This window comes from Ipomoea nil, unplaced genomic scaffold (genome assembly GCF_001879475.1).
Source record: "Ipomoea nil cultivar Tokyo-kokei standard unplaced genomic scaffold, Asagao_1.1 scaffold1421, whole genome shotgun sequence".
Taxonomy (NCBI): domain Eukaryota; kingdom Viridiplantae; phylum Streptophyta; class Magnoliopsida; order Solanales; family Convolvulaceae; genus Ipomoea; species Ipomoea nil.
Window position 1 is genome coordinate 5,209,886 of NW_017617849.1, and position 57,615 is coordinate 5,267,500.

The 57,615-nt window shown below is 31.4% G+C and overlaps 5 protein-coding genes across 5 annotated transcripts; 2 read left to right on the plus strand and 3 right to left on the minus strand.

Annotated features, from left to right (window-relative positions):
* The first annotated feature begins 5,938 nt into the window (after positions 1–5,938).
* On the plus strand, positions 5,939–8,743 carry LOC109187215 (S-type anion channel SLAH4-like). Its single transcript, XM_019337356.1, has 3 exons — positions 5,939–6,993; positions 8,100–8,502; positions 8,666–8,743. The coding sequence occupies exons 1-2, from the start codon at positions 6,076–6,078 to the stop codon at positions 8,367–8,369; spliced, it is 1,188 nt and encodes a 395-aa protein (XP_019192901.1). The 5' UTR covers positions 5,939–6,075; the 3' UTR covers positions 8,370–8,502; positions 8,666–8,743.
* A 247-nt stretch (positions 8,744–8,990) lies between these two features.
* LOC109187582 (mitogen-activated protein kinase kinase kinase 2-like) lies at positions 8,991–10,308 on the minus strand. Its single transcript, XM_019337813.1, has one exon. It carries the CDS (start codon positions 10,254–10,256, stop codon positions 9,021–9,023), a length of 1,236 nt encoding a protein of 411 aa, XP_019193358.1. The 5' UTR covers positions 10,257–10,308; the 3' UTR covers positions 8,991–9,020.
* Positions 10,309–13,780: 3,472 nt separating this feature from the next.
* On the minus strand, positions 13,781–17,221 carry LOC109187318 (cyprosin-like). Its single transcript, XM_019337502.1, has 13 exons — positions 17,028–17,221; positions 16,403–16,752; positions 16,261–16,321; positions 16,081–16,175; positions 15,909–16,021; positions 15,551–15,719; positions 15,409–15,448; positions 15,230–15,294; positions 15,040–15,153; positions 14,858–14,922; positions 14,488–14,761; positions 14,262–14,350; positions 13,781–14,072 (listed from the first exon to the last, which is right to left on the minus strand). Exons 2-13 carry the CDS (start codon positions 16,742–16,744, stop codon positions 13,988–13,990), a joined length of 1,512 nt encoding a protein of 503 aa, XP_019193047.1. The 5' UTR covers positions 16,745–16,752; positions 17,028–17,221; the 3' UTR covers positions 13,781–13,987.
* A 7,860-nt stretch (positions 17,222–25,081) lies between these two features.
* LOC109187853 (probable WRKY transcription factor 31) lies at positions 25,082–28,205 on the minus strand. The gene is made up of 5 exons (XM_019338212.1): positions 27,708–28,205; positions 27,436–27,534; positions 26,822–27,322; positions 26,574–26,687; positions 25,082–26,022 (listed from the first exon to the last, which is right to left on the minus strand). The coding sequence occupies exons 1-5, from the start codon at positions 28,086–28,088 to the stop codon at positions 25,357–25,359; spliced, it is 1,761 nt and encodes a 586-aa protein (XP_019193757.1). The 5' UTR covers positions 28,089–28,205; the 3' UTR covers positions 25,082–25,356.
* A 13,456-nt stretch (positions 28,206–41,661) lies between these two features.
* On the plus strand, positions 41,662–47,188 carry LOC109187850 (cellulose synthase-like protein H1). Its single transcript, XM_019338209.1, has 8 exons — positions 41,662–41,997; positions 42,106–42,442; positions 42,559–42,684; positions 44,233–44,355; positions 44,785–44,997; positions 45,199–45,310; positions 45,453–45,634; positions 46,266–47,188. Exons 1-8 carry the CDS (start codon positions 41,717–41,719, stop codon positions 47,154–47,156), a joined length of 2,265 nt encoding a protein of 754 aa, XP_019193754.1. The 5' UTR covers positions 41,662–41,716; the 3' UTR covers positions 47,157–47,188.
* Positions 47,189–57,615: the final 10,427 nt, after the last annotated feature.

The following is a 57,615-nucleotide window of genomic DNA, read 5'->3' on the forward strand; positions in this document are numbered from 1 at the left end:
AGCCTGCGGTCCAGCCCGCATAGGTCCCACCAAAAGAAAAAAAAAAAAAAAAAAAAAAAAAAAAGAAGACCTATGTGGGGCGGTCCTAATGTGTCGGGTCGGATCGCATTGGTACTTTTAGACGGGATCAACCTAATTTATAAGTGATTAATGAATATAAGAAATTGTATCATCATGTCAAGAAATGAACATTAAGAGATGAAATTTTCAATTTACCATTTATTCTGGAAAAAGTTTTCCAATTCGAAAATTTACAAATACTATTCAATTCAACCAAGTACTTATTAGAATGCCCTTTCATTGGTCATTTCTGAAAGATGGAAAATAAGCAAGTGGAGAAATAAACAGTGGAAAAAGTGAGAAAATGGAAAATTTTCCATGGAGACTTTGGACCACGGATCAGATTCGCAATAATTTGAGGCGACTTCAAGAACAAGAAGTAATGGTTACTCATGTCCTTGGATAGTGGATAATTTGGTCACCTCTTGAGGCCATACGTCAAATACCTATATTTTAGGCAAAATTCTGGAGAGAGCGTCTCACGGACAAGTCAAAAACTCAATTGTGATATAAGACATAATGTTATATTTTTCATAAAAATTTAATACTTTTTATGAAAAGTATAATACTTTTACACCAAAATGTAAAGTATTACATTTTAGTTATGAGTAACAAACACTTTATTCCTAACTAGTATTACATTTGTTAATATAAGTATTACATTTTCATATTGATCCGACCTGACTTCGTCTCAAGGATCCGTGAGACAATATTATACAACTATACAAGCATGACCCATATTTTTATGCATATATAATTTTTGTGAGTTTTTTAATTATACAAAACGATTAGTTGTCTCTAATTTTATAAGTGTGACTCATGATCCTATCTTCTTGATTAATACTGTCTTTAAAAAATTGAAAATTTTGAAGCCTGAACTGCACATGGCCTGGTCATGGTAAATTTGCCATCCAATATCTCACTTGTAAATATGTCTTTAATATCGAATAGCTTCCAGGAAGTCGATCTGCATGAGGATCTCTTGTACTCCCATTTTTGCCTGGTTAATTACCAAAAATGTTGTACGGAGTTCAGTGATCTGAGGGGCAAGTTCTGTGATTGATGACTAAAAGATTGTTAGGTCGTCGAGGTGGATGAAGAGTCAAGTTCAGTATTCTATTTTTTAAAAATGTGGCGATATGATATAAACAAATAAAGTTACACATTTACTACGAGTTATAACTTTTAACCTAGTGGTAAACATCTGATCCTAACAATGATCTTAAGATTGAGAGAGGGAGGTGGCTAGGGGAGCCAACATAATAGCTTTTAGAAGGTGTGCATGAGAATCTGATCTCTAGTCACACTACTAGACTTAAACTTATAGATAACTCGTAAAGTATCACTTCCTAACTCAACATCTCACAGGTTTAATTTCAGCAATAAATTAAGATTAATGATATTTAATTAGTAAATGAGTTAATTAATATTCCATTTTTTATCCTACATTTATAGATGTAAGTCTATTTTTAGTCATTTTTTATCAAAACAATATCTTTTGGTCCTAATATTATTGTGACATGACAATTTTTTTTTGTCATCGGTCAACAAAATTGTTTAAATGCCATTAAATACAAGGGTATTTCAATCTTTAAAAAAAAAAAGTGGGTTGACCCGCTATATTTTTTATGTTTATTTTTTAAAAAAATTCATAATTGAAGACCGAAATGTCTTTGTATTTAATGGAAAATTATACCGTGCACCAGGGCGCACAATGCATTGTGCGCCCTGGTCCAAAACGATGTCGTTTTTATAAGTTGGTGGAGAGTTGATGTGATGGACACCATTCCGTCCATCTAATCCCGTTACAGTTTTTTTTGTATGTGTATTATGTTAAGAGTTTATGCGTATTATGTTAAGAATTTATGTGTATTATGTATTATGTTAGATTATGTGTATTATGTTAGGAGTTTATGTGTATTCTACTATACAATTATGTACATATATACGAAACATGGTTTGGGTCAGGGTGCACAATGCATTGTGCACCCTGGTGCACGATATAATGATTAGTATTTAATGACATTTTAACTGTTTTGTTGGTAGAAGACAAAAAATGATCATATCACAATAATACTAGAACCAAGGAATGATATGAAAATAAAGGACTAAATTAAAAGTGAATTAAATCTATGACCAAAATGGAATTAACTCTTTATAGTAAATACAAGAGTTAAAGTATACCAACATAGTTGGCGTGGTGGTTCAGCACCTATCCCTTACGCATGAGATTGAGGTTTGATCCCCACCCATGTGAATGGAGCAAACCATTTGGTTAGTCTCTTACCACCTAATGGGCTGACAGTAAGGACGGAGGACCTATCGGCTGAAAGGATACCTTTGGTCAACCAAGAAAAATACGGAGTAAGAGTTAAAATAAGATTTGCTTGAAAAAAGAAGGCCAATTAATCTCGCCGGAATTGAATTCGATCATTGTTAAAGAAAAAGAAAGCGGCGCCAGAATTGACTAAAAACGACTGTTTAAGCACTAAGCTTTGAAATTATTATATATATGTGGAAGATAACAACTTTGATTAAATCCAAATTAAACAGCACCATATTCCAATTAGATATTTCCCCACTTGTTTTCTAATATGTTATACAAGTTGTGGATATGTCATTATAACACGTTTACATTGGTTCTTTAATAAACTAAAAATACAACTAGTATAGATCGAAAATAATATTTATAGCACTTCATTCAACTCCTTAATTGTTAGCGTCTTCAATTTAATTTGGTCATGCATTTCATATCAGTTACCCCTAAAAATTTTGTATTTATTACTAGTTATAACGTGACCGTTTGTATAGTGATAAGTGTTTGATTTTAATAAGTAGTATTACTATTAAGTATAATAGGCTGCGTACAAAGTGGAAAATTAACGTGCATGTTGGGCAAGGAATATAAATGTGTTTGGGCTGCAACGTACTCCGTAACATTTTACACGTAGTTTCGTGACTTTCGTTCCAAGTCAAGCATATACTATATGTCTCTAGATTATACTGTCCGATGATGAATAATGTGATGCATGTTGGGTACGTGAGGGTTGAGGAATGTGTTTAGGCTGCAACCTAACATTTTACACGAAGTTTCATCTCTGATCTAATCAACCATTTTTTTTTTAACCTTTCAGACATAACCCATATACTTCACCTTTTTTTTTTTGAAAACTACTGGTTCTATTACATTGTAATATCTGTTCATATACTTTCTCAACTTACATAACACCTCCACTGAGGCTCGAACTCATAATCTTTCAAATGAAAGTCCAACCCGGGTACCATTAGATCACATAGTCCTGGTACCCATATAGTTCACCTATTTAAACAATAAAAATAATACGGAGTAATTTTATTTCACTAATCATCACCTGATTGTAAGCACAATATATAAATACTTTGAAAAAATTTGTAATAAGTCGTTAAACTGCATCCTGCTATTTACTTTGCTCCGTTTGCAAAGACTTCAACACATGACAGATAGAAATAGATTCTCGAAAATTGAAGTGACGTCTTTTTAGTCAAGTATTTTTTGGCGACGAAAAATTAGAATTGTTCTTTTTTTTTTTTTTTTTTTTTCCCCATAAGGACTGGTACTGATACGTGCAACATAACAACCCTTCAGTTATCATTATTTTCTGATGGCCACCGCTGTTTGTTGATCTGATATAGGATGTATCTGTCTCGCCATGTGCTACTCCTTATTCATCAATTTTGTTGAGTTTTGAACTTTCACCATTTCAAAGCATTAAAAAATATTTTAAAATGCAATCGTTAAAGTCAGAAAATATACTAAAATACAATAAAAATATCACATCCGATCCCGCACTCGAGAAATTTTACATACACCAAGTTGATTGCCAGTAATAAAATGATCCCCGTTTGACGGGGTCAAACAAACCATCTTCATCGAGCCGCCAACTCTTAAGTCTTCTACGTACTGTCTTACACCCACCGCTACGTTTCGACATGGATGGAGCATATTCGCAAGGAATCAAGAATATATTATTTAATGAATTTCTATTACTATTTCGGTAATATCAAATATAACCTGTTATTGTATTTAATTTGTATCAATACTTATTAATATCGATGTAGTCATGTAGATAGTACCCACTACAACAACCAATACTATAAATGTTTTTACCCATTAGTAATTCAAGAATTAAAGAGTGAAAATTAAGACGAAAACCCTAACTGAGTTAATTGGATAGTTGGTTGGTTTACCTCCCGTCCTTTGTCAGTCAGGGTCACAATGTGAACTTCATACATAGCGCAACTATAAATCAAAGAATGCAAAACATACTCGCATGGACAGTTCAACTGGTTACACGGGTGAAATTTGTCACAAGAGACCAACGATTGAGTCTCACCAATCTTTGTAGAGCCGGGGTGTGGGGACGCTTGGGGTAGGCAATTCCACACACCTTTTGTCACAAGAATGCGAAACATTTTTATATTGAGTATAATAATATTAAATAATGTATAACATTTTGTAGGTAATAAAGTAATAAATGTTGTCACATTTATAAGATGTGACAATTTTTTGGACATCTCGCTAGAGTAATATATACTACACATACTTTTAATTTCTACCTAGTTTTTATCCGTCTTAATTTGTTTCATATTTTTGTATATTTCAAAATATTATTGCTCCATAATTTTTAAAATACACACTATAATTAATTTATATTGCCTTTTAAATAAAATTTGAAAAGTTAAAGGAGTTTTCTTCTTCTTTTAAAAAAAAAATAATAATAATAAGCGGAAAAGGAAAAATACGTACTTTTCCCCCCACTATTCTTAAAATGTGTATCGATAATAATAAACAAAACAACTATTTAGGGGTGAAAGGAGTAACAGAGGGTGAGAGAGTTTTTATAGTGCCTTGTGCATCACACCCCTTGTCTTACACCAAATAAGAAAGAATAATATTAGTTCAGTACGTAGTTCTCATCATTTTACTATAAAAAATAGGAAGAAGACTGGGAGAGTAAACACCTCCCAACAAGAAGTTTCTTACATTAAATGACATGGTAGAAAAATTCAATCATCATATTTATCTGGATACCTCGACTTAATTGGATCATAGAAAAATACAAGATTTTTAATATGTCATGTAATCAATATATTCTTAATTTTTTTTTTCTTAGGGTTTACTGGTATTTCTTTGACAAACTAATTAAAGCTTTGGCAATCCTAGGAAACCCAACGTAAAATCCTGGATATTCATGGTTGAATTGCATGAGAGGATCGGAGAGATTTGCATGCGTTGAACCTGATGAAGATCTATCGAGTGAGATTCGTTTAAAAGGTTTTTGTAGACATTATATGAGTGGCATTGAGGTCCCATGCATTTTGCAATTTGCAAAATCCCAGCTGTAAAGAACTCAACACAACTCAGCCGCATAATCCACGACAAGCAGTCCAAATTGGCAAGCCTAAAGCTAGCCCATGCGGCAGTCAGCAGTTTCCGTTCCCACGTAAACTTCCAAGAACAATCCTGTCTTTTTCATACCGTACTCTCAGTCAATTCCTTGCATAATTATATTCCTCCTGCTGCGGTCCCGCAACACAGTTTAACTGGTTAATCACTCCAAAAAAATTAATAATTTTGCTTCATTAGTAACCGCAGATGCAGAGTTCGACCTCTATCAATGAGAAAGTATGGATCTCTATTGTAGAAAGCATATTAAAGTGTGCAAACACTGCCAAGGACCTAGGTTGTGAGTTCGCCTCAGTGGGGGTGATATTGACTCTTTGTGCGTCAATAAGTTGAGAAAGTACTTATATATGAACAGATATTGCATTGTAACACAGTCAGTAGTACTCAAAAAAGTGTGCAAACACTGTAATTTGAAAAATCTATAAATAGTTGAGACACATATGGCGAGGGGTGGGCCAGGCCAGTACATCCTCTTTCCTGCATAAGCCTATATATATGTTCCCAATCCATATGCAATGAAACAACCAAACCCAAATTAAACCCTAAAGATCACGTACATACAGTACTAAATGCTGCCTGCAATGGCAAACGTTAACCAAGAATCTCAACCCCAGGCTGAGGTTGTCGTGAATGTCACAAGTACTATTGAGTTTACTGGCTCCTCCCCACAAAATAAAACCGGAGTTCTTATCAAAGCCAAGGCCCTAATTTTGCCAATCTTGATGAATTTGCATGCTGGGTATTTTCGGATAAGCCTCTCTCTGTGCAGCCAGGCGTTACTATGGAAAACGCTAAGCGAGCCGCCGTCAGACGGCGGCGCCGGCGACATTCACTCTTTAAGAAAAATGCTGCACAGGTTGCCTTCCACCGCTTTCTTTCTCCTATGGTGTTTTGCGCTCTTCACGCTGGTCTCGCTGTCTTTGATCTACGTCGTCCGATGTTTCCTCCGGTTCGACATGGTTAAGAATGAGTTCTTGCACCACGTCGGCGTCAACTACCTGTTCGCGCCGTGGATTTCGTGGCTCCTCTTGCTGCAAGCCACGCCGTTCTTCAAACCCAAAACGACGACGGCGTATTACCTGGTTCTTTGGTGGGTGTTCGTGGTCCCCATCGTGGCTCTCGATGTCAAGATTTACGGCCAGTGGTTCACCAAAGGGAAGCGGTACCTCTCCGGGATCGCCAACCCGACGAGCCAGATGTCGGTGATCGGAAACTTGGTCTGCGCTAGGGCCGCCGCTCAGATGGGGTGGAAAGAGAGCGCCATTTGCATGTTTTCACTGGGCATGGCGCATTATTTCGTCCTCTTCGTCACCCTGTATCAGCGGTTGCCTGGAAGTGGCTCGATTCCGGCGATCCTACGGCCGGTTTTCTTTCTCTTCTTTGCTGCTCCGAGCATGGCAAGCTTGGCATGGGACTCCATCTCTGGAAACTTCGACAACTCGTCAAAGATGCTATTTTATCTCTCCCTGTTTCTCTTCATTTCCTTGGTACGTACGTATACCGCACAAGTATTTTTTTTTAATTACTTCGTATTATTATTTGAATTACAAGAAAATTACCAACTTAAACTGATCATAATTTATAACTGACTAACTAAAAAAAAAAAATTGAATCATCAATCTCAAGTAACTCAACAGATCATATATAGTCAAATGAGTTATCATTATCTATACAGCATTATGCCACTATAGCATACATATTTCTTGATTAAATAATTGTCTCGACATGGAAAATTAGCTTATTGTAGCTGTCACCGCAGCTTAAAATCCATTGATGTGACAACATAAAAGACCGATCCATAAAGTGTTGGAATTCAAATTGGCTTTTTGTAAGATCCTTTTCATGTACTTGTGCAGTCCTGAATATATGTCATTTTCTTTGTAAAAAAGACCATTATCGTCCCCTCATTCGCATAATCTGAACCGTTCATCAATTGACTACGGTCTATATATAAGTTCATATTAGGGAATTGAAGAGTTTTGATTAAATAATTGGTAAGTATCACATCGAATTAGGTTACCTAAGACTTTTTTTTTTTTTTTTTTTTTCTTACGGTCTATAAAAAGTAGAAAAATAAAATGAAAATAGTCATAAAAATAAACTTGATCTTAATTGGGACTTAGTTCTTGCTCAGTTTTAATTTGGCGTAATATTTTGGTTGGCTTAGTTTTGTATAAGTTGTTGCAACTGATTTTTTGTTTCTTCGGGTTCTGTACTGTATATATTATGCTTCTTTACCTACTGTGAATACGATCATCAATCAAGAGCTCCTACAATCTTGACCCAGAAAGATGGTTTGTAACTAAAAATGCCAAACTTCTAATGAATTCTGGAAACTACCTTCTTTAATTTCCGTAATGAACTAATTATGTTTAATTGAGTTGTAGACGCAATTACAGCTCAGTAATTAGAAACTAATGACTGTAAAGCGACTATATATAAAATATAATTTTATATATACTCTTTTGCTTTACAGCTAATAAGCAAATTAAATCTTTTTTTTTTCCAGACAGTAAAGTATTCAAGTACCGTACGTAATTGCTTTTTAAAACTAGTTTGTTTGTCGTTAGTTTGACATGATTGATGCGTGCAGGTGTGTCGGCCGGCGTTATTCAAGAAATCAATGAAGAAATTCAACGTGGCATGGTGGGCGTATTCTTTTCCTTTGACGGCGATGGCGATGGCGTCGACGGAGTACGCACAGGCAGTGAAGAGCACAGAAGCCCACATCCTAATGCTCATTCTATCTGGGCTCTCTGTACTGGTTTTGCTTCTTCTTTTGCTCTGCACTGCACTCAATACCACTTTGCTTCTTCCCGCCGCCGACGACCACGACGGCGACCATAGCAGTATTGTTTCTTAATTATTCTGGTACGGTGTATAATTAGATGAAGAAAGATGAAGAAGGTCCCTTGAGCCAATGAAACTCAGTCCAAATTATTGGGAAGAATGAAGTTGAGGCTCTGATCTTCGACTCATAATATGCATATCCCAAGTCTTAAACATATACCCTGAACTATTCTGCTTAATTTTCTTGATTTGTTAATTACTTTTTTTTTTAACCTTTAGTTATACACTATTGTAACTTCCTCTGTAAAGCACTATATATTACTTCTGTCAATCATAAATAATACAATTCAGTCTGCTCTTTACACCAATTTCGATTCAATCGTTGAATTAATGATCCATATGTATTGCATAATGCGTATACATGGTATCACTTCAACGTTTCAAATTGTCACTTCAATTACTGTATGTTTATAATTGACAGTGAGTTCACGCTATGAATCCGTGACATAACCGACACAAGATTTTTCTAGTGAATTTACTTTGTTGTGTAGTTTGTGAATTATTATACCTGAGTTGAACTTACCCAGTTAGACATCCTTAGTCACAAAAAAAAAAAAAAAAGGATTAAAAATGAAAAATTAAATGGGACAATTTTAAAAGATTAAACTAAATATAAAAGGTTGAACTGTTGAAGCAATAGGGGGATAGTAAAAATGGAAATAAGTCACAACCAGATATAGAATAAATGCGATTGATTTACTCTCTGTTTCATGTGTTTCAAAGTAGAATTGACAATGTTTTGTTGTACAACCGATGAAGCTAAGGGGACATAGCTACTGCTACTACTCTTATAATAATCTAAGAAATTCACTACCGAGTTCGTGTCTGCACCAAAAACCCCATTTTCTTGGTGACAATGAAGACCTGCCGTGTCATCCTCTCCCCTGCTTCTCACACTGATCCAAGAAGCTTCATCATCATGTTCCCAGTTCGGTCTTCTTGAATTCCAGCACAATTGTCTTACCCTCTGCTTCGGAGAATCCGATGATGAAGTAGTAAATGTTTGGGCATGTTCACAAGTGCTTTGTGATTCCTCCATTGATGAATTCCAAATGCATTGATCAAGAACACTTGTTGGGGAAATTATGATCGATTCTTGTTTTGGCAAAGCCAAAGAATTAATTTCCTGGAGAAATGGGTGTTTGAGAAGCTGTTTCGCAGTCCATCGTTCTCCGGGGTCTCGTCTTAAGCATTTTTCTAAGAAATCCTTGGCTTTGTCGGACAGAAAATCCGGAACCGGCGGCGATTCACCGGAAAATGCGATGTGATAAAGCAATGCAGCCGGACCGCCGGTGAAATTAGGCCACGGCGATGACCCACCGGTGGCCATTTCGATGACGGTACATCCTAGTGCCCATATATCCGCCGCAAAACCCTGCTCTTTCCCCTGCGCCACCTCCGGCGCCATGAACATCGGCGTTCCGCCACCGATTGACGCGGCGGCGGAACCACGTCCTGCCGGATTCAGCCGCTTGGAGCAACCGAGATCAGCAATTTTGACGCCACTATTCCCTACCAAAATGTTCCTGCCCTTAATGTCGCAATGCACTACACCAACTGAATGCAAGTAATCTAGCCCCTGTGCGATTTGCCCAGCATATTCACCCATTCTTGCTTCGCCGATCCGGCCGCCGTGCTCGGCAAGCGTGCCGGCCGGCATGTGCTCAAGCAGGAGGTTAAACATGAGCTTGTTCTCCTCCATCGTAATATCACACCCCTTGTATTCTACTATCTGCGGACACCTCAAACTGGAGAGAATTTGCTGCTCTCTTTGCAAGAACTCCGACTTGGATAACTCGGCGGACTTAACGGCAAATGTCTCGCCGGAATTCCAAGAAGTGGCGATTGACACGGTGGCCGAGGAGCCACAGCCTATGGTCTTGCCTCTAATCCACTTCATCTTTCACCACGAAAGATTCAATTTTGATTCTTTTGTGTTGGTATGAATAAGATGTTCCCTCACTCTGAATCTTTATATAGTGTGCCCTTTTCCCCCACTCACTCTGACACTGACCCACTACAAAATTTACAACGTGGCAAAATTTGGAATAAAAAATGCCCAGTGTACTTTCATAGAACTCCGATAACAAGTTTTAATTTATTTTAGAAAGAAACAAAACTTCTTAACTAATTAAAAAAAAAAAAAAAAACGTAAATAGATGAAGTAATTAACAATATTTAAAAAATATGAATTTGGAAATTTTAGTAATTTAGAGTAGTTGATAGGCAGATTGTTAATGTAACTACAAGATTGGGGATACAGTGGTGAGGATATCATATGCTTTATAAAATTTTTAAAAAATAACAAAAAACTAATTTTGAAGTATATTTGGGTTGGTGGGAAAAAGTACAAGGAATTGGATATGGTAGTTTGGATCGGAGAATCTGGAATTTGTATGGATGCGATGACTTTGAAGAATAAATAAATTAAGTTTTAAGAAGGAGATGGGGTGGGTTGAACAAACGAATCGGTTGGTTTTGATCATTTAGATCTTCCTACTTTTGATTATTATTATTCTAGTATAGGATTTGATTTCTATTCATTGTAATGCTTCATGTCAACTGGGTTATGCTTGACTAAACCCTTGTTAGGATGTTGATGAATTTATCATAATTGTTGAGATAATATCACTCCATATGTTGGTCAATTGATACGAACATAAGCATATTCATAAGCTCATCTACCGATTGATAAATTAAGAAGGTTATGTAAAGATCTTCGCGAACAATTCAATTTGTTCTCAATATTAGATTGTGGGCAAAGACATTTTTGAGAATTAGCAATTGCAATGTAAACGTTACTCTCATTGTAATGAGCTTCTGATAAACATTAGGCATTGATCCTTTCACTTAAAGGTTACCGAGTCACTGTAATTTACCTCTGAGGGACATATAGAGACTCTTGGGTGAAAAAATTTTCTCCATGTGTCAAACCTTACAAGACTCTATACTCTATAGCCACGGAGCATTCAAACACCGTGCTTTCATTGTTTAATCTGTTGAAAATTAAACCGTAATTTTCACGTAAAAATTGTTGGAATCATTTATTTACATCCATTCCTTTTACTGTACTGTTTCTATACTACTTAATTGTATTGAGTGAAGGCAATTAAAATCAATCAAAATGAAATATTGAAGCAATTAGGAATAAGAATAGAGCATAACGTACGCAACACAATAGCCGCCGACATGATTTTATTTCTGTTACGTTCAAAGGTTTCCGTCACTTCAATGCAATCCTTTTCTTGTTTTACAAGTGATTAGGGGTACCAAATTGCAATCTAACACCCAATTTTTCAGCTGTTAGGTGAAAGCTGCTGCTAGCTTATTTTAAGAGTTATTTATATATGATGACTTATTGTTGAGTGTTGAGCTAAGAAACAAATACTCGTAACAACATAGATTATGCACACACCCAACTAACTTCTACATTAATCATCCCTGCAATTGATGTACCAAATACAAAGAGAATTAATTACATATATTTGATTCCCATTTACAAAGAGAATTTTGTTTGATCTATATATTTGATTTATTTTATTTTAAAAAAAAAAATTGATAACCCAAAATTTTCGCCTTTGTCGAATTCTATTGAAAAGCTTAAAAAGAATGGTCCAATTGCTGACGGTAAAGCTTATAATTTTATCATTGAAAAATGATCACATCTTGCTAAATAATATATATCTAGTTTGTTCTACTTCTACATTATTAAAACAAAACAAAAAATACAAAAGAGTATGGTACAATGTCCAATTCAATGCAAAACTTGTCGGGCGGGCCGGGGAAGCCTTTAGTTGGAGCCCCTCATATCGCAAGCAAAGTTATCAGTTTTATACTATGACATGCACGTGCGATGCATAAATTAATAACTAAACGTGTCAAAAAAAGTTGATCCATTTTTTAAGTTTTTTGAGAACTTTAAAATAGTTAATTTATTAGTTAATTTTAACTTATTTACCACTATTATTATATGTTTGACATTGTTAAAAATTCAATATAAGTGTTTGATTAATAAGCTTTTTGTAACTTTAAAATGCTAAAATTCAAAAAGTTGTTCAAAGCAACTTTTTTCAATTATCTATTATACCAAACAACTATCAGTTAATTTACCAAACATCTTTCTACAATCAGCTAATGTTATCAACTAGTCATACCGTCTAACCCAATCCGCTATTGGCTAATAGCCAACCAAACAGGGCCAATATCTTTTTAGTAACATAGCTGATAAATAAGTTTTTGCTGATTTGACTAGTCAATAGGTTATTTAAGTGTAGTAAATTGACTTATTACATTAGCTTATTAGGACAATTAGCCAACATCTGAAAAGCTAAGACGAGTTTTTTAATTAGCTGATTGACCTTAATTATGAAATGATCATGTTATCATTGTCATTCTTAACATTTATATATCTTTTTTTGTTGTTCATTAGCCTCTTTTTCTTTTTCTTTTTTTTGTTTCCCTAACAACGATAATAATGTACATTTCTTTCTTTTTTTATTTCTCTAATAATAATAATAATAATAATAATAATAATAATAATAATAATAATTATAATAATAATAATAATAATAATAATTATTATTATTATTACTATTATTTAAGAGTTAATAAATTAGCACAATATATTTATGTCCTTATAGGTAATTTTACATACAAGCAGTTAATAAACTACACCCCTCCATGAAACTAATACTATCAACTGGTCAAATCAGCTAACCCAATTAATAAACCACACCCCTCCATGAAATTAGTACTATTAATTGATCAAACCAGCAAACCCAACTAGCTATCCGCCATTTTTCAAACACACACAATATAAACGTTAAACTGGAGTTTTCTATTTATTTTGCGTTAATTTTGGGATAGGTGAGACAGCTTTAGGTGGTTAAACCGTTAGAGGGTCATGTGTCATAAGCAACAATATCAAAATGATTTTATACTATTAGGTATTGTTAGATAATCATTGGTTCCAAGCTCTTTAAAAAAAATTGCAAATTAATTTTTAACTTTCATGACTCTCAATGAATTAGTTCAATTGTTTTTTTGTGTCTTGTCAAATGATGTTTAGTCTTTTCTTTTTCAAATACAGTTAAAATTGCACCAAAATATATTGCTTTGGTTTTTCTTTTAAATATCTATTTGCAACAAAATATTGATTATCTCCTCTAATTAAGATAACACAACTACTCTTTTCGAATTGTAATAATGATTCAATTTCAAGTTATATAAATAATAATGAAACCTCAAGTATGGTGTTTTACTTGCAACATTACATTTTAAATTCATAAGCTCTATAACACTCATAAACTTTGAATCATGATTAACTTGAAATATTGAAAAATGTTTATAAATTTGTTAACATATGTTGTAAAGTGTGTTTAATTTGAAGGAAATAGTCGGAGAAAGTAGCATATTCGAAAAAAAAAATACACTATAAAAACTTTAGCCCTTTAATTTAAATATAAATAAGACATTGTTTATATCTTACATAGTATGGAGTATCAGTTTTTATTATGCACAGTAGTCCATTTCAAGTCACTGAAAGACACAGCAGAGTTTCACCATCGGCATGGTACCATAGAAATCAAGCATCAAAGGTTTCGCAATGGCAGTAAATTTGCAGACATTGATTTACACTGCTTCAGCAAATCCAACCCTCATATTTCCATAGTCAAACACAGTGTGGTACCTACCCATGAAAACGTCTCCCAAGATCCTGCACAATACAAGTAAATTGATCTCGTAAAAGCAGAGAGAGCGAGAGAGAGATCTTAATCGGGGATCTAGAAAGCTCGACTACGAATGTTTATATTGTGATAATTCGTACTACCTGCTGGAATTGCAGCGCATCTTTGGCATAATTGAAGTTAAAAGTGAAAGAAGTTCGAAGGTAGAGAAAGCATACCACAGGGGTCCACGGGGTGGTGGCACATCTAGCGCTATAAACCCGCTAATGCATTGTGTTACAGCTCCCTTGCCAACTTGAAGGACATACTGATCAGTAGACACCACCAGGAAGTAAATTAGGTCGATTGTGCCAAAATAAACCTCATATCATGAGTCATGACCATATGAAAACATTGGATTAAACAAGGATCTAGAGTTTAGGTAATGTAGAGAATGAAGGTTACCTCATCCGGTGTTAGTTCAAACGATTTACCAGCGATGGTAAATGAAATACTAGGCATGGAAGCAAGGTTGCTGCAGTCGATAGAAGATTCTCCCATTGGAGTGGGTAGGCGATCACAGAGCTCATCAATGTAGTCCAATATTTTCTCTTCAGTCTGGTTTTGTTTGAGTTTGCTTTCCATCCATACAACTGCCATTCGACAGAGATGACACATATCACCATGCAAACCGCTAGAAGCTTCATTGTTTTTATCCACCACACTCTCAATCATCATACTGCATATTCACATTTCTTGATTTGTATTAAGCCCAGAAACTTCATTTCACTAACTCATCGTCACAAACTATCATGTAAACAAACTTGAAGCTCACCTCGCATCCCAAGTACTATCAGGTGCACACAAACCAATTTCAGAGCATATCAGTTTGGGTGCCACCTGCAGAATAGTATCATAGAATCTAAATCAAAAAGTTATAAGGAGCTTAACACGAGATTGGTATGTAGTAGCGTATCCCTTTACAAATTAAAATTGGAGATAATTGGAATATTATACCTGAGTTAACAGCATATCTAGCATAGCTTTTCCATAGTTGGAAACTACTGATTTGCACTCCTGACTTATAACCCCTGAAGCTCCAATTTCATGATTGATTTGAGCTATTACAGCCTGAAAGGAAGTGATAGTCGTGTCATGATTCTTTGCAGTTACATAGAAACATATATCAAAAGAGATACACACGTACCGTTGGTCCAGCCAACAAAGATGTTCCAGAGTCTGCAATGGCTGAACAACCATGAACACAATATCCTGATAACAAAGCAACATTAGCTTCATTTAATGTAACAACTAAAAGACCAATAAACATTTCACGCTACCCTAGCTAATATTCTTAGGCAAGGCCAAAAAAAGTTTAGAAACTACCTGTTGTTTTACTGTCAATAAGTACATCTCCCATGTCAAACTGAGAATGACAAAAGCAAATTAAAAAAGCTAAAAAAAAAAAAAAAAAAAAAGTATTGTAGTATATGTAAATTAGGTGATGAGGAATATCCGGAAAATATACCTGCCAATAGCCCTTTTGAGTCACAGGAACATATGTATGTGCACCCTTAAAATGATGAGCATCAACTCCTCCAAAAACAATTTCACCCCCTTCTTCATCTTGGACATTCCGATTCATCCAGAATGAGAACACTGGTTCTTTAACAAGGCCTTGATTCACCATATTGTACCTATGAAGAATTAAAATTTCTTAGAAATTCAAAGCTGAGTATTTAGAAGATCACACCAATCAGAAAAAAACTATATGAAAGGCACACCAGTGATAGAAAACTTATGATGAATCTGTAACTGAGAATAGGAATAATTGAACGACCAATGACTCACCAAAAAAGCATCAGAACATAGATGCATATACATACCAGACAGGAATAGCACCCCCTACGGAAATCTCTTCAAATCCAAGTCCAAGAATACCATCAAACATAGCAGCCACGAAAGTGATGCCTGGTTCCTTAGTTGCCTCAATAAAATCCTGAAGAAAAGAAAGATTAAGAGGGGACTACTCCAAAATGCTTTCTTTTAAAATCTTACCTGATCTTTGACAATCAGTCCACCCAGATTGATGGAATCTTGACTAAAGAAACCAGAAATAGATCCAGTCCCATACTTAATGGCAGCAGATGTCCCTACATCAATAATCAATTCAACAAATTAAAAGTCCTCAAGAAAGGGAAACTGATAGGAATACATGTAAAATTCAGATTCTCTTACCATTCTTTTTGTAAGAATTTGAATTCGTTGATTTATACTTTGAATGGAAATAGCAAGCAATCTACATCCATCAAAAACAAACATGAGAGTGGATTGATAGCATAGTAATGCAAAATACAAGAATGTTTATAGAGTATCTCACTGATAAATAGCACTTGGCAGAGGGCACCCAAAGATTAGAACTACCAGTGTCAAAAACCACAGTGAACTTTTGAGGTGGTGACCCAATACCAATATCACCAAAATACTGAGCATTCATGTAGTTCTTCAGAGCAATGATATCTGCACTTGGATCCCCTCGATAGTTTCTTGCATAACGTCCTTCCTTAGAGCCAATGCTTTCAGCGAGGTGGTTGATTCGATCTAATTTCCTCTTCTTAAGTCCAATTCTGATTAATCCATCATTAGATACTGAAAATACTGTAGGTGACAAGAGAAGAAACAAGAGAAGTGCCATCAAACTTGTTCTTAGCTGGGTACCCATGTTAAATGCTGAAACACAAAAGATTGAAAGAACACAATGTCAGTTGATTGCAATTACATAACATTTCCTTGCAGATTAAGAGCTTGCAAATAACATAACATTTTCTCAACACTCGATCAAATCTCCTTCTTAGGGAAGATATCACAAACAGTTTGAGGTTGAAACAAGTCCAGCCCTCGGGACAAAATCAATAAAATAGTAGCATCATAAATTCATAATTCACAATCAGCTCCTAAAAGTATTAAATGTAGAGAAAGCGATTGAAGAGGAAGAATTAGATTACCCGAATAAGCAGGCCAAGGAAACAACAATGAGAGAATTGAATACCAACAAGATCAATTCAAGTCAAATTTTTTATAGTATGCAGCACTAGTAGGCGAGTAACCCGAAGAGTTCAATTCATCTATACTTATATGAAGCAAACGCGCATGCAATATGAATATCCGTCTCAAACTCTTCTATTTATACAACCAAAACGAGCAATGATGCACGTAAAGTTTAGTTCGTTGGAAATGAGATTATTTAACTTATAGCATTTGGTAAGCAGGTGGATCAACTTTGTACGCCAAATAACATTCTTATTGCCCAAGAGTTTTTTTCATCACAATCTGAATTTCAATTCTTAATATGAAGGGCAAAAAATGGATAGTTACCATCAGAATTTCAATTATACAACTCCTTTGACCATTATCTCAATCTTATCCCTAAACCAATAGGCTAGCCCAATAAATCTTGAAAATTATAGGGACTAGGACAAAATAAAAAATAAAAAAAAATCAACCCAATAAAAATCGAGCTAATTGGGTTGGTCCTATAAGATTATCGGATTGGTCAGACTAACCCAACGGACTGTCGGGATAAACCATTAGATTGTGTCTATATATATGTGTGTGTCTAGTATTATCGAATTGAGTCGGATTGTCAGGCTAAATCATTGGATTATGTCCACACACACACACACATATATGTACATTAGTCATAATTTTATCAACATTATTCCGTTCCAACTTGTCGACGTGGTAAGTAGATTTTTTTCAAAACTCATCCCGCTCCATAGAATGTGAATACCCGCTCTTATTTTTCATTTTTTATTTAGTGATTTAGCCTATTAAATTAGCCCAACAATCCGCAATTTAGGGTTAGGACCAACCCAACCAAAAAAAAAAAAAGACCATTTAGCTCAATCCGGTAACCCTAACAACCCGGCAGGACTAATCCAAAGCTCAGTGGGCTAGTCCAATTGACATCCATGTCTACAACCACTAACATAAAAATTCATTTTTTAGAATGCAGATAATTTATTTTTACTGTATTAAAATTATTATTTTTTAAGTTCATTTTTAGTGTAATAATATTTTATTTTTAAAATAGTATTTAAAAATAAACTTTTAATACATTAAAATCAAATATTCAATATTTTAAAAATAAATATTTATGAGCAATTTATCTTGCAATATATAAAATAATCTATATAGTACTCCATATAATTTGTCCGACTCTCATCCATTTCCCAAGTAAAACTTAGATGGAGCGAGCTTTGCAGCCCAATAGTGCACCGTTATCTTTTTTTTTTTTTTTCTTAATTAATTGCGTGACTTTTCTTCTTTATTTTTACATTTTGCGGTTTCACTTTAATTTGAGGTGAACAAAGATTTCGGACATTCATAAATTATGAATTCATGCCTGCACATTCACTTTGGAACCATGCCTACACATTCCCGTCTGAAATCACGGACATTCATAAATTATGAATCCATGCCTGCACATTCACTTTGGAACCATGCCTACACATTCACTTTGGAACCATGAGATTATGAATTTTCTGTTATAAGATTCTGAATTTTCTGTTATGAGATTATAAATTTTCAGTTATGAGATTATGAATTTTCTGTTATGCGATTATGAATTTTCTGTTATGAGATTATGAATTTTCATTACATTCATAATTTCGGACATTCATAAATTATGAATTCATGCCTGCACATTCACTTTGGAACAATGCCTACATATTCCCGTCCGAAATCACGGACATTCATAAATTATGAATCCATGCCTGCACATTCACTTTGGAATCATGCCTACACATTCACTTTGGAACCATGAGATTATGAATTGTCTGTTATAAGATTATGAATTTTCTGTTATGAGATTATGAATTTTCAGTTGTGAGATTATGAATTTTCTGTTATGCGATTATGAATTTTCTGTTATGAGATTATGAATTTTCATAAAATTCATAATAAAATTCATAATCTCATAACAGAAAATTCATAATTTGATCAAACGCGCGCCGTTAACTCCACATCCGCGATTTTTTTTTTTGGGCCTAAAAACGACGTCGTTTTGCCTTGTGTTCACCATTCTCGGTGAACAGGATTCCATGGCATAATTTGCGGTGGGTGAAAGGCAGGCATATTCTTTGTTATGGACCGTGATCCATCATGTATTGTGTTCCAGACATTAAATATACACTGCAATTTCATTTCAATCACAACTACAGTATCATTTTGATATAACTACAGTTTCGCTGGACAATATACACTCAAATATGTGAAATTGTTATTCAGTTTCATTTTGTATACACTGCAGTTTCATTTTAACACAATTACATTTTCATTTCAATTCAATTGCAGTTTCATTTGATAATATAATAAAAAATAATACGTGAGACAGTGCCAGTTTAGATACACTATAGTGTCTGTCATTTTGGACCATAGTGCACAGTATAATTGTTGTATGCTATTGGCAAATTATATCATGAACCATGGTTTATTATGAACCGATATTTATAAAAATAATACTCCGTATTGTATGTTTATAAAATTAATATTGTCTGTTGATAAAAATTGTATCAATTGATCAATCATTACTTAAATATATTATTATCTATTTCTTTTTATATAAATATAAGATTAATATATAAAAATATCTCGTTGATAGCTTTTAAATAACACCTATATTGATATATTTTTCAGTTTAATTTTGTGATGAACATTCAGTGGTAACTTTATAAACCTGCCATAGTAATAAGTGCCTAATTATTTATATTTTTACCTTGCATGCATCTAAGCTTCTTTTGCTTGCTATTAGTTATAATCTATTAATCTTGCTCAAAGTGTTCATTATTTGATTCATTTGTGTGTTTAGGTGTAATTCTTGATGATTGAAATGAATTGAATGAATTTTGGAGAGTCAACAATCGTTATTATGTGGACCATGATTCACACATCTATATGGACCATAAATAAAAAGTACATTATTTATGTACATAAATTACATTATTTTAGTACTGAAAGTACATTATTTTGTATAATGTACATTCAATAACCAAATAATGTATTTTTTTTATGCTCCACACAGCATTGTGTAAACCATGATACACGTAATAATTTGTCGAGAGTCAAATGGTGGTGTTTTCAATGGGTTTAATCATATTGGCAAAACCAAGTCAAAATTGGAGCAAAAGAGTAAAGAGCGGGTTGGAATTATCACACAACATAATCACCGCTCAGTATTTCTATCAGATCTAGACGTATGAATGTCCAAATTGAGTTATTCTTGCACCATTGAAAAGAGAACTCAAAGTGATAACTTTGATGGAGATTATCATATCAAGTTTATATCTAACTTTAAAATGGTCAAAAAGCCAATTAATGAAGTAGTTCTACCCATGATTCATTGCACACGCCATGCTGGGCGCAGATTTTTCCTGAATCTGTGGATTGTGTGTTAATTTATTCAAAAGACGGGTCCACAGACAAAAAAAAAAATTAATTTGTAGAAAAAAAAAATCCTTCCCAAAAACGCATCTTTCCATTTGTAACATTTGTTAAAAATCTGTTTTTGATTTTTTTCTCTGCAAAAATCATGAAAAATGTACAATTGAAAGGGGAATTCTATTTGCATCACCCTAATTGCTATTTACACCACCTATTTAATAGGTGTGATAACTTTTAGGAAGTGTAAAATAAAAAATTACTATTTGCACCACCTTCATTAATTTTAGTCAAAACATTATTTTTTTAACAAATATTTATTATAAATGACACCTTTTCCCCTTAGATATATGCTTTTAACACTTTTTCCCTCATAATTATTCATGTATCCACATTTGCCTCCTAGTTATATTAAAAGTGGCATGTTTTCTCCTTTTTATGGTTGATAGACGTTTTTACCCTTAAAACTAAATATTTCATTTATTTTTTCTTCTTCAACAAATTATTGTTTATATGTACAGATGGTCACGGTTTAGTTCAAACAATTTTTTTTTTTTAATTTTATTGTCAGTTCAAAATGTATTTATTTATTATAAATTTTATTTCTTATTTTTTTAAAAAAATAAATTTAATAATTATTTTATTATATTTTGTTTTTTCGGTTCTGAATCGTAAGCAAAGCCAAAGGGAGTTTGTTTTAATTTGCAATCACACGTGTTATATATTACTCTTCCGAACTTTATTCCAGTTAAAAAGGGAGAAAAGGTATTGATTTCTTAGACTTTCGCAGTCATATTGAAGTTGACAATCCATTATGTTCCAATAGCATTTTGGAGTGTGATTTTATATCTAAGATTATATTTGATTTCTCTCTTTTTGAGGAATGCACACCTTCATTAGAGGACATATATACTAGTAATCTACAATTACTTTGATTTAACAGCAATTGGTTTTTATATGATTATTATATATAATATGATTAAGCCAACTATCATGTAATATGATGACATTTTAATTACCATTTCAAATAAATGGTCATAGGTTCGAACCTTGGGAGTGGAGCTTAGATTCTTAGGTTAAAAATGTTTTAAAAAATATAGAACAAATATAACTAATTGTGAAGGCATAACACAACTTTATTTTCTTATACTTACGATTCAGAACCAAAAAAATGAAATAAAATAAAATAAAATAATTATTGAATTTATATTATTTTAAAAATAAGAAATAGAATTTATAATAAATAAAAAAATAAATTTTGAATTGGCAATAAAAAAAATTGTTCGAAGCGAACCATAATCATCCGTACATATAAACAATAATTTGTTGGAGAAGACAAAATAAATGAAATATTTAGTTTTAAGGGTAAAAATGTTCACCTAACATAAAATAGAGAAAACCTGTCACTTTTAATATAATTGAGGGAGCAAATGTGGATAAACAAATAACTGAGAGGAAAAAAGTGTTATAATCATATAACTCAGAGGGAAAAGTGTACAATTTTTCCTAACCGGAAACTTTTAACTCGATTGCTATAGTGTCTGGTTCAGTTAGAACCGAACCGTGGTCATCCCTACGTATACGCAATAATTTGTTAGAAAAAAAAAATAAAATGTTTGCTTTAAGGGTAGAAATGTCAATTTAATATATTGGGGGTGGGAGGGAGGGGGGGGGGGGAGAATCGTCACTTTTAGAATAATTGAGGGGGCCAATATGCTAACATGAATTATTCGGGGGTAAAAAGTACTATAAGTATATAACTTAGAGGAAAAAAGTACTATTTTCTCTTAATTAAATTTTGAATTAAAAAATTATTAATTACACCTCATAAATGAGGTTTGACTAAGGTGGTGCAAATAGCAAAATTATTAATTACACCTCATTAATTTAAAATATTTTTAAAAATTGATATCAGTGTTGTAATTGCACTTTGTTTTTAATAAAATTATAGTATTTATAATATATAAAGTACAAAGTATATGATAAAATTGTGATATATATATATATATATATATATATATATAATATTTTTAAGTAAACATTGGCATGTTTGGTAACATACTTAGCTTATCAGCTAATTTTGACTTATTTGACCACTATTAACTGTTTGACTTAGTTAAACAGGTCATATGAATATTTGATTAATTAGCTTTTTGTAATAACTTATTGCTCCAAAATGTTAAAATTCAAAAGGCCGCTTAAAGCAATTTTTTCGATCAGCATTTTGAAAAAGTCATTTTGCATGTAATCAACTATCAGCTAACAGCTAATCTACCAAATATTTTTCTACAATTAATTATTTAATGCTATCAACTAGTCAAACACACTAAGCCAATCATCGATTTACCAAACACCTCGTTAAAATATTTAAAAATAGATTGTATTAAACATTGTATAAATTTTATAAATTTATTGCTAGACGATTTATTTGACAGAGTAAGTGAAAGACAATATCAAATAAGACAAGCAAAGCCACTAAAATGTTAACTTATCAAATAAGCTAAACCTTTAAATATCTAACAAGTTTGAGACGGTTTTACTTGTTCCTTGACTCCCTTAAACTATGCATTCATTTGTTTATAGTACAATATTTTATTTTTGGCTTGTAGGCATACATACAAATTCTTAAATTTTATCTTTATATATATATATATATATATATATATATATATATATATATATATATATATTGTTAGTAAAATAGGTCATGTTTGGTAAATGGTTGTTAGTTGTTAGCTTATTGCGTTAATTAGAGAGTATAACTAGTTGATAACATTAGCTGATTGTAGAAATGTGTTTGATAAATTAGCTGTTAGCTGATAGCTGTTTAGTATAATTTTTTTTTTCAAAAAGCTAATTGAAAAAATTACTTTGAACAGCTTTTTAAATTTTAACATTTTGGAGTAACAAAAAGGTAATTAATTAACCAAACACTTATATTAATTCTTTAACTAAGTTAAACAATTAATAATGATCAAATAAGTCAAAATTGATTAAAAAGTTAACTATTTTACCAAACATGACCTAAGTATTTGTCGAACATTCAAATAAAATATCACAATAGAATTTTTTTATTTTTTATTTTATAAGAGCACATTATTCAATGCAGTAATCTTAGAAATTATTTGGTTTAGAATATATCACATAACTTTTTGATTATATGAGTATTAAAATGTTATATGTATTTATTTAATTCCTAGCTAAAATATGTAAAACTTCCTTAAACAATATAAAATCTTAAAAAATATGTATGCTTTATAAAAATTTGTGTGAGGTTGTCTAGACAAATTTTAAATATGTAATAATTTTTAGTAAAAAATATAATATTTTTTTTATATGTCAACTGTCAACAAATATTATTACATTTTAAGTATTTTTAACTAAATAATATTTCTTATTCATTGAAAAATAATAGTGAAAATGTAATACTTTTTAATTCATAGAAAGTATTATATTTTCGTTAAAATGTTATACAAAACTAGTCCTATACCACATCCCTAATCCACCACACAAACTCTAGAGATTTTCACTTCCAAAGCAATAATAACGCGCCAAACCCTTCTATGTATAAAATGAAATTCACGCACACACGTATATATGAAACTAAAATCACTATCAATATAAAATTTAGCGTTATAGCTAGTAACGAAGATATCCTTCAAGTACGTTGTCAAGAGAACAATTTATTATAATATCAATTGTCAAATCAAACGCTTACTATATTATGTCAATTCTACATTTGTCAAACATGCATTCTATTAAGGTACCAATTGTTATCTCAGCTCTCCAAGCCGTCCCTCAATACCCAACAATTAATCCCTCCCAACACATGTTAGTATCAACTACACAACAAGCAAATTTGATGCCGATTGTCAGGATTAAGTGCTTACCATTACACCCCAAACGCTATAGCTAGTAGCGAATTGATTGTGCAACTTTATTTCTTTATACTTACATAGTGCCACGTTTCAATAGCATGATGTTGGAGTTTACTTTTCAGGTCGTCGCCCAACAACTTTATTTTATTATACTTGCAAAACAATTAACATCGCATTTTGATGATAAGATGTTAAACTTAGCTCTTTAAATCACTGCTCCAACGAATTTAATTTTAAATTCTTAACTAGTATACTAAATTATGTGTATTCACTCTTAAACTTTTAATTTTTATAAATGATCACATTTAGTCTTATATATTTCAATTTTGTCCTCTATTTACATCTTATGAATTGATTATCAACTATAAAGACAAACTTTTAATTTTTCATACATCTCAAGGCATTTAACTTTGACTCTATAAAACTCCATTTAGATGCCAGAGTTACTAAATACTGGTCATAGAAAAATGGAGTCTTCATGTTTGTCATTATAGTTGAGATTGAGTTCACCTGCAAATAAAAGACTAAAAATGAAAAACATAAAACAAAATGTGATAATTTTGAAAGAATGGCATTGAAATAATAGTAGAAGACTAAACATGATATTAACAAATTGATCAGTTTAAATACTTGAATTTCAATGAAGGTTTAATTTTTGTATAAATCTCATTTTTATTTTTTATTTTTGGCATACGTATTAATAAATATGTATAACATTTAAAAAACAATAGTAAATTGTAAACTAACAAGTATGTGTATAGCCATATCATCCTCAAATTTACCAAACCACATAAGATTTAATTACATTATTAAACCAAGAAAAGAATTAAAAATATAAACCAAAAGGTATAGTCCCAAAAGCCCATAACAACACTTAAAAAGTAAACAAAACCGAAATTTGACTAAATCAAATACGGAGTATATGACAAGGAAAAAACATTATCAAGAGCAAGAAGGGATTATATATGTGTATATAATGAATATGTATAGCAGTTTGGGTTTGGAGCCGCTGCGAATTTCAACTGTTGACTTTGTCATTGCCATTGCTGCTGGTAATAACGCTGCCGTTATTATTGGCGTTGGAGGTGTTAGTAACGTTGCCGGAATGGGACGGGTTTCCGATGAGGGAAGTAATGGCGGCCGCCAGCGCCGCCGTGAAGTTGGGATCGCTGGCGAGGGCGTTGACGGTGTCCGCCAGCGGGTTCTGCGGAGAGGACTGGTGCGGCGGCATTGAGGAAGGAGCGTGGATGTTGTTTTCCAAGTCCTGAGACAATTGAAGGCCGGAGAATTTGGATTGGTTATACAACGCCTGCCCGAAAATCTGAGGCAAAAGTGCGGCGGCGGTATTCTGGGAAGGGTTTGGGAATGGGAATTGGAAGGGGTTTGGGGGTCTGGGGAATTGGGTTTGGTTTGGGTTTTGGTTTTGGGTAAGATCCAATGTAACAGTGGGGAATGGAGCGGAAGCTGAGATGGTGGCCATGCTTGAAGAGCAAGGAAGGAGGGTTCTCGCTAGGAAATTTGAGTTCATCAGCCCATCCGCACTCGGCATGGATCCCGACAGCAGCATCTTCGCCGCCGACGAGGTCGTCGATGCCATTGCCATGGCTGCCGGCGGCAGTGGGTGGTTGTGGTTTCCTTCATAAGTTGTGATCAAGATTGTTCTATCCTCTGCGCATCTTTGAACCTGTCAATGCACCAACATAAATATATATAATAAGATAAAGTGAACCTCTTTGTTTAATTCTCCATCTATTATTGTTTAATATATAAATTATTAATTTATTATAACCAGTTTATAAAATTAAGAGAGTTCGAACCCCTTCTTGTTTTTATAGAAAAATCAATCTAGTTAACACTTTGTCCCTTAATTAGGGGTATACCCAACACTTTGCCTCTTAATTAGGGGGTCATTAATCTGAGTATAGTATAAGTTTAAAGATGTCTCCTACTGTTAGGATCTGAATTAGCAGGTCACTAAATGGGAGTATCAATATATATAATGTCTATTGCTTACGCCGCATTAGGTTTAATCCTACACTATTTAAATTTTATGTTCTTACCTATAATTTATTATTCAGGAATCAATTGAGTTATGTTGCTGGTACTAGCTAGAACATGTTAATTCTGTTTCTAGAATCATTGACTAATTCTCTATATGACAAAAGTGGGTGAAGACAGTAAATAGTATCATGATCTTGACACTGGGAGTTGGTAAAGAGATTATGGAAAGCATACTTGTTTTCGAACTGGGCAACCAGCGGCCATGGTGCACCGGTAATAAGCTCTAGGACACGGGTTCCCCTTCGCCATTTTCTGGCCATATTTCCTCCATTGACAACCATCTGTAATCTGCAGAAAAAGAACGACAGAATTATTGAACATATGAAAAAAAGATCAGATTTAACTTAAATAGTACGGATCGGAGTAGTATTATTGTTGATATTATGAATGAGATCGATGAGGTTGATATATATTATTATTACCATGGGAGCCTCTGATCGAGCTCGAACGGAGACACGAGCCTTTCGCATGGTGGCCTCGGTGGCTTGATCAACGCTACCGCCTTTTGAAGCATTTCCAGATCTAGCCACCTTATTAGATCCCCAACCGGACCCTTTTTCCGGGCTGTCCTCTCTGGATGCCTCGTCTATATTGTTCGTCGGCGACTGCGACCGTTCCCGGCCGCTCCGCCCCTCCGACGACGACAGCGACGCCTCATCGGGCTCCGTGGGTCCTCCTCCTCCTCCTCCTCCTCCAGGAGCAAGACCGAGATCCATGAATTGTCTGGGCACCATTTGGCCTCCATTATTATTGTGACGCGTCTGCTTAGACTCCTCCATTTTCCCATTGCTTTGTTGTTGTTGCATTAACGTCATCAAATGCATCTGGAGAGAAGTGTAATTGTTGTTGACCTGATTCAACGTGTCTCTCAACCGTCGATTCTCGCCGTTCATCCTCTCCAGTTCAGCTTGCACAACCGCCAGCTGAAACATTATTATTATATCATTAATCATTTATATTCATTGAATGATGATTTATCATAGAAAGGGCAATTAATGCTGCTATCAATCAACCATCTGAGGATTTAATAATTTACCTCGCTTTTAGCTCTTTTGTCTTCTGAATTCGGTGACAACTCATCCTCCACTATCGACTGATCACTGCTGGTGTTCGCCGTGAGAAGATGCAAACCGGTCTGAAAATTCAAGAATTTATTCATTTAATTTTAAAGAAAGTTGAAAAAGTCTGTATAGAAAAAAAAAATCAAATTTTGATCAGAAGTAATAAAAAACTCATGAAACCCACAGACAAGAGTGAGGACCAAAAAAAAAAAAAAAAAAAAAAAACCGATTCTTTCCGGTGTCTTACGTTAATAGTGAAATCCAATTCAGTGGACGTGCGCAAATCTTTAACGTCGTCGTCAACGGCGGAGGCCCTGGAATCTCCATTATCCTTGGTATATGCAAAGAAGTCCATCTCACCTAAGACGGTTGTTTTATGATCCTGGTGTTCTTGGGCATGGCGAGCCCGATGGTCGGAGCAGTTGAGGTTGACCGGGAATTGGATAGTGGGGGGAGGCGACCTGTTGTTGACCGGAGACTCCATGGATGAGGGGGAGAGAAAAGGTTCGAGCTTTATGAAGTGGTGGCGGTGGTTTTGGGTGGGTTGAGAAGAAGGGGGTTTGGAGCGGTGGCGGGGGTGCAGGGTGATGGGATCTGGATCAAAGGAGAGTCCACTGCGTGAGGCCATATATGAAGATGGATGGAAGAGATGAAGAAGAGAGAAAGAGAGAGAGAAGAGGAGATCGAGAGTAGTGTGGGAAGTGAGAATGCTTTGAATGCAGCTGTGGACTCGGCAATAAAAAAGGGAGGTTAAGACTAAAGATGGAAGACCAAATACACACACACAATAGAGGCAACTGACTATTGTACATACAAGAGGACTTACGCTTTCTAGAAGAGAAATTGATGGGATTTATCTTGGAATTTATGAGAAAAGTGTGATCCCCCTTTACTCTTTTACTCTTTTCTATCTTTCATTTTACTTCTAATTATGTCTTTAAGTCCTTTTTTTTTTTAAATCTATTAATAAAAAAAATTATTGGTGAACGTAAAAAGTTATTGAAAAAGGCCAATTTTTAATTGTTTAATAATAATAATAATGTAATGATGATTAATATAGGAAATTTCTAAATGGAGCTTACGCGTATAAATTAAAGTTTAATTGTAGTCATTATCAATTTCTATTTTCGTGGAATTTTACAAATTTAATGGCCAGGGAAGGTAGATCTAATGTCTTATATTCTTTATTGTAAATTTAACAAATTAATTCTATTTTTGGTTCTAGATTTATAGGTAACAATTCACTTTTAATCCTTTTTTTGTGACATGATCATTTTTAGTCTTCAGTCAACAAAATCATTAAAATTATGTAAAATATAATTGTATTTAGGTCTTCAAAAATAATTTTTTTTTTTAAAACATACAAATAAAAATACAGTGGGTCAACCCGCTTTGTATATATATATATATATATATATATATATATATATATATATATAAAGATAAAAATGTCATTGTATTTAACGATATTTCAACAATTTTGTTGACGGAAGACCAAAAATAGTCATCTCACAATAATATTAGAATCAAAAGTAAATATTTAAAAAAATAAGTATTAAAAGTAGACAGACACCTATAAATATAGAACTAAAAATGGAATTAACTCTAAATTTAATCATATTAGTTAGGCACAAGTGTCAAATAAGCCCATCTACTACTGCGAAGTGCTCAATTTCCACCACGAACTAAATTAAGTGTCAAATAGGTCCATCTACGAGTTAAATTTGTTCAATTAACTTTTTTTACAGGTTAATAACAGGTTACCTATTTAATTATTAAAATAAATAAATAAAATAAAATAAAATAAAATATAAAAATAAAAATAAAAAAGAATACAGCCACTGGCTGTCCTCGCCGGACAGCCGGTGGCTGCCATTTCAAAGACAGCTGTGGCTGTCTAGCAAGGACAGCCGGTGGCTGTATTTTTTTTTAATTATTTTTTTAATAATTTTTATATTATTTTGAAATTATTTTTTTAATAACTAAATTGGTAACCTGCAAAAACAAGTCAATTACCTGCAAAAAAAGCTAATTGAACAAATTTAGTAGGTAAGTGTAGTTAATTAGCGTTTAATTTAGTTCATGGTGGGAATTGAGCACTTGACAATAGTACATGGGCCTATTTGACACTTCTCCATATTAGTTATTATGGGATAATTTCACTTATACCCTTTAGATTTAGGCTAATACCATTTGAACCCATTTTTGTTATACAAATTACACTTGGGACGTTAGCTTCCATTCTCTTTTTTCACTTACGTCCATTTAATATACATATATATTCCATTGTGCTATTGGCATGCTTTTCTATTACCAAAGAATGTTTTCTAAGAAAATAATAGAAAAATGCATCTTTTAGTGTTGAAAAAAAAAAATCAAATAAAGATGATTAGAATTTCATCATATTAAGGTGCATGACAAGTGATAACCTTTTTCCTTAATCATTTCAACTACTCTTTGTAGTTTAGTTGTTTAACCTTTTTACTCCATTCATATTTGTCTCCATGTATTCCACTTGTACTAATCTTATCCATAAGTTTACAACAACTATCCAAATTCACCCGTAACATTTACGTTGTATGTGTAAAATTTAAAAAAAAAAAATAATTAGGAAAAAGCTTGTTAAGTTAACTAGAAAATTTGACATGAGATAAAAAATTATTACTTTTTTGAGACATGTGTCTTGGGCTTGAGTGGTGAATTGACGTAATAGGCAATTAATGGCCTAATGTGATGGGGTATCCTATTTGGAGAAAGAAAAAAAAAAAAGAAAAAAAAAATCATATTAGGAGCTTTATGTAAGGCAACTACTTAGATCATAATAAGCTAATCATAATAATTTTAAGATTGTATAATAACCGACAAATGAAAACTTTGTCTCTATAACTTGGACACAGTCTTCACTATTTGCTTAAAGACAATAAACATTATGTCTATCCGTCATTCTTGAATTATTGTTGTTGAGTCCCTTAGTCTACAATTAATCCCTTGTTAACCATAAGCTAGCTTTCAAATAATCCTAGTTTAGTTTCATCAACAACTTACCGCAAATTATATCATCATGGACCAAAGCCAAGTTTTTCAAAGCATTGAATTGCTCTAAAATTTCTATCCCAATGAATAAGGCATGCTTGTCAATTTTTTAAATAAACTAATAGGAAGCAATGGTTAGTATAGGAGTAAAATTAGTGGGTGAGGTGTCAAAGTAGGGGGGCCAAAGTAGCAAATGGGAGGACTAGTGGGGAAAAGGGTCCAAATAGACATTGACAGAGAGGGGAATGGAGATAGACGCGTTCCAACTATTCACCGCCCCAATTCGCCCGCCACTTTTGCTCCTCTTCTCTTGACTTTATAACCTACCAAATACGCTATTTTTCCTCTAAAATATTTATTTCGTATGAAGGGAAAATGACACTTTTTCCCCCTATGTTATATGCTTATAGCACTTTTTCCCCCTGAGTTATTCATGCATCCACATTTGCCCCCTCAATTATTATAAAAGTGGCGGTTTTTCCCCCTGATAATATTAAATAGACATTTTTACTCTTAAATACATATTTTATTTATTTCTCTTGTTCAACAAATTATTGTTTATACGTAGGGATGGCCACGGTTCGGTTCGAACTGAACCGAACACTATAGCAATCAAATAAAAAAAAATTCGGTTATGATTCATAACATAACCCAATATTTGGGTTTCCGTTTATTAAAATTGTGAAGTGGAAAAAAATAGATTCTGAACCGTGAACCAGAGGTTCAAATCAGAACAACTACTAGCAATAGCTTAAAATTAGAATTATAATATTTGCAAATAGTGTATGTTTTTTTCGCATTTATATTGACTCTCACATATAAGTATATATAATCGCGATTTGGTTTTTATTTTGAATCGTTGTTTCACAATTTCGGATCCAATTTGAACTGTTGGTTCAAACATTATTTTAAAATTTTTTTTTTATTTTTAAAGTATTCTAAATTCAACAATTAATGTATTTTATTTTTTCAAATTGTGGTTATAATTTGTTGGAGAAGTAAAATAAAGGAAATATTTATTTTAAGGGTAAATATGTCCATTTAATATATCAGGGGGGAAAATTGCCACTTAAATAATATAGGGAGAAAAAGTGCTATAAGTATATAACACAGGGGGAAAAAGTGCCATTTTCCCTCGTATGAATAATAAAACTTTATATATTTACTAATTGCTTATAAATTCATTAAATACTAAATATAATTAATTAAATAAAAATCTAGTAAAATAATAACTTATTACAATTAGAAATAATTTTGCAGGGCTCAAACGGCTTCTAAAACCCGATTCCACTTCAGGGAGACTCGTGCATCTCATTGTGCCACGTCGGATTTTCTCCTTTTCTCATGCTTGTTTACATCACGTTGACCTCTTCAGTCTCCGTGCACACCGGGTCATTTACTCCTTTTCCAACTTTTTCTTTTTAACCATCAATATTTTTTGTTTGTAAATGAATCTTTTCGACCCCAAAAAAGACACATAAATTTAATTATACTTACACTAATGATTATATATTTAAATAATCTTCATTCGAGAATAAGGTTTAAAACAATACTAATAATTAGTGTTATAACAATCGAAACGATTGAAAAACGTGATAATTGGGGTTTTAAAAAAAAAAAAAATCTTTTAAACATTGCTCCTGTGGTTTATTTCCTGACTTTAATAATTATTTAATAAAATGTTTTCCTATATACATTTTTTAAAGAGCAATTCTACATACTCCTAAATTTTGCCTAAACCTCTCATCATGACGTAATGTTTGATTGATAACTAAATTTATTTTTAATTAGTGGTGAGGTCAACTAATATATGTGCATCCAATAAATGTAAATCGCATCATGATGAAAAAGTTTAGAGGGAAAACAGTTTTTAAAAAATGAATATAAGGAAGAAAATAGGTTTGGGTGAGTGATCAAGGATTATAATGAAAGTTTTATGACGATAATCAGTATGAGTGGGTAGTTATAGTCATAGAGAGGCCGAAGGGATTGGGTTAATGGAGATTTTGAGTTAATTGAAAGAGATTGGTAGAATTGGGCAGAGGTAGAATTAGATGTTCAACAAGTTATTTTTATATTTTATGAGATGAATCGTTGAATTATGTTTTCAGTCGATTGTTCATGACATAAATCACGTGTCATTGATTTTGTGAATATTAGATTCTCGATATTTTAATATGTGATTTGTGATTTGTGTCACTAGTTATATGGAATGACATGTCATTTCACCTAGTTTATTGTTGATGCTTTGTTGCATTAGTGTGATAAATGTAATTCAAAAAACATACATTATGATCTATTTTAAAATGTGATAAATTAATTACTTTATTTATTATTTTAAATTTCAACGAGTTTTAATAAAAACGTCACTTTCAAACCGTAAAGATAATTTTAAATGAAAAAAAAAAGTGCAATAATTTTTTTTTTTTTAAACAAAAAGTCTAAACAGAGTCTTCTTTTGAAAGTTACACCAAATGTGTAGGAAGCTTCGTAGATATGTCTACCGATGCGACATATATATTTGAACTAATTTATGGTTTAAGTTTTTATAATATTTAATTTAGTAAGTATTAATTAATAAAAATATATTGTTAAAAAATATGTTAAATTTTTTGTTGAATATATAATGTTTATTTTTTAAATGATAAAAAATTAAAGAAAATAATCAACAAAAGTTGATTTGATAAATGAATTATTAATAAGTCATATAAAATTTGATAGGAATACTAAATTTATTTTTTAAGTAAGTTACATATAGTGTATGGTTACTATAAATTGCCAAGTGTATTGTATATTTTTTTAATAAATTAAAAATATTACAACTTTTACTAATTTCAGTACTCATAATACGCAAGCCAGGTCCCATATTTAGTTGTCACATATTGCATATATATTATTTAAGGATTCAAACTTGTACTAAAACACTTGACAATACAACTATTGTCACTCTTTTACACTGCGTTATTCTAATAATATATTTCCAGTAACATATTTACCCTCACTAACCACTGAAGTTGTTGAATTAAGCACAAAATCGTTTAGAACTACATTGAGAAAAATTATTATAGTCGATCACTAAATTGGGTATTAACCCGTTTATTTGTTTATATTTATTGAAGGAGATTGGTATTGAGAAAGTCTGAGACGGTTTCAGATTAGTCTTGATTCTTGAATTGGCTCTTTCGGATTTACGTCGTGCGCCTTTCATTATCGTTTTCGTCTGCATGCAATTGGTTTGGAAGTTTACTATTTGAAAATTTAATTAAATGGTAGCTGAAATATAATACGTAATCTTATCATCGATCAATAAATGCATGCTTATTTTCTGCATGCTAACCACCAGACTTGACTTTCTACCTCCATCGAGAATTGAATATACCTAATGCCATCCTTATACAGATATACACTGTCAACAATTCTTAATTCAAATTGTTATAAAGTTCGTGCACAGATCAGAGGTCAGAACTAAGCACAAGGTACTTGGCAATGTCATGTGTTTGATTCTTGTTAATATCATTTAGCTAGATCGAACATGTACAACATGTTTTTAATTAGTATAATTTATTTTTTTTGTGTGATTTGTAGACTGTTATATAAGAGTGGAGTTAATTTTTGTGAACTTTTAATTAGTGGTTATCCTGTATATACAGAATGAAAACTATGTTAACATTCTTACGTGGGGCAAGGGAGTAAAGAAACCCCACTACCTTTGCATTACTAACAGGCGTGCTATAGAGTAGTTGTAAATTACGGACTACGGAGTAATAAATTAAATTTCAGCAAGAATTTAATTAGATGATGCAATATTGTGTCATTGTATAGATGCGTGAAGTCGTACGTGTACAAAAATGTATGTATGTAAATTGTAATATTACCTTTAAAGTAATTAATTATCCAATTAATTAATCTCAAACAACCGAAACTTCTAGCTAGTCATTTAGATGATGTTGAACCACATAATTATACAAGCAAATTTCACTTTTAATTCTGGACTATTATGACTTACAAGTCTGATTCGTTACGTTTAATTGTGTTTTATTATTATGTCATTAATTTTTATTTATTTGCTACAATTAGTCATTTGTTTGAGTTTTAATTATTCCACTTGATGAGTAATATAATGACCAAGAGTTCGTGGCTTGATCATCCTCGATTCAACCTGGGATATTTGGATGCACTTCTCCTTATTTATAGAATTGATGACTTGATTGCTTTATTTACATAATCATATACTACACCACACCATCACCACCACCAAACACCATCACCACCACCAAACACCATCACCAACCCCACCCCACCACCACCAACACCACATCACCACCACTACCAACACATGCCACCACCGACATCATTCCACCACCAACACCACCACTTATTATTATTATTATTATTATTATTATTATTATAACAAATAATATATTAATTTTCAAAAAAATGAAACAAACAGAAAAATACAATTTCTAAACTTTCAACCAAACAAAAAAAGATAAATTTCTGACCTTCAACTAAATAGTAAAAAATTAAAATATTTTATGAAAAATGATTCATTTAAAAAAAAAATCATTTCTCAAAAAATATTTTTCAGGTTTCAGAAATGGACCCTAAATGTGGCAATGCAAAATTACTTGAAGCCTAAAACGAGATTATATTTGCTCTAATTTAATTGTTGTCAAGGAAGTATTTTGCAATTATTATATCATAGGAAACATTGGTGTTTACTTGAGTTGTCTTTTCGTGAGCGCCGGGGTGGGTAGGCAAAGGCATGCACAGGATAGAGGAATCTTATAATATTGCCATCATTCTCTTTACCTCGTAACCTTATCTTATTCAATTCCAAGAAACTAATTAAAACAAAATAGACATATGGACAAGATAAATTATTTCTTGACTTTACGTCAACCAAAGAAAACAGTGGCGATTGAAAAACCTTCTCTTAATTACTCGTTTGAATTGAAGTAACACTTAAGTTTTTGTTTTTTGTTTTTGTTTTTTAAATTGACTAATTAGTAAATTAAAATGGACTTTTAATTTAGACTTCTGGCATGACGTTAGGTTTGTGGTGCTAGAAAAATGGCGACAAAGCATCAGTCTAATATTTCATGTTCAACCCCTTCAGCTCAAACAAGAGGTTAGAAGAGTTTTTGCCTTTTAATTCTAAACAAAACTACAAAATGAAGAGATATTATATATAAGAAGTGGAATTTTAGCCTCTAAATTTTTGTCCTGATTTGGTCACAAGTTGCAAATGTAATGTTCAATTGTGTCAAAGTTGTGTAGACCCAAAGGACTAAAAAAATATTTTTATTTTTATTAAATATATGTTTCTACCATAATACCTACCCTCAATATTGAAGTTTATGTACATATATTAGAAAATCAAATTTGAATAAAATTGTTAAGGCGAAGGACTAAAACTGCACTAAGGTGAAAAATATGAAACCAATTTTGCAATCGTTAAATATGATGAATTTTTTTCGTCAAGGTGAGAGAGAAACGCGAACAATTGTCTTAGTGATGCCACAAGGGAATCCTCCTCGTATGGGGAATTCTTGCCTTATCGTTCTCGACAGCTTGGTAGAATGTTGAAGGAACCTCACACCAATCGGCCCAGTCACTGCTAGAATACGTTACTAAAATTTCGCTAGCTCATCAGCTACCTCATTCTATTCACGGTAAATATGCTTGACTGATATCACCGAATCCTCGCCGATCAATATAATCTCTTGCACTCATTGATATGAGGAATTAAATTTACTAGTAGTTTATAACTCAAGATTTAAAAATGAAATTTTGGCAAGAAATATTGATCATATTCTACCCCTTTCAGAATTAATCCTAAACAGAAATCTACAAAAATGAAGAGGTACAGATAGAGCTGTCCGAGAGGTGGTGGTGTGGTTGCATTATGCGATTCGGTTGGACAATTTAGGTAGATCGTAAAATTACAATCTAGTACTCCTTCACTCCCATTTTATCTGACCTACTTATTATTTATTGGTTAAATAAATTTTTATTTATTTATTTATTTTCTTTAGTATTATTTTACTTATTTTTAAATTTGATTTTTGTATTTAATAATACTTTTAGTGTAATTTCTAAATATATAAATTTTGTATACTAATACTAAACTTAATATTATGAAAGTTTGAATTAAAAATAACATCTGTCAAACCTCGTTAACCGAACCAGACACATAGGGGAGAGTAATATTCTAATAAACATTTGAAGTGCATATTATAATACAAAAGAAGATTGATGAGTATTAGGCGGCTGCGACTTAGAGAGTCGAGTTTAACATCGTGTCATTGAAATGTGACGTTGATTGTTATGCCAGTATAAAGAAATAAAATTGTGCATACACTACTAAATATCACTTTTGGTGCAGTGATAAGCACATGACCTTGAGGCTGGCAAAGTGGCAAGTGCTGGGAGGAGATTATTGGATGATGGTTTGGATGGCTGAGGCCAGTATCCTGGCATCAAAACATGGTGTTGATTTCTACGCAAATATAAGAAAATAAAGTTGCGTACTCACTAGCTATTAACTATAACTTTTGACGTAATAATAAGCTTTTGATTATGACATTGAGATATTAATCAAAAGAGATGAACATTTAATAATAATAATAATAATAATAATAATAATAATAATAATAATAATAAGACTGAAATTATGATAATAATAATAATAAAAAGACTGAAATTATGATGGCGAAAGTGGAAACGCGTGTGTAGATTTAATTTAAGCGGAAGGGTTGAAAATATGGCACGCAGGGTCCCATGATTAAATTTAAAAATAGTTAAATGAACATAAAATAAAATATCTGGAAGAGGCAGTAGCACAGTTAGGGCACAAGATGGAAGATGGAAGATTGAAGAAGGAAGAAAACACACTTTATTAATTTGTAAATATTATTATTATTATTATTATTTTCATATTCTAAATGAGGCACCAACGTGCATGCCTCCCTACACTCAAGTTGACGCATCTTTGTCATCACTTCATAGTTTAATTTATTTTCTGTGTCATCGTATTTTATATTTTTAGATGGGTTAATATTATTTTTGGTCTCATACTTTAATGGCGTTATCATTTTTAAGAGTAAGTAAATGGATTAATATTATTTTTGGTCTCTTACTTTAATGGAGTTATCATTTTTAGGAGTAATGCTACATACTTTTCCTAAATTTTTCCTCATAACATAGTACCATCTAATTCAATTCTTTAAATTAGTATTTGATAACATGTATGTTGGGTTAACTGATTCACGAACATCAAATTAATATAAGTCACATTACTTATACGGGTGTGGATGAGATGTTGCGTACAGTGTCGTCTCTTCTAACTTAATCACTTTGAAGTCTTACCTGACACAAACATGATTAGGCTGCTGTGTGGAATTCTAGTGCCCCATGGAATGACAACAAATTAAAGGTGGGATTGGAATTTTGATTGCTTCCTACACAAGTAATTAAACAAAAACCTAATTGTACGTTCTATATATATCCAGTACAGTTGTCCCTGGGTAGAATAACTTTGAGACTGGTTGCCTTGCGAATTGATGATTGACGAATCTATCCCGTGTTTATGATTGACCCAGTAGCTTTAATTGACAAAAACATTGGCCAACGGCAACATCGTAACACGGAACGGCAAGTTCACACGTACGGTCAAGCAACGCGGGGTGGGGGGGCTGCAATATAATTTCGTTCATGAATCCTTCACAGACAGCGCCAAATTAGCCAGACAAAAACGCAGAGCTTTTTTTCTAAAGTAAAACAATGAATTACAAGTGATATGATGACAAAGTAAAATGTATCTACCTATAACCCATTATATTTCACACTTTAGTCAAGTCTCTAACTCTATCATTACAATGAACAAAGAAAAATAGACAAGTAGTAATACATTTCAATATGAATATAAGTTTGAGTGTGTCCCCTACTGTCACAGACTCACAGGCACTCAGCTTTTATACTAGACAATGATTACTAAGTATAACAGTTATAATAATGAGCACAACGGCCTTCTAATAACTGCAACACTCTCCTTCATAAATGTGTTGGCCTCTATAATTGTTGCTCCTTAATGATGCAATAATACTCTAATAATAAGTGCATTAGCTATGCGCTTAGTAGTTAGTACAACCACCCTGTGCTGATATACTCTGCTCAGATCGTGACCGTTACTATTTGACTGTCTTGGTTGCTTTGACAGGTTAGACTAAGAGTGCATTGGTTGAACCCGAATTGAAACTAGTATGATTATCCAATTATCCGGTCAAAACTTATATAGAGAATGTATGTTAAAAAATACATTGACAAAAGTCAATTATATTATTGTAAGATTAATTTAAATTTGAATGAATCATACTTAAAGTTTGATTTTTATTTGAAAACAGTTAGAACACACAAAAATTAATCCTCAAATTTTAACATAGTAACTGGTTTGGTTAAACTTCCAATTTCATTTGCTACTGCTAGAGAAATTCTCCTTTCCAGGTGGGCTTCACATATTTAAAACGGGTTTGCCCATCCCATCGGTAAACAAAGCCCATGATGTTCCCAACACAATATTCACAACGTATATGTTTGACAAAATAGTATCACTCTCATAATTATTTCAATTCAACCCAAAATTTGTAGACTCCTTGCTATTTGTCAAGCCCAACATATTATTGAATTAGTGTACGTTATCCTATTCTTAGTCTCAATACATATTTTAACGCGCAAAGTAGCACGGTTGATTTAATTAATCACACCAAATATTGCGGATCAGAGTGAAATAATGAAAGCTATTATCACGAGATTATCCATTAATTTAATTTGATAGCGAAAGTATATAATTAAATTATGCTTGTCAACGGCGGCTAACTAACCGACCGTCCGACCTCTCAGCTAATGTATATCCCAACGACAAAATGATAAAAATGTTGTCGTAATGATGGAGAACTCCCTGAATCCGACATGCAAAACAGCCATTTTTGTGGTTTTCGATCATACGTACACACATGCATTACTCTATCTGATTTGTTTTGAAAATTGTGATGAATTTTTTAAAGTTTGTGCTAATATTTTATCTGATTTGGTTTAATTTGAGATATATACTAAGAGCATCAATAATAGTTTAACTTTGAGTTTGATGAATTTTTGTAAGTGTGATTAGGTAAAAGATAAAAATGCGAGTAAAAAAGAAAAAAAATTCTGACATTTTTTTTTTAAAAAAAAAAAGTAAAAAGTTAAACAAAAGTCAAAGTGGCCGCCAACTAGCGGCCACTCTGACTCGCCAAGCGCGCAGCTACCTTTAAAAAAAAAAAAAAAAAGAAAATTGACATTAGTTGGGTTGTTGCAGGCCAATTATTTTTCAATTAATTCATCCCCACATCAACTATGATCTTGAAGAAGAGTTAATTGATCTCACATTACCTCCCAAATAACTTCTATTGTTGATGCTCTAACTATATTATTTTACATGTATTTTTTTTCTAAAATGTAATATTGGTTCATTGCAAATAAAAACTTATACTCCGTACTTGTTTAGATCAAAAATAGAATTTATTATTACTCTGTATTATTTTTCTCATGGCTCTGATAGACTTTAACAATTATCGATTTTTCAATATTTTAACAATTGTCTCACATTGAAAAAGTATGTAGTTTGCATTAATGTATATATACATCTTAACTTTTAAAAAAGTTTAAAATAGGTAGTTAATAGGCTATTACATTAGAGAGGTGATGGTGGGGTTTTGACTAGTCCTAGGCAAAGACCACTTTGTTTACGCAGAAGACAATCCAACAAATTAAAGAGGCAAAATCACTTAAAATGTTGAGTTAATATAACCGATGGATCTTCGATTAATTAAAACTTCACAAACTACAAGCCTACAGATTATTATAATAAATTGTTTGTCAATTACCTCTTCGGTCCCTTCTAGTTTGTCATCATTTTGCTGGGTTGAAAGTTTTATTTAAAAAAAAAAAAAATTAAAAAATAATTCATGAGTCTGTCGCATGTAAAAATAATGGAGTAATTATTTAGGAGGAGTTTAGTTCAAGCATTAGAATTAAATTATTTAGTAATGATAATGAGTTTAAGTATAATGAATATTTTTGTTTGGAAGTATATATATATATATATATATATATATATATATATATATAAACACTTACATATTATATTATTAGGATTAAGTGCTAAGGTCAAAAGTTATAGCCCTTATCGGCATTAGCCCAACAATTCTCCTCCTAACACCTGATGATGATATCACTTCTTAATTTGGATCAAGCTCTTACTGTTACACCAAAAGCTATAGCTTACAGCGAATGCACAATTTTATTTTTTATATGCCACCACATTTTTGAAAGACATGGTGTTTGACATTTGCCTAATAATTTCCCTAGCCACCAATTGCTGGACTAATCTTTTACAAACTTCCGCCCGATACATATATGTGTTTATATATTAAAGTTTCGTATTTAATGCATGAACAATGATCTTTTATTTTTATTTTTTGTTTAATTTCTTATTTTCCGCTCATCTTTTATTCCGATTGTTCAAAAGTAGGAGAGTATATAGAAGGATAATGATTTTATAATTATTACTCGTAAATGATTTTGAATGCAATAGTATATATGATAACAAAAGTAGGCAGACAACCATGGTAATGAGTATCAAATCTAATAGTAAGATACGAAAGCCACTAACCAAACATGATGTAAATTGTGATAATCAAATACTTTGATAGAAATACCAAAAACCATGTAGTCAAGTGACATAATTATGGCTCTCCCAAATAAGGGGTCACGGGTTTAAACCCCGAACAGGAAATCAAAATTTTAAAAATAAAATTCAACTGACTAATATAAAGAAATTAGTTAAAATAATTTCTCTCTTTTTTTTTTTTTTCATTTTCACTTATTGCAATCAATAAATTAAATCAAATACTTTTTTTTAGTACTTCAAAGAGTCAATACCACTCCCAGACTCAAACTCAAACTGATGGACTCTCATTTGAAAGAGTCACTTCATGCCACTAAACTAGAAGTTCATTAGCAATTAAATCAAATACTTATTTAACAATTAAATAAAAATTAATAATCAATAAAACATTAATTGATCATCTATCCGATCACCAAACACGTACTCTTATATAAGGTTGTAACTCCAATGACAAGAAACACAAGCATTCCAGCTCTCTCTATGTTTGATCAGACATCATGGCTGTGGCAACCAAACCTCATCCATTTTCACTGTACGAAATACAATTTCGAAACAACAGAATATCAAGAACCATAGAAATCATTATCCTATTCCTTCTGCTATCACTCATTAGCTATAGACTCTTCTCTCTGGGCACCCATAATGATAATGACCACATCATCCCTTGGCTTCTCGCTCTCATCTGCGAGGTTTGGTTCACTTTCGTTTGGATTCTCACTATCAACTGTAAGTGGAATCAAATCCAAACCAAAACATACCCTCAACGCCTCTTGCAATGGTACTACATATTATGCAATTTTATAAATATATATTTTCTGTTTTTTCTTGAGCGTCCGGCGTACGTACTACGTAAGTAATTAAATTATAATGTTTCGATGTTTTTAAGGTTGGGGGATGGGACATCCGAGTTTCCAGCTGTGGATATGTTCGTTACGACGGCCGACCCGGAACTGGAACCGCCGATTATAACGGTCAACACGGTGCTATCTTTGTTGGCTGTGGACTATCCGGCGAACAAGCTAGCCTGTTATGTGTCGGATGACGGCGCATCCCCCCTCACCTTCTACGCCCTCGTCGAAGCATCCAAGTTCGCTAAGCTTTGGGTTCCCTTTTGTAAGAAGAATAACGTCGCCGTTAGATCTCCGTTTCGATACTTCCATGCCAACTCAACTTTCCCCCAAGATAGCTGCTTAGAATTTAAACATGAATGGAGGAAAATGAAGGTTTGAAAATAGAAAATTTCTTCATATGATATTCTTGAAAAAAAAAAAAAAAGTTCTACTTTGAAAAGGTTTGAAAAGAGAAACCACTTTCCATTTTGTGCATTATATTTTTGCAGGATGAATATTCAAAGCTTTGTGGGAAGATAGAAGAAGCAAGTCAACAGTCTTTACTATGTCACCTTACTGGCGAGTTTTCAGTTTTTGCAAACATTGAACGACAAAACCACCCAACTATCATAAAGGTTATCACTCCCTCTATCCAAATTAAAATTCCATTAATGGTGTGTTTGGTTTGGTAATGGTAATGGATTTTGGTGAAAGTATTTTGCATGTTTGGTAGTATGGTGGAATTGGAATTATTATCAATATTGATGTTTGGTTGTGTACGACCCTATAAAGAGAATAAATATTTTAAAAATTTATTAAAAAAAAAACAAAAAAATGAAGACAATTGATTCTAATATAATGAAATCCAAATCATCAATATAAAAAAAAAACATTAAAACAAAAATCTAAAAATATTAATCCAAACTTAAAAATTAAATTACGAATAAAATGGAATGAAACCCTTTTTATTTAGGGAATTAAATTTTTAATTGAAGGGGTATGTAATCAAAACCCATAATTGTGTTTAAACAAATTGACAACCAAACGCTAACTATGATTTTGATTATCATCCTTAGTGTGTAAACCTATGAACCAAACACAACCTAAAATTGTACATACTATGGGTGTGTTTGGTTCATGGGTTTACACACTAGGAACGAGAATCAAAATCATAGTCAGTGTTTGGTTGACAACTTTTTAAAACACAACTATGTGATTTGATTACCCCTTCAATTAAAAATCTTATTTCCTAATTAAAAAGGGTTAATGGGGTATCATTCAATCTCATTGGTAATGTAATTTTTAAGTTTGGATTAGTGCTTTGAGATTTTTGTTTTGATTTTTTTTTTTTTTTTTTGTGCTTATAATGATGCTTTCGATGTTATTATATTAGAACCAATTGTCTTGATTTTGTTTGTTTTTGTAAATATTTTAAAAACATTTATTCTCACTATAGGGTCATATACCCTACAACCAAACATGCAAAATACTTTCACCAAAACTCATTATCATTACCAAGTATTTGATTCTCATTCCGATCCCGATTCAGATTCCAATGTGTGAATCAAACACACCCTAAATATAAAATTAAATTTGAAAGTCATCTTATCTTATCTTATAAGGAAGAGTAATAACACTACATCATATCCCCTCTTGCTCACTATATTTTTTTTTACTCATGTTGATGAGAAATGTTTTATTGATTATGAAAAAAATTAAAAACACCTAAATAAAGTATGACACTACTTATAATTTTTCTAAAGAAAATAAGTGAGAAAAAGTTGATAATTTCATCTAAAGAAAATGAGAGAAAGTTGATTTCACCTATGAAAGATAAAGTTACTTTATATAGCATATCACTCATCTTATTAAGTTACTTTTTTTTAATTTTTTTTTTATTTTACCTATAAGTAGCATATCTTTAACAAGTTACTCTTTTCTTCTTTTTTTTTCTTCCCCTTTTACAACACGAATTTGTAATATATATATTCTAACTTGCTGTGGTTGCTGACCATGCAAATCTTTAAGGTTATATTGTAAAAAATATTAGTACCAATTTTATGAATTAATGTTGTGGAGTACTTCATCATCTCTGATTGGTGGCACATTCTATGACTTTATTTTGTTGTGTAGCTAATGGTAGGGAATTAAAAATTACATTTATTAAATAAATATTAATTCAGGTGATTTGGGAGAACAAAGAAGACATTGATAATGGTGATGGTGTGCCTCATCTAATATATATCTCCAGAGAGAAGCGTCCAAAGCATCCCCATCATTATAAGGCTGGAGCCATGAATGTTTTGGTAATAAGTTTAATTTAAACTTTCTATAATAACTAATGAATTCTTTTTTTTTTTTTTTTTTTTGGAAAGCTAGTGACTCTATACATTGTAGTATCTTCTCGACCTAATGAAATACACAGAGTCAAACATACTTTTTCAACCGATCTCATGACCTCCTATATAGGAGAGATCACTACATGTCATCTGAGCACAAGGTGCTCGACCACCTACAGTTTTTTTTTTTTAATTCTTAAAGTTATGAAATAATTCCTCCCTCTACTATTTACACCTTACAGTTTTTTTTTTTTTTTTTTTTTTTTTACGTGTCCACCTCAACTATGATTTACACCCAAAAAAAAAAAAAAGATTTGAAATAAGTACGTAACTCATAAGTTGGAATTTTTTTGTTTGGCATCACAAACCTTAGCTTGCTAACCATATTTGGAACAGACAAGAATGTCGGGAGTGATGACAAATGCACCATTTATGTTGAATGTGGACTGTGACTGTTATGCAAATGACCCAAAAGTAGTATTACATGCCATGTGCTTCCTGCTTGGAGCTGAGGATGAAAAGGATGCCGGATTCGCTCAATTTCCTCAGAGCTTCATTGGTGGATTGAAGGATGACCCTTTTGGAAACCAATTGAAAATTATAATGGAAGTAAGTACAAATCTCATCTCTTTTTCACATATATTAAACTTTTTGTATGTTATTGATTTTTTATATTACTGCTGAAAGAAAAACAACTTAAGAAATCATTTTTTGAGCCCGTACGAGCAATTCAAGTGATAAATTGTGTGCAATTCAAAAAATCATTTAACTTTATTTATTAATTAATACGTTAATATTTTTAATATATAGTATCTAGGGCGAGGGATGGCTGGGATTCAAGGACCATTTTACCAAGGAACAGGATGCTTTCATAGAAGAAAGGTTATATATGGCATGTCGCCAAATGTGGCTAACGCTAGTGGTATGCATAATAATGTAACAAACTGGGAACAATGTAACAAGTTTTGTCCAACTAAAGTTATTGTCATAAATTCTTGTCTGTTTCTATTTCAATTATTGTATGTTACATTATCGCTTGCTTTTTGGATATTTATTGCCACTAGGGAAATCAGCTGACAAGGACCAGTGGTTAACGTATGGCAAATCAAAAGTCTTCACTTCATCAATCGCTCAAATTTTATCTGGATCTTTATATCCTCAGATTCCCATATTCTCCAATTCCCTTGATGCCGCTAAGGAAGTTGCAAGTTGTGGCTATGAATCTGGCACTGCTTGGGGCCAAAAGGTTAGTATATAGACAATTTAATTTATTACCATTCAAAAAAAGATACATTTCCGTGAAGTTTTGACATCTGATTTAGAAATCAAAAGTTATCACCCCAAACAAGAATCTGACACTTCAATTGGATGTATTCCACATGAGTCCAACAATCATTATTTCACGGTTTTAAGTCTTTTCAAAATCAAAATTTTTAAATTTTGTCCAACTAAAAAAAGGTAACAATTTATAATTTTGTACTTGTTTCAATCACCAACTAATAAGATGATTAGAAAGTGGTTCAAAAAAAAAAAATCTAGAGAAATCCAAGCCATTGCTTATATTTCTCTAAACCTAGGCATTGTTTATGTCAAATTCCAACAATTTTTGGGGTGGGCAAATTTTTTTGGTAACCATGACTACATCTTTTAAAAAATTTCAACAATCAATGGTTGGAATATTAGGGTTCATGTTGGCGCCATATGTGTCTTATGCAATCAAATGTTTCAATCACTACAAAAGTTAATAAGAATTTTTGACTACTTTGATCGATGATCAGAATTAGTGAGGACTTTTTATGATCTCTAAAATTTCAAAATGCTTATTTCTGAATAAAAATTATTGATATAAAAAATTGAGTATTTCTATAATCATGTAGGTTGGGTGGATGTATGGAAGCACAACAGAAGACGTCCTAACCGGTTTAAGTATTCATAGTAAGGGTTGGAAAACCGCCTATTGTGATCCTGAGCCGCCCGGGTTTTTGGGAAGTGCACCAACAGGTGGGCCGGCCGCATTGACCCAACAAAAACGATGGGCCACTGGGCTTATGGAAATACTAATCAGCAAGAAAAGCCCAATTCTTTCCACCCTATTTCGGAGGCTCCAGTTCAGGCAATGCTTGGCCTATCTATGGGTTATGGTTTGGCCCATTAGGCCCATTTTTGAAATATGTTACGCTCTTCTCCCCGCATATTGCATCATCAACAATTCTCACTTCCAACCAAAGCTAAACGAAGCCGCCATTGTTATACCAGCTTCCATTTTCATCGTCTACAACTTGTACACTCTATTCGAATACATCGACGCCGGAGAGTCGCCGCGGGCGTGGTGGAACAACCAGAGAATGTTGAAGGTGAATGCATCTGCGGCGTGGTTGTTTGGACTCCTAAGTGTGATAGTTAAGGTTGTTGGGTTATCTGAAACGGTGTTTGAAATCACGAAGAAAGATCATTCGAGCGATGGTGGTTTAGACGAGGAGGAGGACTCCTACGTTGGAAGGTTCACGTTTGATGAATCTCCGCTGTTTGTCCCTGGCACAACCATTTTGCTGGTGAACTTGGCAGCTTTGTTCATTGGATTTCTGGATTTTAAACAAAAGAAGAGTTGGAGTTTAGAAGCAATATGTAGTGTTTGGGTAATATTAATGTATTGGGCATTTCTTAAGGGGTTGTTTGGAAAGGGAAAGTATGGGATTCCATTATCCACTGTTTTAAAGTCCGGGGGATTGGCACTGCTCTTTGTCCATGCCTCCAAATTCAAATACTGATCTCTATTACTTGTTAAAGTCATTATATTTTCGGTCAAAAGTATATTAATAAAAAAATAATATTTTGAGTGACAAGGAAAATGCACAGTTATTACTTGAGACAATTTGATTACGGAGAATTAACCACATCTATATGATGATTTGTTTCTAATATATATTTTAGGAATAAGGGTCAAATAGGCCACTGAACTGCACACGAAAATGCAATTAGGCCACTGAACCTAAAAAACCTACAATTAGGTCCCTAAACTAATCAATTTCATTCAATTTGTCCATTTTTCAAGTTTCTCAAATTACTAACAGGTTAACCCTCCACCTAGGATGCATATGTGGCATTTTAAAAAAAAATAATAATGTATTTTTAAATTAGTTTTTTAATATTTAATAAATAAAAACTAAAATAATTTATTTTTTAATTATTTTTTTAATGTTTAATAATTAAAACTAAAATAATTTGTTTTTTTTATATAAATAAAATATCGTACAGGGGCTTAGATTTTATTTTCAAAAAAAAAATGTTATTGTAGTTTTTATTTATTAAACATTAAAAAACTAATTTAAAAATAAATTATTTTAGCTTTTATTTATTAAACATTAAAAAATTAATTTAAAAATATTTTTTTTAAATGCCACATATGCATCCTAGGTGGAGGGGTAACCTGTTAGCAACTTGAGAAACCTGAAAAATGGACAAATTGAATGAAATTGGTTAGTTTAGGGACCCAATTATAGGTTTTTTAGGTTCAGTGACCTAATTGCATTCTCGTGCGCAGTTCAGTGACCTATTTGACCCTTATTCCTATATTTTATACTAATAACAATTGCATCACATAAACAAGTCTTTAATAATGAGTTCCGCCAATCAGCTTTAGGAATAGACGATAATTACGAGTACCAATCAAAAGCAATAATTGAATAATTGATGCTTATTGATAAAGAAAAAAACATTGAACTGAAGTTGATTGCCTTACTTATACACTAAAAATTATGAACCGTACGTAATAATTATGAGTCAACAAATCAATGATAATCGATGACAATAACGAGCATTAGTTAAAGACAATTGATATTGATTGATTTGAATAAAAATATATTTTTATATTTGTTAATTTGTCCACATGAATAAAAATTTGTGCACAGAGAGCAGGATAACTGTTTCTGTACTCCACTTATGCGCAGCGTCGCTTCGATGGTGAATTGTTTTTGTTGCAATCGATTTAGTTCGAAGGGCACCTCTTTCCATAATGTTTCTTGGAGTACGTGTGGTCTTCCGTAATTTTTTTTTTTTTTTTTTATAAAAGAAAACAGTGAAATAAGCCTATGAATTTTATACAAAAAATAATATAATTAATCTCTTTAAAAAAGTTATAATTAAACACTTCAATTTATAAAATCAATTAAATAAATCTTATTTATCGGTAATCAATAAGTTACAGATATAATTACGATAACGTGACATATAGGATGTTGTAAGCCACCCTTCAAAAATAAATAATAATAATAATAATAATAATAATAATAATAATAATAAAGCAACCAAAGCGACCGCTAGTTGTCTTGTCCATAATCGGCGGCCACCTTCTTGAAGAAGAAGAAGAAGAAGGCGACCAACGATGGTAACTTTCTCCAGTGGATAAGGCGATTGATGGTCATCTTTTCTACTGGAGAAGTTGACCAAGGAAGAAGAAGGCGGTCAGTGGTCACATTCTTCACTAACAATGACGATCGGTGACTTTTCATTGATCGTTAGTTTTATCGGCCAAACCTTAATGACAGATTATTCTAAGTGAATAACTAGTTATTAGACTACAGTGCACTAAAATGACAATTTTGAGTGTTTAATTGTGTAACTTTTAAAAGTTTAGGAGTCTAATTGCTTAATCGTATAAAGTTGAAGGGTCTATTTGTGCTTTTTTCTTTTTTCTTTTTTTAAATAATCCATGTTTCTCTATTTCACTAGGATATATTTATTTTGAATCTTTTAAATTTGTCCCTAATCCCCTAAAAAGTTAAATTGAGTCAATCTACATTCAAGACTCAATACCAAATTGTGCACTTCTGTGCCTAATGAGGTAATCACCAAACCCAAACATCCAATGTTCGTGACAGGGATCAAACATATTGTGTGTCTCATATGTACTGAGAAATGATAGGTGTTGGACAGAACAGAGCAAATTGTAGTGATCAACGTTTACGTTTTTCCTCCTTTGTTGCGTAAGCTAGTACATGTACCTTGTTTAGGGTTGTATATAAATATGATGCTTGTAACCATGGATGTTTACTATCAAAATTAGGCACATTATTGAAACACGTGAATCATGTCATTCCTTACTTTTTACCATTCTTTTCAATTCTTGTTCTCATTTATCTTAACAAAATCTCATCTCTAGAAGTAGTTTTTAAGCAAGACTTTTCATTAACTAAGGCAAGTGTCATAGGGTTATTTCGTAATTAATTAATTTGGTACCGGATAGGAGAAACAAGATTAGAATGGTAGAGTTTGGAGATTAGCTCCACTGATTTGGTTTGGGCTAGTTGGTGTTGGTTGTCTGGTGTGCAAAAGGGTATAATTTGGTGTAGGACTGAAAACTAGGCAATCTTAATTTAATTTCTCAATTTGGCAAAACTTGTAAAGTTGAATTATTACTATTATTTTAAAAAAATCAGATGTCACGTGAATGAATGAATGACATAATACCGAATTTGTGTGTCCTAAAAAAGTGTGCAAAGCAGCCTGTCTTCACCAAAGCCAAAGAGATGTGGGTGGGGATGTGTTATCATCATAATATAAATAGATGCTCAATCATAAGGCCCTAATTGGTTAAATATAATTTGTAGAGAATTGTATAAGGTAAGGTTTTTTTTTAATGCTACTGACTCTATTACAATAAGGTTTTTTTTTAATGCTACTGACTCTATTACAATGTAGTATCTGTTCATATATTTTCTCAACCTACTGAAATACAAAGAACCAATAACGTCTCTGTTGAGACTTAAACTCACAATCTTCCAAATGAAAGTCCAACCAGGATACCATTAGACCATATAGTCTTGGTGTATCAAGGTAAGGTAAATGTTGATATAAATCACCAAAAAAATTTGTTTTCTTTCTACTTGTGCTCTTTGTACTAATATCTTCATTAATAAAGTATCCGGCCTTATGATCATCTTTTTAAAATTTTATTATAATCAAAAAGATATTTTATAAATATTTTCTATAATATTAAAGCTAAATAATTTTAGTATGTGATTCTGAATAAGCATGCTCGAATATTGTTTTCTAATTCGTAGTCTCAATACACAATTTTAACACGCAAAAGTGACATGATTTATTTAATCACATAAAATATTATGGATCTGAGTCAAATAATGAAGACTATCACGCACCACAAGTTTATTGATTATTAATTTGATTTGATACGGAAAGTATAATGGCGGCTAATTAACAGACCAATCTACTCGCAAACAAAATCGACACGTAAAAAAAAAAAAAAAAAAAAAAGATGTTTCACGATAAGAACTCCGCCGAAATCGACCTGCAAAATTGCAACTTTTGTTGTTTTCGATCTTTACTTACGTACAGTCATGTTTTTTTTTTTTTTTTTTTTTTTTTTTTTTTTTTTTTCTGGGGTTGTGCTTAAGTTAATCGATAGGGATTTGGTCAATAAAAGATATAGACAGATCGACAAAAATGGTGATGGGGTTGGGCTGCCATGCTTAAATGCTTGAAGAAATGGGGTAGTGTTAGGTACATAAGTGGGGCTATGTTCTAGAAATAGTGATTAAAAGACAAAGAGACAATAAATGAAATTTGGGGTGGTATGAGTCACATTGTGTAGTACGTAAATAGTTGAAACACCACGTGAGATTGGCTAGAATGTATAAGTTGGCTGAAGTCATTGCAAACGTTTTGTTTTTCCGGAAATAAATAATCCGATCCATAGAAAATATCAATTTTTGCCTTTAAAAAAAAAATACTTATAGGGTGTACATGAGATATTGTCGAGTTTCTTTCAGTTTAATTACATTAAAACTTATTAATGAGTGGTTTGACATTCTTGAGGTTCTATCTAACATGAATACAACTAATTTTGATGTGCGGAGTCTTATTAATGCAGCATGACCAAGCAAACGTATAGTAAAGCCAAAAACATATTCCTCTCACGGCAAACAAAACATTAGATGAAAATTAGGATATGACTGGCGGGTTGATTATGTGACTCGCGATTTACCACCACAGTGGCTCTAGGGGTGGTGTCCTATGAACTTAGAATTAGTTTGGTAAAACTGGGATCACCATTTTTTTTTTAAAACATTGGATACAGAGAACATCACAAAATGAAATTACACCCGGCTACCATTCAGCCACTGATGGATGTAATTTAATAATTTAAAAATAAAAGTACTTTTTCTTTATTGAAGGGAATAAAAAATTTGGGCAAAAATATTTCTAATATCCATCCATCAATGTAAAAGGATATAACAAAAATTGAGGTGGGAAAATTTGAATTTTTGTAAATAATTTGGGTGGAAAAGTTTATTTTCTACTAACCTCGGTTGAAAGAAATGAAAAATAATTTAAACAGAAAAAAATTGTTGAATATAATTCAATATTTAGCCCATCAAAATGGTTATACATTTTCGTCCAACTTGTTAAAAATTAAATTGTTTGTCTATTTGATCATAAGATGATTGAAAAATTTCATCCAATTAATTTTATCACGATTACAATTTTCAATGCATTTTTTTGTGTGTACCTTTATGGGTAGACATGGTTAGTCCTAAACGAATTGGGATTATTCAAAAATTAATTTGGTATTCATTTTTATATAATTATAAATAAGTAATACAGAGTAAAATATTTATTATATTAAAACTAGTATTTGCGCCCGTGCGTTGCACGGAATGAATTTGTTATAAAATTTTAAAAATATTTATATCGATATACAATTGTATAAATTATAAAATCGAATATTATATAATATAATTGAAGAATTTAGTTGCACCGATTATGTTTTCTGATGTTATCAATGCTTGAATTCGAATAAATAATTGCCCAATTAATAACTAACGTGTAGATATACGCATTCGGTGTTGCAACTTTAAAGATTTTATATATCAGTGTTTATAATTTGTATTAATTGGGCTAATTAGCTCGTTGTCTAGCAACTCAGTTATATAAATTATTTATACGGAAGATATATTTTCTATGTAGATCAACTATATAGCAATTTTGTCATTTTTGTATGTAAAAAAAAACATAATATCAATGGCTTAAATTATACATTATTGAAAATCTCTTTATAGCTAGACGACGTTGGTAGTAGTAACGGAATTTTATCCATCACTGTCTAAAGTTAAAACTATCAGACTATCAGGATGGGTGATTCGGAAAAAAAGTAACATACAATTAACCGTGATTAAAGAATGATTTTTTCAGTAATAACTCAAATATTATATAGTGCAATTAAAGATATGGTTTCGCCCGTGAATTTGTTGTAATATATTAAGAATATCTGGATTGATATATAATTATTTAAATTAGAACATTAAATATTATATAGTGCAATTAAAGATATAGTTTGGATCGTTTATATGTTTTGATGTTATTGTTGCTTGAAGTTAAACAAATAATTGCTCAAATTAATAGCTAATGTGTAGATATACGCATGCAGTGTTGTAACTTTGAAGCTTTTATTTATCATTGTTTAGTATTTTTATAAATTAGGCAAACGTGCTCATTCATTAGCAACTCAGTTATAGGAATGAATTGCTATCCTCATTCATTTGTATGAAAAATATTTTTTTTTTTGTCTAAATTGCTTTAAATTTTTTTTTTTTTTTGTGTGTAGATAAATAGCAATTTTGTCATTAAAAAAAAAAACATAATATCACCAATTGTATTTACACATTATTAAAACCTCATATTGTAGACGACATTGGTAGTAGCAACATAATCTTGTCCGTCATCGTCTATAGCTAACATCTTCAGTCCATTAGAATGGGTGACTCGGGTGAAAATATATTATCGTAAAATATCAGTCAATTAGTAATATCATATTCATTTTCAACCAATTATTCTTTTTATTTTCCGTCAATTAATCAATTAGAATATCATATGCAATGGTATTTTTACCTAATTTCAGTTTTATTTTTAATTGGTGATGTAGAATATTATTATTATTGAAATATTTCCGTTCCATTTTTAATTTACCTTTACTATTGTTTAAAATATGTCTTTAATATTGATGATGTAGAATATTATTATTGAAATATTATCTTTTCATTTTTAATTTACTTTTACTTGATGATGTAGAATATTATTATTGAAATATTTTCGTTCTATTTTTAATTTCTGTTCTTTTGTTTTAAATTTTGAAAGATTTATTGTGATATAATTGGTTCACATAGTTCAATTATTTATTTTTTCTTTAATTATTATAAACATAAACGATATTGTACTAATTAATTTATGATATTTATCAAATTGTATTTTTTTAAAAATATAAGATTTACACATATTATGAGGGGTTAAAAAAATAATTTAAAATGATTTTTTATTAGTATTTTTTTTTTGAAACTGATTTTTTATTAGTATGAATTTTTATTTTAAAATATTTTATAGCAATCCAAACACTCCATTAGCCTCCCATAAAAAACTGATAAAAGAAAAGCCATTTCATTAAGGAAATTAAAATTAATTAAAGTAAATCAAATCATGCTATATTTATTTGTAACTGTATATTAATTTCATTTTGAAATCATTGGTTCACATATATGAATTTTTTTTAATTATTATAATTTATAAACAGAAATGATATTCTACTAATTAATTTATAATAGTTATCAAATTGTAATTTTAAAAAATATAAGATTTACACATGTTATTGGGGGGATGGGGAGGGGAGTAAAAAATATTTTAATTTTTTTTTATTAGTAAGTATTCAAAAAATAATAATAATTTCTAGCAACTCAAACACTCCCTTAGTCTCCCACAAAAAAATTGATAAAGAAATTCATATCATTAATGGAATTAAAACTAATTAAAGTAAATCTAATCATGCTATATTTATTTGTAACTGTATATTAGTTTCATTTTGAAATCATTGGTCATATATTTGAAATTATTTTTTTTCTTTAATTGTTATAAATATAAATGATATTGTACTAATTAATTTATGATATTTATGAAATTGTATTTTTTTTAAATGTAGTGTTTTACCCGTGTGTTGCACGGAATTTTTTTTTTTTGTTTTTTTTTTTATTTTTATGAATTTAAAATTTAAAAAAAAAATAAAAAAATGTTAAAATGTACAATATAATAATATAGTTGGACTTTTATATATTTGGTCAAGTATCTATTTTCATAACATACAAAATTTAAATTTAAATTTTGTATAGTTAATATAATCTCTAATCATGTACATATTTAGATAGATTTATAGAAAAAATTCATATAATTAAGTTGATTTATTCCAAATTGTATTATATATATATATATATATATATATATATATATATAATTATTAATTCTAAAAATATGAATAATAATAACTAAGAGAATTATACTTAGAAATCAATAAAAATGTAAATTCTAAATTTTGTATGAACAAATATAAACTCTAATCGGACGCATATCCTTATATGATTGTATAATACATTGTATATACACATAATATTTATTAATATGTATATAGGAAAATCTATATATATATAAAAGTAAAATCCTCCTAACAAATTTTCCCCCCAAAACTTTTGTAGTAAAACTTATTTGGTAAGTAAATGTCAAATGGAAAATAAATAAATAAATAAATAAATAATAATAATAATAATAATAATAATAATAATAATAATAATAATAATAATCTATATCTATATATATATAAAAGTAAAATCCTCCTAACAAATTTTCCCCCCAAAACTTTTGTAGTAAAACTTATTTGGTAAGTAAATGTCAAATGGAAAATAAATAAATAAATAAATAAATAAATAAATAAATAATAATAATAATAATAATAATAATAATAATAATAATAATAATAATAATAATGTTATTACCTTAAATAAATAAATTATTATACTTTCCCTTAAATAAATAAATTATTATACTTTCCTTTTGAATTAGTATTTTCTACCTATAAATACAATGGCTTCTTCAATCAAAGAATCTCAGACTCATCTCTCTACTTTCTTTTTGTATGAATTTTCTACATTTTTCTAACTATATTCTCACATACTTCAATATGTTTTGCAGTTTATATCATCTGGTATGAGTTTGAAGATACTTAAGGAGACTTTGCTTCAACAAAAGGAAATTGAGGAGGAAGAGCATTTGTAACAGAACCCTATTGGTTTAGTTTTTATGGAAGATTGTAGAGATGCGATCGAGGATAATAAAGATGGTAATTTGATAATTTTGTAAGATTTTCTGAAACTTAGAGTTAGTATGTTGACTTCGAGATTTGTACATGTCATTCAAGTTTCTATGTTTTTTTTTTACCAAGCAGAGTTCATTTTACAGCATTTCACAGCATTTTTATATATATCATTTGAGTAGAGTGTTTGTTTAACCTATTAAAAATCTCGCTATATTTGATTTTTTCTAAATTTTTGTAAAACACAAAAATAATGATTATTTAAAAAGAAGAAATAAATAACAAATACAATTTCAGATTTTGTGTTACTCCATTCACATATTAGTATAAATAAATGAAAAAGTAATAAAATAAAATACAAAGGAAATATAAATTTTTAACCAAAAATTTAATTAGAGAAACCTCCCAAAAAAATCCACGTTATACTGAACCCAAATAAAAAATACTGGCAATGGCACAATCATAAGGATCAAAGGGAACAATGGAAGACCCAGAAATCTAGACATGATTGATGTACCGAACAGTGATGAGAGACTCAGAAATAGGAATATCATTATGAATGAAAACGGAGATTTTCTTGACACCCGAATTTAGTTTAAGGAGAAGTTTACTCTTCAGTACAAATGTCTCCTCAATGGATTTTGTATGGTCATATAGAGTGTATTTGTACACCATGGATGAGTTCAAAATCGCATAATATTGAAATTATAAAATGGCAAGAGATCTCAAAAAAGGTAAAACTTTCAAATTTTCAGTTAATACAAAAAATGTTATAATCGCCGATAATATATATCTTTAACTTTAGACAAAAATTAAAAATGAAATCATATACAATTTTAATAATTGACTATTTCATTTCTGTGTTTCTTGAAAAATGATGGGCATAAACAGGCTGACTCATCGTGAAATATAGTAATTAATGAATTACCATTAAAATTAGTATAGTAATGAAAGAATTATCATTTGTATGTTGACATTTTCCCCCGTTTATTACCATTCAAATGTTTGATACCAAAAATTATACTATATAGACACAAAATATGCATATATGGTAAATATGCAATTTATATATATATGCCCCTAAGTTTTGGGGATAAACTTGGTTATGAGGACTTTACTTTTAATTATATATAGATATAGATTATTCTCATAATTTTTCTTTCCTTCTTTTGTGTTATTATTATGGTAATTTTATGGTAATGTATTTAAATATTGGAAGAAAACAAATATTATAATTAATGAAATTATTGTGGTAATTGCCACAATATTTGGTAATAATAATTAATATAATTAATGAAATTGAGAAATATATGATTTCTTCCGTAGACATATTTGTGACACTTTCATTAAATTATAATTAATAAAATATGAAATATAATTAAAGAAATGAAATTATAAAATTAACAAAACATGAATATTTATAATTTTTTTTAAATATACATACATATACTCTTTAAATTTCTAAATATAATTTTTTAAGTATAAATCTATCAATATAAATTATAATTAATGAAATTATATTATAGGACTTTCCTATATACATATTAATAAATATTATGTGTATATACAATGTATTATACAATCATATAAGGATATGCGTCCGATTAGAATATTTATTTATTCATACAAAATTTAGAATTTACATTTTTTTTATTGATTTCTAAGTACAATTCTCTTAGTTTTTATTATTCATATTTTTAAATTTCATATATACATATGAAATACAATTTGGAATAAATCAACTTAATTATATGAATTTTTTCTATAAATTTATCTAAATATGTACATGATTAGAGAATATATTAACCATACAAAATTTAAATTTTAATTTTGTATGTTATGAAATAGATACTTGACTAAATATATAAAAGTCCAACTATATTATTATATTGTACATTTTAACATCTTTTTATTTTTTCTATTTTTATTTTAAATTCATAATAACAAAAATAAAATTCCGTGCAATGCATGGATAAAACACTATATTTAAAAAATACAATTTGATAAATATCATAAATTAATTAGTAAAATATCATTTATGTTTATAATAATTAAATAAAAAATAAATAATTCAACTATGTGAA

Excerpts from the sequence above, each read along its gene's own strand:
- LOC109187850 (XM_019338209.1), top strand. The coding sequence starts at position 41,717 with ATGGCTGTGGCAACCAAACCTCATCCATTTTCACTGTACGAAATACAA. Across the intron at positions 41,998-42,105 it reads CCTCAACGCCTCTTGCAATG|GTTGGGGGATGGGACATCCG; the intron begins GTACTACATATT and ends GATGTTTTTAAG. Across the intron at positions 45,311-45,452 it reads AAATGTGGCTAACGCTAGTG|GGAAATCAGCTGACAAGGAC; the intron begins GTATGCATAATA and ends TATTGCCACTAG.
- LOC109187853 (XM_019338212.1), bottom strand. The coding sequence starts at position 28,088 with ATGGCCTCACGCAGTGGACTCTCCTTTGATCCAGATCCCATCACCCTG. Across the intron at positions 27,323-27,435 it reads ACAAAAGAGCTAAAAGCGAG|CTGGCGGTTGTGCAAGCTGA; the intron begins GTAAATTATTAA and ends ATAATGTTTCAG. Across the intron at positions 26,023-26,573 it reads GTTGCCCAGTTCGAAAACAA|GTTCAAAGATGCGCAGAGGA; the intron begins GTATGCTTTCCA and ends GTGCATTGACAG.
- LOC109187582 (XM_019337813.1), bottom strand. The coding sequence starts at position 10,256 with ATGAAGTGGATTAGAGGCAAGACCATAGGCTGTGGCTCCTCGGCCACC.
- LOC109187318 (XM_019337502.1), bottom strand. The coding sequence starts at position 16,744 with ATGGGTACCCAGCTAAGAACAAGTTTGATGGCACTTCTCTTGTTTCTT. Across the intron at positions 15,720-15,908 it reads GGGGGTGCTATTCCTGTCTG|GTACAATATGGTGAATCAAG; the intron begins GTATGTATATGC and ends AATTCTTCATAG. Across the intron at positions 14,923-15,039 it reads TAGATATGCTGTTAACTCAG|GTGGCACCCAAACTGATATG; the intron begins GTATAATATTCC and ends ACTATTCTGCAG.
- LOC109187215 (XM_019337356.1), top strand. The coding sequence starts at position 6,076 with ATGCTGCCTGCAATGGCAAACGTTAACCAAGAATCTCAACCCCAGGCT. Across the intron at positions 6,994-8,099 it reads TGTTTCTCTTCATTTCCTTG|GTGTGTCGGCCGGCGTTATT; the intron begins GTACGTACGTAT and ends TGATGCGTGCAG.